Genomic DNA, 70,217 nt, shown 5'->3' on the forward strand with positions numbered 1-70,217 from the left:
GAGTTTGATCCCCAGAACCCACAGGATAGAAGGAGAAAACTGAATCCCATGGTTGACTTCTGACCACCATACATGCACCTTGGCATAACCATGAACACACATATATTAATTAACTAACTAATTAATCAATGTGAAAATATTAATTACTTTTATCTTTTATCCCCAGCCCACCCCTGGTTTGTGTGTGTGTGTGTGTGTGTGTGTGTGTGTGAGAGAGAGAGAGACAGACAGACAGACAGACAGACAGACAGAGACAGAGAACATGTAGATAAGAGGAAACAAACAATGATTACTTCTCAGGAAAAAGTCTGAACTAAGAAGATTAACTTGTCGTAACTACCGTCTAGAACTAGTTTGGCTTATATTGTGTTAATTTTCTAGACATAGTACACGTATGGCTACTGAGGATGCAGAAGCAGGAAGGCTGTTCTAGCTCAGGGACTTGAGCTAGCTTGGACAACATAAAAAGGTCCTATATCTTAAAAATACAGGCAGAAGGCCAGGGACATGCTTAGCAGGCCTGACAACCTGAGTTCAGATCTCTGGAACCCGTGTGAAAAAAGCCAGATACAGTAGTACACGTCTGTAACCCAGCAATCCCATGAAAACAGGGGCTGACTCCTAAGGTGGTTCTCCAGCACACTCCAGCACATTCATACACACACACACACACACACACACACACACACACACACACACACACCAATGAAATTAGTTAGTTAGTTAGTTAGTTAGTTAGTTAGTTAGTTAGTATCTTTAAATATATATAAGGGCTCAGCGGATAAAGGCATTTGTCACGCAGACCTGGTGTCCTAAGTTCAACCCATGGAATCATATAAAGGTGGAAGAAGAGAGGTGATTCCACAAAGTTGTCATCTGTCCTCTATCACACACTGTGGCACAAATGTCCACATACGATTATCATGTACACCCACAATAATGATCATTGTTTGTGGTAAGAATCCTAAGTGGTCTTATAATAAAAACCCGGAGCCAGATATTGGGGTAAATGTTGAAAGATCAGAGGAAACAAGCCACAGCCACTTCTCACCTCGCCAACTCCTCAGCAGAAAAGAGAAGACCCTGTCTCCACGAATCCTCAGACTGAATGCCTCTGAGTCCGCAGCCGAAAGGGCCTAATTCCTGTCTCCTCCAGCCTCGTGTTCCTTTCTTTGCCCAGCCATATCACTTCCTGTCTCAACCTTCCTAGTGCTGGGATTAAAGGTGTGTGATCCCAAATGCTGGGATTGAAGGTGTGTGATCCCAAATGCTGGGATTGAAGGTGTGTGATCCCAAATGCTGGGATTAAAGGTGTGCCACCACTGCCTGGCTGTTTCTCTTTTAAACTGGATTAATCTCGTGTAGCCCAGTGTGGCCTTGAATTCACAGAAATCTCTGCCTCTGCCTCCCCAGTGCTAGGACTAAAGGTGTCTGCCACCACTGCCTGACCTCTGTGGCTAACTCTGTGGCTGTCTCTGTCCTCTGATCTTCAGGCAAGCTTTATTAGAGTACAACAAAATATCACCACAATTATTAGAATAAATTATAATAAAAATACAGGACCAGTGAGGCATCTCTGAGTACAAGTGCTTCCCTTTGAAACACACATTGACGTGGAAGGGAAGATCTGTGAGAAGATCAATCCTCTGATCTTCACTGGGTGCTGGGGTATGTGTGTGTTCACATACACATAACACGCATGTACACACACAGAAATAGCAATTATTTTTTCTAAATACTGTCTTAGTTAGGGTTTCTATTGCTGTGATAAAAACACCATTGACCAAAATCAACTTGGGGAAGAAAGAGTCACCTTACAGTTTATAGTACATCATCCAGGGGGGTCAGGTCAGGAACCTGGAAGCAGGAGCAGATGCAGAGGCCACAGAGGAGTACTGTCACTGATTTGCTCTCCATGACTTGCTCAGCCTGCTTTCTTATACATCCCAGGACTATATACCCGGGTATGGCACCCCCACAATGGGCTGGGCCCTCCCATATCAATCATCAATTAAGATGATGCCCTGCAGATTTGCCTGTATCTGAAGAGAAAATGGAGGAGGGAGGAATGGGCAGATGGAGGAGGTGGGGAGGAGCTGGAGAGAAGGGGGGAGCTTTGGTTAGGATGTAAAAGCAAGAAAATAAATGAAACACACACAGACACATACACAAAACAAAAACCAAAACCTGGGGTTATAGCTCAGTTGATAGCATGCCTGCCTAACATTCTGGAAGCCCTGGGTTCAATCCCTAGCACCAAATAAAGTAGGCATGGTGGTACATGCCTTAAATCCTAGCACTAGGGAGATGGAGGCAGGACATTCTGAAGTTCAAGACTGAATTGATTCATTTAAAAAAAAAAATTCAGCACAGATTAAGTGTAAGGGAAACAGGTTTTTTTTGGTTTGGGTTTTTATTTTGGTTTTTTGGAAACAGGATTTTACTCTGAAGTCCAGGCTGGCCTAGAATTCACTATGTAGCCTAGATGTGCCTTAGACTTATGGCAATCCTCCTGCCTCAGCCTTCTAAATGCCAGGAGTACAGCTATGAGTCACCATGCCCAGCAAGTTAAACATTTATACGACTATGTTTTCAAAAGATGTTGCTGTCTAACTTGGAAGCAGACAGCTAAACAGAAATCGAGTAAGAACTATGTTTTGGATATGAAGAGGAGAAAAGAGGGATTAAGGAATGGAGTGAGAGAGTAACAGCTGGAGATGCTGAGGAAACACTAGGCTAACACGAATTCTGAGCATTCTGAGCGAGAGATCTTGCCAATAACAACAGTAATAATAGCTAACAGTTACATGTGCTTACTATATGCCGGGGTTCCTGGATGTTCCTGTCTGTTACACATTTCACAACACAGTACTGTGAGACACATACTGACTTTTTCCACCTTATAAAGAAACAGAATTATGAAGAGGCTAAACCATTTGCCCAACATCTGACAACTACTTATTGAGCCAGGTCTTCCTTTTAAAATACATTTTTAGATTTACTTATTTTATGAGTGATTGCCTGCGTGCACATTACAACCATCCATAATGAGATCTGGTGCTGTCTTCTGGCCTGCAAGCATGCATGAAGGCACAACACTGTATACATAATAAATAAATAAATCTAAAAAAAAAAAAAAGCAGTGGTTCTCAACCTCTGGATCCAGACCCCTCTGGGGTTTAAATTTAAAAAAAGAAAAAAGAAAGAAAGTGTTGGATCTCCTGAAACTGGAGTTATGATGGGTGTGAGTCACCATGCAGGTGCTGAGAATTGAACCTGGGTCTTCTGTAGAGCAAAAAGAACTCTTAACCTCTGAGCCATATCTCTACACACACACACACACACACACACACACACACACACACACACACACACACACCAGTCTTCCAGTCTTCTTCTCCTTCTTCTTCTTTCTTCTTTCTTCTTCTTCTTCTTTCTTCTTCTTTTTTTGCTGGAGCTGAGGATCGAACCCAGGGCCTTGTGCTTGCTAGGCAAGTGCTCTACCACTGAGCTAAATCCCCAACCCCTCACCAGTCTTCTGTTGTGTGGTATTTTGGTTGCATTCTGACAATAAAGTTCGTTTTGAATCAGAGAGCAGGGCTAGCCACTAGCTGGCCAAAATTAACCATAAAGGTTTTTGGTAGACTGAGGAAAGGCTTAGAGAGAATCTCGACCCTTAGAGAAGAGGAAGTGGCTGGTGGCTTCTCTGTTTCTCTGATCATTCAGGCTTTTACCCTGATATCAGACTCCTGATTTTTTATTGATAAAGAATAATTGGATAAACACATCCTTATTCATTTTTGATAACTATGCTATACTGTGAAAGGCAATGTGGGGAAGGAAAACCCCTCAAGAGTTAAGGAACTCACTCAAGGGGAGTCAGGCTGTCTGCAGAAAGACAGGCCAGCATGTTTTGCTTATGAACATCCACACTATGCCAAGAGCCGCTTGCTGTTAGTGCTTGAAGATAAGGACCATCAACTAGATGATGAACTTGGATTACAGAATCCAAATGATAAGGACTTCCAGTCCGAGTCCATTTCACAATGGTTCAACATGTTCTCGAACCACCCTGCAGCTAGTCTGAGAGGAAAGATTGGTGGAGATACATTTGGCAAATATCAGAACCTTCACATTGGCTTCCTGACCTGAGAAGTTATAACCTTTTATTGTAGAAAAGGCCACGTGTAAACCTTGATGCTCCATAACCCCACAGAAGCCAAGACAGTAAATTAGAAGCAATGCCACATCTCAGAGGGAACACCATCAAACACCATTTCTATGTATCTCTGTGAAATCTGGACCCTACGGAAACCAGACTCAAGAGGATGATGGTGGACTACCATAAACTTAAGTGAGTTGTAACCATGACTGTAACTGACTGTAACTACCATGCTGGATGGAGATTTTTAACACATCTTCTGCCACTTGAGATGTGGCTACTGATCTGACAGGTGTGTTGTAGCTCTCCAGAGGATCGAACAAAAGCAGTTGACTTTTCTCTAGAAGGAATCTCTCTCTTTCTCTTTCTCTCTCTCTCCTTTGTAGCACGAAACTTAAAAGTTCTTATTAATAAAATCAAACCTGGTGCCAGTTATTGGGGTGAATGCTGGAAGATCAGAGAAGCAGAACAAGCCACAGCCACCTCACCTTGCCAGTTCCTCAGCTGATCCTGTTTCCTCAGACTGGAAGTCTCTGAGTCCTCATCCAGAATGAATCTCAGCTGAACTGCTGCTCAAAAGCCTAAAAGCTTAACCAGCCTCTAGTTCCTGGTCCTCATGCCTTATATACCTTTCTGCCATCACTTCCTGGGATTAAAGGCGCGAGTCACCATGCCTGGCTGTTTCCAATGTGGCTTTGAACTCACAGAGATCCAGGCAGATCTCTGCCTCTGGAATGCTAGGATTAAAGGCATGTGTGCCATCATTTTCTGGCCTCTATATCTAGTGGCTGTTCTGTTCTCTGACCCCAGATAAGTTTATTAGGGTGCACAATATTTTGGGAAACACAATATCACCACACTCCTTCTCCTTCTTTCCTATGGGACCTTTATCATCTTTGGACTCCAGAGAATATCAATGTTTGCCTATTAGAAAGATAGGGAGCTGGCAGTGGTGGCACACACCTTTAATCTCAGGACTCAAGAGACAGAGGCAGGCAAATCTTTGTGAGTTTGAGGCCAGTCTGGTCTACAAAGTGAGTTCCAGGACAGCCAGGGCTACCTGGAGAAATCCAGTCTCACAAATCCTGCCCCTGACAAAAAAGAATGAAAGATAGGGATATGGTAGTGGTCCTGGAACACAGGAAAGAGTACGTTCAAATAATGACTGAGTATTCCAGTGACTGGAGAAAATTTCCACGACCTTCTAGAGGTTTGCCACATGGTAGAAATTTCTAGGACTTGAGTAGTCTAGAACACACCGAATATCCCTCCTAAGGTGAAGGGCATGTTGTGCATTGGCATTGCAGGAGGAACAGTGCTTGGTGGAGTCTCAAGACTGTATAGAATAGATGGACTTGATCCATCTAATGACTTGAAAGGGTGTCAGGCTTGAGACTCAGAGAAAGTTCAGTCTGTACTATGAAGGACACTCAGGCACACACCCCAGAGCTGTGGGACAACAGGATGCTGTACAACATCTCTAGAGAACTATGAAAGGAGAGCAGCAGTCTTTTAATTTTTTTTCAGAGCTGAGGACCAAACCCAGGGCCTTGCACTTGCTAGGCAAGCGCTCTACCACTAAGCTAAATCTCCAACCCCGAGAGCAGCAGTCTTGTAAGTTCTAGAACAAGATCTGGCCTCTGTGCGAGAGACTAACTAACTCAGCAGCTGAAAGTAGATGTTGGAATACCACAGGGTTCTGGTGGAGAGTGATGGCTTGACCACAACCATGTCTGGTAGGCTTTTACCTACCAAAAATATATCCAAGAAGACACCCATGTCCTAAATCTCCTAGTGTCTAGAAGTGTTCCCTTATGTGGCAAAGATATTTTACAGCTGTGATCAAGTAATAGATTTTGTTTGTGCTCCACCCACACCTCTCCAGTGCTGGGATTACAGATGTGCTCCACTACATACTTCCCCAGTGCTGGGATTACAGATGTGCTCCACCACACGCCTCCCCAGTGCTAGACATCAAACCAGTGGCTAAACTGAAGATCTGAAAATGGGAAATTTTTACTGGATTATTCTCATGAGTTTAAATATATCTTGTGTATCATTTTTAAATTTTGCCTTATTATATAGCCCAAATTGAGCACAAAAATCATTTTGTAGCCCAAACTGGCCTCCAATGTGTGATCCTCCCACCTCAACCTCCCGAGTGCTGGGATTACAAGTGTGCACCACCACACCTATCTTATACGTAAGAAAAGATGCAGGAGATTTAACATGTGTAAAAGGGAAGACAAGGTGAGTGTGTTGGTTTAAATGAGCATGTACTCCATAGACTCAGGTGCATGGACATGTAGTCCCCAGTTGGTGGCACTGTTTGGGTGGCTTTAGGAGTTGGGGAAGGAAGTATGTCACTGTGTGCAGGCTTTGCGGTTTCAAAGTCTGCCATTCCCAATGCACTGTTTCTACTTCCAGCTTCCAGGTCCAAAGAACTCTTGGCTTCTGTTCCTGTCACCATGCCTGCCACTTGTTGCCATTATGGACTCTTAAATCCTCTAGAACTGTAATCCCAAATAAATTCTTCCTTCTATAAGTTGCTTTGGTCATACGGTGGAATACGGTGACCTTGAAACAGAGATGGGAGAGATGCAGCCACAAGCCAAGGAGCACTGGCAGCCATCAGGAGCCGGGAAGGGCAGAAACAGATTCTCTTCTACAGGCTTCCAGGGGGAATGTAGCCCTAGTGACACCTCAATTTCAGCCCAATTGTAATGTAATGTAATAATGTTCTGACTCCCAGAACAAGGAGATCATGTTGCAATGTTTCAACCCACCAAAGTTGTAGTAACTTGTTCTAGAAACTGTTAATCAACTATACATGGAGTTAGTACACACCTATACCTACCCATTGTGAGTATTTTATCAGCTCTACCAAGCCATGAAGATGACAACAATCCACTGTATGATGGAAACAGGACATTTGAGACTGAACCTAAACAGGTAAATAAAGCACCAAGATACAAACATTTGACCTAGAAGACTCCCATGTTACCCACTTCTGCTGCATTGAGACCTCTTCCTCCACTCATACCTATGGCCTAGAGGGGGGAGATGGAGACTATCCAATAAAAACTATTAAAGGAGAAACAAGTGCTCACTTTGGCAGCACATATACTAAAAAAAAAAAAAAAAAAAAAAAATGGAGCGATACAGAGAAGATTAGCATGGCCCCTGCGCAAGGATGACATGCAAATTCGTGAAGAGTTCCATATTTAAAAAGGAGCAAAAAAGCTGTCTGCCCAGTGAGATTACTTAGCAGATAAAAATCACTTGTTGCACAAGCCTGATGATAGGAGTTGAATCTAGACAAGTCACAACGTGGAAAGAGAGAACCAAATCCTGAAAGTTGTCCTCTGACCTCCACATGCATGCCATGGAATGACTGTGTGCCTGCACACACGTCAAACATACACACACACCCAAAAAAACTTTTCTTAGAAAGAGGAGAAAACTCAAAACTACTTCACAGATAGGATGCTGCCATTTTAGGTATTCATCAAAAATGGAGGTGCTGGAACTGCCACACAGTAGACTGCTTGCCTACATGCACAATCCCTGGGTTCAGTCTCCAACACTGCATAAAACTGGACTTATGGTGGCACAAGCCTGTAGTCCCTGTGCTTAGAAGATAAAGACAGGAGGGTCAAAAGTTCAAGGTCATTCTCAGTTCTATTGCAAGTTTGAGGTCAGGCTCCGACACATGAAACCCTGTCTCAAAACAAAATAAAACCATCAAAAACTAGACAGCTGCTTCCTGACTCCACACCTTTACAAGGTAACAGGTAAGTGAGATCTCTGCCAAGAGCGCAGCTTCAGTGAGGGCTCTTGGTTATTTCCTCGACAAGGGAAGAAAAGCAGCTCGGAGTTTGCACACAGTCTCCTGAGCAATAGTGAATGCGTGGCAGGCTAGTCAGAGACTGAAAAGAAGAACCAGTGGTGAAGGTCTACAATCCCAGCCACTCAGGTAGCTAAGGCAGGAGAATCACAAGCTTCAGACCTGCCTGAACCATGGAATGTGTCCCAGGCCGACCTGGGAAGTCTAGGGAAACTTGGAACACTCTGGGTACAGCTCAGTGGTAAAACACTTGCCTGGCATCAGTGAGGCCCCAGACTGCAGTACCCAAAAGCAAAAAATAAAAAAAACCCACTAATGTTGGAAGATTGAACCAAAGAGATCAGGACTAGAGTCTCAAATCTGTGTCGGCTGCTACGTGGGTCTTACTTGCCCAGGTGAACACCCACAAGAAAGTACTTGCCGTAGAGGAGACACTCAAGAACCAGAAGATGATTCATCCTGATGGTCAGTCAGCCAGTGTCCTTAGGTCCCCCAGAGTGGACACAATAGACCCAGGAGCTGAGTGACCATGGTTGCCATGTGGGCAGAACAAGATGGGATTCCTCTTACACAAGCTGGCCAGCAGAAAATGCCAGCTCTCGGGGAAATGAGTCACCCCTTTAAGAGCAGGCTGATTACACGAGAGCCCTTCAGTTTGGAGGAAGCCGTGAAATGCTGCTGATTCTGGATATAAGTCATCCTTCCCAGCCCTTGGTTGTTTAATCCATTATGGTGATGCCATGAAATAGGAACTTAAGGAAGAGAGAATGAAACAGGGTCAGCAAACACAGGAGAAGGTAGGTATCATCCGCCAAAGAAGAGATGATTGTGCAAACATGTCAGCAAGGGTACCGAAATTGAGATCCTGGTACCAAAAGAACGTGCAGGAAAGGAATTGAAAGGCAACCTTTGTCACTCAAAGTGCCCTGTCTCTCTCTCTGTGTGTGTGTGTGTGTGTGTGTGTGTGTGTGTGTGTGTGTGTGTGTGTGCCTCACCTAATAGCCCAGGCTGGACTAGAACACTTGGTGATCTCTCTTCTTCCTCCCCAGTACTGGGGAGCTACTACACCACAAATATTTTTTATATAGGCCAGGCTGACTGAATTCTTTCTCAGTCCTCCTGCCTTGGCCTACTCAGTGTTAGGCTCACAGGTGTGGACCATCTTGGCTGGTTCCAGTTCAAATTCTAGTTATTGGCACAGCGGCTTAGTCATAACATGAGCTGGGGATGAGTGAAAGGAGATGAGCTGGGCCTTGCACAACCTTGCCCCTTTGGACTCAAGGGGTACCCTGCATCACTCACTTTTCTTGATGTTACTGTTGTAGGGTATCCACCAGAGAAGACTACTTGGACAAGGCCAATAGAAAGTCTTTACTAGCTGGCTGGCGACTACACTGGAATACCAATGTAGCCTGAGACTTTCTCAGGGTATACTTTTAAGCACAAAAAACATATCCTGGGTTGACCTGGCAAGAACCATTAGCCAGAAGCAGAATTACAGAAGCCAAAAAGCAAGGTACATACATTTAGAGACTTTCCCAGAACTGTGCACTTAGATGAATTAGGACTTTGTTTTCATTTTGGCCAGTGGTGCTGTCTGTGTGCCAAGTTTTATGGCCTGAATGGTACTTCCACCATGGAAGTACCAAGTCAAGTTGTGCTAGAAGTACCAAGTCAAGTTGTGCTGAGGTATGGGGGACTACTAAGATGTGGGGGCTGTTATAGCTGTGACCAAATGCCTGGCAAGGGGCAACCTAAGGAAGGAACAGCTTACTTTGGATCATAGTTTGAGGGCACACAGTCCATCGCAAAAAGGAAGGTATGGCAGCAGGGATTCAAGGTAGCTGGTCAAGTTTCATCCACAGCCAGGAAACAGAAAAAGATAAATACTGATGTTCAGCACACTTTCTCTTTCTAAGTCAGTCTGGACTCAGTGAATGGTGCTGCCTAATTCAGGGTATTTTCCTCCTCAGTTAACCTCTGTGGAAGAACCTTGATAGTTAGGCCGAGAGGTATATCTCCTAGGTAATTCTAAATCCTGCCAAACTGACCGTAACAACTAATCATCACAGACCCTGGTAATGCAGCTATGACTAAAGCCCTGCCCCAAACGCTTCGTGGTGGCCCTGCTTCCTATAGCAAGCCTCAGAGAAGTGGGAACGTCATGCACTGGCAGAACATTTAATAGGTATGCCAAGGACCTGGACTCTGACACACCACAAAATGCACACTCGTACAAGTGAGCATGCATTTGTGCGCACATATAAGATTCAGAAATTCCAGATACATCCGAGTGTGGTTGGCACACCTTTGTAATGCCAGCACTCAGGAAACTAAGGCAGCTTTGGCTACCAGTAAGATCCTCCCTCCAAAACAAACACAAAGACATGAAGGCGTGAAGGAGGAAGTCAGTGAGGGAAAGAATACATCAGTAAACAATAAAGACAGTAAACCTAGTTAAGGAAGTGGGTTTGAATATGCAATAGACTCACACACAAGACATATATTTTCCTACATGAAAACTGTCTTAGTTTGGGGTTACTGTTGCTATGATAAAACATTATCACCAAAACAACTTAGGGAGGAAGCAGTTTATTTGGCTTCCACTTCCACATCATACACAGTCCATCATTGAAGAGAGTCAGGACAGGACCTTAAGCAGAACAGGAACCTGGAGGCAGGAGCTGGTACAGAGGCCATGGAGAGGTGCTGCTTACTGGCTTGCTCTCTGCTTTCTTATAGGATCTCGGACCGCTGGCTCAGGCATGGCCCCACCCACAATGGACCTCCCATGTCAATCACTAATTAAGAAAATGCCCTACAGGTTGGTCTATGACTCTATCTTATGGAGGCATTTTCTTCTTTTTTCTTTTCTTTTTTTTCTTTTTAATTTTTTTAGAGAGAGGGTTTCTTTGTATAGCCTTGGCTGTCCTGGAACTTGCTCTGTAAATCAGGCTGGTCTCGAACTCACAGAGATCTGCCTGTCCCTGCTTCCTGAGTGCTGGGATTAAAGATGTGCCACCACCAGCTATGGAGGCATTTTCTTAAGGTTCCTCCCTCTCTGATGACTGTAGCTGTGTCAAGTTAACATAAAGCTATTTAACACAAGGACTGAACATAGAAAAAGGAGTAAGATGTCCCCCAGTGGTATGGAGCAAACACAGGACCTTCTGTGTGCTAGGCTAGCACTCCACCACTGAGCCACAACACTAGTCCATACTGATGAGATTTAATGTATAAACCAGAGAAGATGAAAAGGAGTAAATTCTCTATCCAGGTTTTAAGGAATTAAAGAAGGGTCAGGAAAATGCAGGTGTTCTTGAATTAAAACCATGAGCTAGGGGGACAGAGAGATGGCTCAGTGGTTAAGAGCACTGGCTGCCCTTCCAGAGGACCCAGGTTGGGTTCCCAGCATGCACATAACAATTTACAATCATCTATAATTCCAGTTCCAGGGGATCCGACACCTTCTTGTAGTCTCTGTGGGCAGTACATACATGTGCTGCACACACATACAGGCAGGCAAAACATCCATACACATAAAATTTTTAAAAAATACATCTTTTTAAAAAACACACGAGTTATCATGCTATGGCAGTAATGCTTTGTAAAGCCAGCACTTGGGAGGCAGAGGCAGGAGGATTGCTGTGACTGTGAGGTTAGCTTGACCTACAAGGTAATTCCAGATGGCAAGTTCCAGGCTAGCAGAGGCTTTATAGTAAGACCCTCCCTTGAAAGAGAAGACAAGAAGGAAGAGGAGGAGGAGGAGGAGGAGGAGGAGGAGGAGGAGGAGGAGGAGGAAGATGGAGTGAGCCATTTTGGTGACTCACATGTCACATGATTGTAATCAAAGTTCAGGAGGCTGAGGGAAGAAGATGGGGAGTTCAAGGCTAACCTAGGTAATATCCCTGTTTCAAAACACAGAAACAAAAAGAACCAGAAACTAGAATCCCAAGTTCGCTCTTCTTTAAAATTATTTCTTAACCAGGCAGGTAGATTGTAGTAGTAAGATACTTAGAGACCAAGCAGACCCCTACAACGAAGCATCAGATTGCTGGTGGGGATTAGAATGAGGTGTGTTTGGTAGAACAACAGGACAGAGGATCACTTGAGCCCAGGAGTCTAAGAGCAACCTGGGCAACACAGAGAGACCCCTCTCAAAAAGAAAATCACTATCCCAGTGAGTGACATATCATTGAACAGATGTGGGTAAACCTGGATACCTGATGTCTTTCTCTAAGTGGATAATATTGAAAAATCATGAATTCAGTTTTGGATATAATAAGTGTGAGGTATGTGGTAAACTAGATAACACCCTCCAAAGATATCCATGTCCTAATCCCCAGAGCCTGGGGTGTCTTTTACTTGGTAAACTAAGGCAGGAGGATTGAAGGTGTATTGGTGACATTATTAAGGCCACTCCACGTAGTTCAAAGGGAGGTTTATTTTGAGGGGTAACTTACAAATGAAGGGATAGGTTGTGGGGTCTGGCAAAGGTATGGCGCAATCCGGCGGTGTTCTCTGGAGAACTCTGCTCGGTCTACCTCCAGCGTCCAGGGTCCCAGAACCAAGAGAGCCCTCTCCTCTCCATCCTGGGTCTTCAGCTTCCTCCTTCTGCTCCGCCTTGTGGGCATGACCATTACCAAAGCCTCAATGGGGGTTGGAACTTCCTGGCCAATGCTGGGATGGCTATCCACTACAAAGTTCAAGGACAGTCTGGGCTCCAGAGTGAGTTCAAGGCTTCTTGGGCTATAACATATTGAGCTCCTGCCTCAAAATAAATAAACAAATATTTAAAATGTATATAAATTCAGGGATGTAGTTCATTAATAGAGTGTTTAACTAGATGTGTGGAGCCCTGAGAATTCAATCTCCAATACCAGGAGAGATGTAAAAGAGAGAAGAAGAGGGAGGGGAGGAAGGGGAGGGGAGAGGAGGGGAGGGGAGAGGGAAGGGGAGAGGAGAGGAGAGGAGAGGAGAGGAGAGGAGAGGGGAGAGGAGAGGAGGGAAGGGCAGGCTGGGAAGGAACCCACCCAAGAGCTGTCAGGTAGACAGTAGGAAATAAGAAACTGGGGTGAGAGAAGAGGGTTGTGTTTGAGGAATAAAATTGAACATCATATACACAGAGGTGGTATATGAAGCTGTGAATGAGGCATAAATTCATATTAATACTTTGTCATGCATCTTTCAGTAAGGCATTTAATTTCTCTGACCCACTAATGGGTGCTTATTCTTTTCTGGCACCATCTTAAGCAACTTGTGCTTGTTCTCTCTCTCTCTCTCTCTCTCTCTCTCTCTCTCTCTCTCTCTCTGTGTGTGTGTGTGTGTGTGTGTGTGTGTGTGTGTGTGTGTGTGTGTAGCCCTGGCTGTCCTGGAACCTGCTCTGTAGGCCAGGCTCTGCCACCACTGCCTGGCTTGTATTCATTCTTTTAATCTTAATAATTTGAGATAAAATACTTTATCCTTATGAAGCAGAAGGAGGAAAAGGGAAGGAAGGAAGGAAGGAAGGGAGGGAGGGAGAGAGGGAGGGAGGGAGGAAGGAAGGAAGGAAATGTGAGAGGGAGAGAGAGAGAGAGAGAGAGAGAGAGAGAGAGAACCAAAGTTTAATGTGACCAAGACCCTGTAGTACAAGAGACTAGAACAATGTCTCTGCATATGCGTCAGCCCTTGTGAGCCTGCAGCACTGGACATCCCACTGAATCGCAATGTCAGTTTTAACAAGCTACCCAGGTTATTTGCAATTAAATGTGAGAAGTAACCAGGCATGGTCATGCATGCCTTTAGCCTTTAGTCCCAGAGGCAGAGGCACAAAGATTACTGTGAGTTCCAGGCCAGCCAGAGCTACATTGTAAATGAACTACCACCACACAAAAATGTGGTAAGTGCTAGACTTTGGCCTCTTCTGCTTGGGGCAGGTGCTGCATGGAGAGCCTAGATCAGCGCTGCTAGAATCAGAATGGTTTTCAGCTCTGTATCTCTGCTCAGACCATTGTGTACCTGGATTTAACTTCCGGTCCCAAAAGGCCTTTGGTGTTCTCACTCTCAAGCACTGACTGCTCTTCCAGAGGTCCTGAGTTCAATTCCCAGGGACCACATGGTGGCTCACAACCATCCATAATGAGATCTGGCGCCCTCTTCTGTATACATAATAAATAAATAAATAAATCTTAAAAATATATATATATATAACTTTCAAGTAATGGATAACGACTGTCTCCACTACTACTTTGAACATCTCTGGGGGTTTCTCACGTAGGTATCCCAAACTAACAAAAAATCAAGACCCAAAGCAGACAGCCAGGCACTATTTGAGTGGAAGCACGTTCTAGCAACAACCAAAATAAATGCATGAGTAAATGTCAGCACAAAGGTGCGCGCAGGCGCAGCTGAGGGCTCCTGCAGAAGACCACTTGCAGACGGGGCGGGAGGTTCAAATGCGGGCGCGCTCTCCAGCGAGCGCCCTGAGCAGTCAGCACATGCGCAGAGCTCGCAGGCGCCGCCTCTACAGGCCTTACCCGCATGCGCAGCGTCCCGGAAGTGACAGGACTGCGGGCATGGCGGCGTCCGCTCCTGCAGCCGGTAGTGGTCACTGGTTTTCGGCTTTGGCTCTCGGAGTGACTCTCCTCAAATGCCTTCTCATCCCCACCTAGTAAGGACCTGCAGAGCCAGGGGCTGGGCGGCAGGGTGGGCGAGACTTGTATGTGTTCTGGGTATGAGGAAGAAAGGCCATGTGTTCTCTCCGCCCTGTAAACCTTTTACCACACGGGTGGGTACTTAACGTGAGAGCTCGAGTCCATGTCTGGCCAGGAGGAGTCCTTACGCTGTCTGATTTCGGGCAGGTCGCTTTCAAGTTTATGAGCTTCAGGGCCCTCACCCTTCAAATGCAAATTAATGACACCACCTGCACCAGTCAGACTCTTGGCCAGGAAGACCTACTGCTGAAAAGACTGGGCGCCGTTCTGAACCCTGAAGGCGGGAGTGGCCAGCAAAGCGTTTCAGGTCCACGTCTTCCGTGGACTGCGGAGCGGCAAACATCAGACTCTTAAAAGATTTGTAAAGGAGACAGCCGACAGCAGGGCTTCTACTCTTCTTGTAGGGGCTGATGTTTGAGTTCATATCCTCAGTATGAAAAAGAGTAGCCAGTGTGAAAAATGGTTCCGGCATAGGAAAGAGCTCAGGATTCTAAGTACAGAAAGTCGTCATTGTAGTTCAGAGCTGATAAGGAAGAAAAGTGGCACGGGATGACATAGGCAGTGGTCAGATCACACAGGGCTGCGGACAACATGTAGATTTGTGTGAGAATGAGTGTATAGTCAAAACTAAAAGGACGGGAACCACCGTTTAGTTGTGTGTGTCCAAACACAGTGCGTCCCAAGTACAGTCATGTGTCTTTTGATGACAATGCTTTTTGTCGCTGATAGACTACATATACAGTGATAGTCCTGTAAGAGTATATGTTCTCCTTAAAAAAAAAAAAAAAAAAAAAAAAAAAAGATTTATTTGTGTGTGTGTGTGTGCGCGCGCGCACATACATGCCACATGTATGTGGGTTCCCTTGGAGGACAGAAGTTGATGGATCTCTTTGAGCTGCAATTATAGGATGTTGCGGGTGCTAGGAACTGAACTTGGGTCCTGTGTAAGAGCAACAAGTCCTCTGAGCTTCTGAGCCATCTCTCCAGTCCCTGAGTTTGTTCTCCAGTAATGTCATAACTGTTTTAGTTCCTGTCCCTGCTCTGTAATGTGTACACAAGGACAGATGGCTAAGGTCGCATCTTTCGGAAAGTGCCCTGACTTTGAGCTGTGTACCGCTGAACTTGCCTGCTTTTCCACGTCACGTTCTTAGCCTTAGTTTTGCTTTTTTTTTTTTCCGCAAGTACTCTTTCAACAGGTTGTCATTACGTTTGTTCTTCATATTCACTAATTAGAAAAATGAACTGTTGATACTGCAGAACTAACTTTCTCTCCCTTTGGTTTAAATTTAATAACACAATTCCAAATATTTATAGCCAGTTGTTCACACATTATCATCAAATGAGGAAGAAATACTTATATAAAAAAAATTTTTTTTTTGAGACAAGGTCTCACACTGTAGCCTAGGCTGGCCTCAAACTGGAGATCATTCTGCCTCAACCACCATGTAGGTGCTGGGTATGGTATACTACCTCTCCAGCTCCCTTACTTTATCCTAAGCCCTGTACTAAATCCAAACACCAAGGAGAAAAAGGTTTTCTGATTGCTCACAATAGAGATGGGGAAACTCACAACATGATTAAAGATTTTGGTTACCAAAGCTAATCTCATCTCCAAATCCGACTAAAATGATGTTGAAATCCAGGAATGGCAGTCCATGTCATAATTCCAGAACTCAGGAGGCTACAGTAGAAGCATCATGAATTGGAGGCCAGCCTGGACTACATAGCAAACTCCTTTCCCCAAAATGATAACATAAATTACAAGTATGGTAAGTGGTGTTTGTTATATGAACGGCATTCCACAGTCTTTGGTAGAATGATAATTCAGTAGGCAGAGGAGCCTTTAAGCTGGGTGCATGTATAATGATTCCAGCACTTGGGATATGAAGGCTGAAAAAAATCAAGAACTCAAGGCCAGGTGAGTAAGGCACTTGCAGACAAGTCTGACAACCTGAGCTGATTCTCAGAAACTACATTGTGAGGGGAGAGAACAAACGAGATCTCTCAAGCTGTCCCCTTGATCTGCGCCCACACACTTGAGCACAAACACACAAACTCATGTGCACACTTGTGCGGCAGCTTGCTCTTCCCCTGTGCACAAAATAAATAAATGTAAAAGATAGAAAAGAGTATAAAGCCAGCCTGGATTGCATGTCCAGACTTTGACTAATGGGTCTGGTGCTAGAGTTGATGCACAAAACTGCTTGATGTTAAATCAGGAGAGTTTCCAAGGCAGGGAATGTAGCCCATGTTAGAGCATGGTCTCAATGAAACAAGAGCTGGATGTGGTGGTTCATATCTATAATCTCAGCACTCTGAAAGCAGAGGCAGGACACTTGATGCAAATTCAAGGCCTGGTTTATGAAGCAAGTTTAAGACCAACCAGGGCTATATAATGACAACCTGTCTGAAAACAGCAACAACAGCAACAACAAAATCCTTGGGCTCATGAGCTGCTTGGTGGGTAAAGGGCCCCCGGTGACAAGTTTAACAATCTAAGTTCTATCCCTGAGACACACGTAGTAGAAGGAGAGAACTACCTGCCTTACATTATCCTCTGACTTCCGCACATATACCTACACAGAAAGTAATATAAATGTAATTTTAAATATCTGAAGCTCTTCCTTTGTAAGTCTGTTTCTGGATTCTGGGTTTTGTTAGAGTCACTTGTGCAGTGGTCTGAGAACCTGTTTTAAGCTTTTGTCAGCCCTTGGATATCTCTGAGACCCCTTCACAAACTGACCTTCTGACTTCTTAATAAGTGAGATGTTTTAGGACTTTGTGCGTGTGTGCATGCCATGTTATTTGATGGGCTATAATGAAATGCAGCTGTTTCAGAATCTCATTCTGTTCCTGTAATTGCCTTGTATAGCCATTCCACGGACTTTGAAGTACACCGAAATTGGCTTGCTATTACTCACAGTTTGCCAATATCTCAGTGGTATTATGAGGTAAGTTTCATTTTCACCTTTTAAGATTATATGTAGACTTGGCAGTGGTGATGCATGCCTTTAATCCCAGCACTCAGGAGGCAGAGGCAGGCAGATGTCTGTGAGTTCAAGGCCAGCATGGTCTACAGAACGAGTTCTAGGGCAGCCAGAGCTACACAGAGAAACCCTGTCTTGAAAAAAAAAACAAACAAACCAACAATCACAAAAAGATTATATGTAAGCCAGCATGGCAGCACATGCCTGTAATCACAGCACTGCAGATGTTGAGGCAAAGAGATCAAGATTCAAGGCCAGCCTGGACTATGTAGCCAGACACTATCTCAAAATGAAATACCACCACCAACAACAACACCAAAAATATACTGTGTAGAACCACCTATTGTTAAAGCAGATTTTCAGGACTGGGAATATCCTGAGCACTTGCCTGTTGTGCATGAAGCCCTGAAGTAGATCTCCAGCACTGTGCAAAGAGAAAGATCTGTTAACTAACAGAAAGTGGGCCACTCTAGACCAGGGAGATGGCCCTGTAGCCAAGTCTGACAACCTGACAACCATGGAAGGGGAGAGCCACTCTGGGTTGGCCTCCACATGCATGATGTGGTATGGACACACATTATTACTTTTTTTTTAAAATAGCTATTCTCACCCTCACATGTGCTCTGTGACATACATACACACATGCATACACACAGTAAAAGAAAAGTTTTAAAGGTTTATTTTTTAACTGTGTGCATATACGTGGAGAGGTGTGTGTGTGTACACATGAGTGCAGCTGCCTGCAGAGGCCTGATGATGTTTTGGATCCTCCCTGGAGCTGGAGTTACAGTTGTGAGCCACCTGATGTGGGTGCTGAGAACTGAGCTTGGGTCCTCTAATAGAGTAGCAAGAGCTCTTGAGAGCTCTCTCTAGCCCCAGTAAAAGGAATGTGTGTGAGTGTTTGCACCGTGTGGATGGCTGGTGCCTGCAGTGGCCAGAGGAGGGCAATGTATCTCCTAGGAGTTACAGAGGGTTGTGAACCGCCATGTGGGTACTGGGAACTGAACCCAGGTCCTTTGCAAGAGTAGTAGCAAGTGTTCTTAACTGCTGAACCTTCTGTTCCACCCCCAAAGAAATTTTTAGTGATATTCTGATTTCAGGAAGATATTTTTCCAGGGCTGAGGAGATGGTTCAGTTGGTAAAGTGCTTATTACGTAATCACAAGGACCTGCGTTTAGGTGGCCTGGGGTATATTGGCATGCGTCCATAATTCCAGTCTGAGGAGGCAGAGGCAGGCAAATCTATAAAGTTCTCTAGCTAGTGAGTCTAGTGTAATCAAACTGGTGAGCCCCAGCTTTAGTGAAGGATCCTGTCTCAAAAACTAAAGCGGAGAGCAGCCAAGGGAGACACATGATGTCAGTGTCTGGCCTCCACATGCAGTGCATACATATGCACACCTGCAAGCACACAACCAAACCAGGATTAAACTATTCTGGATTTTGAGGGTGGTTTTTAAGATTTTTATTTTTAATCATGCATGTCTGTGGGTTTGTGCATGTAAGTAGGTTCCTACAGAGACCAGAAGAAGGCGTCACATCTTCAGAAGCCGAAGTTATGGGCAATTTTGAGCCTCTTGACATAGGTGTTGGGAACTGAACTCAGGCTCTCTAGGGCTGGAGAGATGGCTCAGCTGTTAAAGGCTAGGCTCACAACCCAAAATATAAGAACAATATGCACTCTTAATCACTAAGCCATCTCTCTTTAGCCTCTTCTTGTTTTTTTAAGATGGTTTCATGTAGCCCAGGTTGGCCTTGAATTCATTAGCCCATATATGCAGTACTGGGGATCCCAGTACTTTATGCATGCAGACAAGCACTCTATTAACTGAGCTACATCCTCATCTGGTTTATTTTCCCAAGTCTGTGTAGTCCTTTGTATTTAAAAAGCCTAAAAAAAACAAAAAAACAAAAAAACAAAAAAAAAACAACCAGTTGTCCCAAGGGAGTGAATTTATTTTTACATATAATATTATAAACACTCCATGGAAGTGCTGGGGAGCTTTAACTGATTGAGGTATCATAGTTTGCATGTGTGGATACCAACTAGGAAAAGTACTGTGTAGGCTAGTAGTCTAGAGCTTGGGCTGTGGTTTCAGATTGTCCAGGTTTGACAGGTCTCCTATTTAATGACCATGCTGAGTGATATGCTTCTCCAATTATGACATGATGCTAATTAAGATGAAACAAATAGGAAGCACTTAGTGACATCTGAGTACTCAGAATGCGTTAACTATTAGCTTATGTATGAAAAGGCAGTGCTCTGCTTTGCCTTTCCTCCTTTCTCTCCGACCATTCCTTCTTAGTCTCCTTTGCTGACTTTATTTTTACACCCTTAAGAAGCTGGGTTTTGTTTGTGGTCCTTTCCCTTTAAGTGTCTTGTTCTCTCAAACAAAACAACAACAACAAAATTGTTTTGAATCTTCATATGAATACATCGGGTTTTTTCCGTGTTTGGGAGCCAGGATTTGACCCAGAGTTGAGTCTCATCTCCAGGACTCTTAGTGGAGTGACTGGGAGGAAATACTAGCTAATAGAAGCTATCTAGGTAAAAAGATGGCCCCAGATGGAAACTCTTGGTCTCCAGCGGCCCTCTGTGCCCAGTTTGGGAGCTGCTGCAGAATAGGGATGGTGTACAGAGAGGCTCTGAGTAGTGTGCAGTGAGGACGGCAAAGAAAGTCGGGACACTTGGTTCTGGGAAGATGGCCATCTCTTAGCAGCAGCTCGTTTCTTTGACTGCTTCCTGCTCACCACTTTTTTTTTTTTTTTTTTTTTTTTTTTGTGGAGCTGAGGATCAAACCCCGGGCCTTGCACTTGGTAGGCAAGCACTCTACCAGTGAGCTAAATCCCCAACCCTCACCACTTTCAAAGTGTATAAATGTGTCTGTAAAATAAAGTTGAAAGTCTTTACTCCCAATAAAAGTATAAGCAGCTCTTTTGGGGGAGATTGAGCACTGACATTTTAAATTATGGCTAGAACTTACAGATGGGAATGCAGTCTAAATTAACAGTAGAGTTTTTAGAATTACGTGGACTTTTCTAAACTTTCTTAGTGTCCCTATCCTAGCAAGAAATCATCTCTGAATATGTTCTGTTGAACATGTCAGTGGAAGTTACAAAGCCTCTAACTAACTTGTAGTTCTGTTTTCAGTGAGTTTTCATCTCAGGTCAGTGAGTCATTTTGCTTCCATCCTCCATGAGAGGAACTACATTGTAAGTGTAGAAGTTAGTGATTGGGTTCCTTAAAGACAGAGAGCCTCTGGGTTTACCTGGGACCATCTAAAGATCTGTGTTTTATACCTGCAGGGTGAACAGGTCATGACTTCTCCAGACTAGCAGTTAACTGTCATTCATAAGCAGAGGGCTAGCCTGGGAATGTGGCGGAGTGTGATAATGTTTGCCTAAATCCAGCCCCTAGGACATCAAAAAAGAACTTAAAAATAGAAATGAGCAGAGAACGAGCAAGCATTTTGCCTTGAGGCTTACCTTGGTTTTATTTACCTTTTAATCACAGACCTTGAACCACAGTCCCCATGATGAACCAGTAGTATCCAATGAGCCTGTACTGGACTTGTAGAGAAAAGTTTTCAGTGAAAAGAATAACAAGGAGCTGGAGAATTGGCTCTGGTTGTTCTTACAGAGAAACAGGGTTCAATTCCCAGCTCCTACATGGTGACTTACAACTGTCTGTCACTCCATTCCCAAGGGAACCTGACACCCTCTTCAGACCTGCACGGATACCAGGCACACCCCTGATGCACCTACATTCGTGCAGGAAAAAGTCTCATACACATTTTTTAAATTAAAATTTTTAAAAATCTTTAAGTGCAAGTACAGAGAAGGAAGATTGTGGTTAGTGTCTAGCCCTCAATAAATACATGGCCAAGGAATCTCAGGCCTGAAACTCAGAATTCTCCTGCCTCAGTCTTCTCAATGCTGGGATTATAGGTGTGCATCATGTTCGTCATCATCTAATTCTCCTTACATACAAATAGCTCTGAATAGTTAGGGCATTTTAAGTGCAACTTTATTTTATTATGCTTTTTTAAAGACCAGAGAGTGAACAATTTTAAGTATTTAACCTTGTTTAGTTACTTAGGGTATCTTTTAATTTTGATTTTTTTTTTTAAATCACAGGCAACTTCAGAGTGGACCTTGGATTACCCACCTTTTTTCGCATGGTTTGAGTATGCCCTGTCCCATGTTGCCAAGTACTTTGATCAAGAGATGCTTACTATCCATAACCTGAACTACTGCAGCTCAAGAACATTGCTTTTCCAGAGGTTTTCTGTCATCGTGACAGATGCACTCTTTGTGTATGCTGTTCACGAGTAAGTGGCAAGTGTCGGGCTGTGTGGACTTGGTTTGTGTGGAAGGTATTGAGAAATTATAGTATTCCTGCTGATTTACAGGAAACACAACCCTATCCATAGAATAGCAAGTCCTGAAACAGCAAAAACCCGGGTTGAGTTTTAAATGCCTGGGAGTAATTGCAGGGAGCAGACTTGAAGTTTTGTGAAGGAATGGGGATTGTTAGGGTTTGGGGTAATGGTATGAGAAGGTGCTGTGAGTGTTGTTGAAAGAACTAATCCAAATAGAATTCCAGAGCCAATTCTCTCACAATAATAACTCCACGTGCCTTCCTTTCCTTGGCCACTTGCAGAGGCTTTTGTGACTTGCCCTGTTTTGTGGGACACACCCCCACACGTAGTACATACACATTATGTACACATATCACTGCTTCACCAGTCTTAGGTAGTGTCACTCAGTAAACTCAGAGCATCTTACGGTTGGCTAGAGAGATGGCTCAGTGGTTTAGAGCATTTGCTGTTCTTGCAGAAGACACAGGTTTGGTTCTCATGGCAGCTCACAATTGTCTATAACTTAAGATCCAAGGGACCCAATGCCCTCTTCTGACCTGCAGGAATCAAGCATGCACATTCTACACAGACATACAAACAAGCAAAGTACCTTGTGAGAAGGGCTGGCGTGGTAGTGTACATTTGTGATCCCATCACTGAGATGGTGGATACAAGTAGATCCTTGGCACTTGTGACCAGCCTACTTAGCAAGTTCCAAGCCAGGGAGAGACTGGTTCTAGGGACTGAACTCGGGTCCTCAAGCTTGCACATCAGGTACTTTACTGACAAGCCATCTCCCCAGCCACTTCCATAAAAGTTTGTTGGCATCGTCTGGGTAGTGAGGGACTACAGCTTTGCGGTTCTATTTATTTTTGAGATAGGATCTCCCAGGGTAGCCCAAGATTGGTCTAAATGTTTACTCTGTGTGACTATATATATATATGAGTCATGCATGCACATTTGGGGTTGAACCCAGCCAGAGTCTTGCTCTTATTCTTAGCATGTGGCATTTACCATTCTGCTCCTGAGTTACACCTTGCATTTTTCACTGTTTTCCTTCCTTCCTTCCTTCCTTCCTTCTTTCTTTCTATCCCTCCGCCCAGACAAGGTCTTGATGTTGCTCAGGTTGGCCTGAAACTTGCCGTGTTGTTGATAATGTCTTTGAACTTCTAATCCTTCTACCTCTACTCATCAGAGCTGGAATACAGGCATGCACTACTGTGCTTAGTTGGTGTAGGGCCCCGTGTGCTAGACCAGCACTGTACCAACAAAACTACACATGTGGCCCACACTTTTCACTTTTAAGATCTGAACTAATGTGTGCACTCTTGCTTTTAAAATCCTTACTTTGAGGGCTTGGATTGCTATTTGTTGGCTTTAGTTTTGTTAAATGAACTCTTGTATTTGACCAGCATACCCCAGGAAAAGATGTGGATCCCTGAGGTCAACCATGGATAACATGGACAGTTGTCAGAAATGGCTGAGAGTAGAGGTACTGTGATGTTGTAATGAAGCTTCAAGTTACTTCTGTTTCTTCCTGGTGTGTCCATGTAGGTGCTGTAAATGCATTGATGGGAAAAAAACAAGCAAAGAGCTTACAGAGAAGCCGAAGTTTGTTCTGTCCGTGCTACTGTTGTGGAACTTTGGACTGTTGATTGTCGACCGTATCCTTGGTGTACTATATGGAGTAACTAATAGGTTATTGTTTGTGTAGTGATGATTATTAAATGTGAACTGCTTTTGAATCGGGGCTTGGTTTGGACAACTTAATTCCCCAAACTGTGCTCTCTCCAAGTTTACTGGATTCTAGTTATTAGAATACTTTGTGCCTGAGTAGTTAATTTTGAGAACCAATTAAACTATTACTTTTAATTTACTCATTAAGAAAGCATCCACGAATTCTGTACTCATTCATAGCACAGTTGATTCTGAATCTAGCATCCTCATCTTCCTTGACATCCGTCCAGATATTCATTTCCAGTACAATGGCTTTCTGTCTGGATTAATGCTGCTCTCCATTGCACGGTTATTTCAGGTAAACACAGAAGAACCTAATCAGATTTCCCTTTTAGTTTTTACCTTATAAAGATAACATTGTAGTAGATGATAGATTTTATTTGATATACTGTTCAGAATTTCACCATATAGATACTTTTATTAGTATTTCCACAAAGTCTACCTGCTCTTAGGATGATAATTTTCTTTATTTTACAGATGGGAAAATTATATCCTAAAAACTCATTACCGTCTGACAGGTGTGGGTTAGCTCTGTGTTTGGCTGGACTGTTTCTGTCTGGTGGAATCTCCAGCAGAATTTGCTGTGTAAATGACTGGTGTTTTTCCATGAGCAGCTTGTAGGTTAGTTAGAATGGTGTGATGGAAATGTGGAATTCGCAATCAAGTGACCGATGTTTCTGTCTAGTGCTAATAAAGTATATGGCTCAGAGTGGGCTTGCCATCGCCATATTTCATTCTTCTCCAATTTCTGTGAGGAAGGTAGAATTCAGACTTCTTTTGTGAGAATTGGCTTGGGCTTGTCTGAAGTTTTGGTATCTTAACCAGGATACCTTTATTTCCGGGGATGAAGTACCATATTTATTCCCCTTAGCCTGGTGTGGGTGGTAGTGTGCCCTATAGTCTAAGCTGCTTAGAAGGCTGAGGTAGGTGGATCCTTTGGACCTTGGAATTGAGGGCCAGTCTGGGCGGTGACATAGCGACCCCACACTGGAGATGGAACTCAAGGTCTCACACACATTGGCAAGTGTTCTAACCACTGGAGTTTTTCCTTCTTGTTGGTATTGTGTTTGTTTGCTTGAAATAGGGTAAGGATGTAGCTCAGTAGTAGAATACTTGCCTAGGATACACTAGGCCCTGTATTCAATCTCCAGCACAACCCATACACACAAAACAGTTGTTTTTCTCACAACATTATAGATTATATTCATCATCCTCTCATCCTAGCTCTTCTTTGGCCAGGTTAACTATGTTGTCTCTAGCTTCTTAGAATATAATTTGTGGTTACTGATGACATACCCCTTATCTTTTTTGTTTATTTGTTTGTTTTGAGACAGGGTTTCCTCTATAACTGCAATGGCTGTCCTGGAACTCACTCTGTAGACCAGGCTGGCCTTGAACTCAATGAGATCCACCTGTCTCTGCCTCTCAAGTGCTGGGATTAAAGGCGTGCACCACCATTGCCCTGTATGACATACCTTAGCATCAGGCTTGATGCTTACTATGTATCTGATGAAGTAATGATTTTTTTATTATTTTGTCTGCATGTGTATTGTTCTGCCTATGTGAGTTTATGTGCACCAGGTACCCACAGATGTCAGAGCGCATCGTATCACTAGCACTAGAGTTACAAGCAGTGGTAAGCTATCGTGTCGGTGCTGAGAACAGAAGCCTGGTCCTCTCCAAGAACAGGAAATACTCTTAGCTGCTGATTCATCTCTCCAGCTCCTGCTTTGAATTTTTTAAATGTTGTTGTGGAAAATTTAAATCTCTCAGAAAAAGAGAAAACAGTGTAGCATTACATACACAGGATTCTTTTTACATAGAATGATTTGGACAGAACCCTGTCTGTTGTTGGTGTGGTACCCAGCCTTTTCACTTAATGGATACTGAAAGGACTAGCCCTGTCAGGAAGTGGAAACCCTGCCCGTGTTGTGTTCATAGTTTGGTTTCGTCCCTTACTCATCAATCCAGCATCAGTGGAATCACTTGGTCTCCAGCCCTGCACTTCGGCTCATACGAGCAGAGCAGCCGTTCCCACTGAATCTCTCCCGCCACTGGACTGCATTCCTTACAGAAGTTCCCTGTGGCGGTGAGGTGGGTCCCAGGTGCCACATCTCATTGTATTTTACTGTATATCCATTAAGAAATAGTTCCTGGCTGGGTGTGGTGGCGCACGCCTTTAATCTCTGCAGGAGGCAGAGATAGGCAGATCTCTGAGTTTAAGGCCAGCCTGGTCTACAGAGTGAGTTCCATGACAGACAGAGAAACCCTGTCTGGGGGGGTGGGGGGGAAGGAAATAGTTATTGGGCTGGAGAGATGATTCAGCAGTTAAGAGCACTGGCTGCCCTCCAGAGGACCTGTCTTCAATTCCCAGCACCACATGGCAATTCACAACCATCTGTAATTCCAGTACCAGGGGATCCAGTGCCCTCCTCTGGCTTCTGCAGGCACCACACACATGTGCACAGACATGCAAGTAAAACACTAATAACGGAAAAATGCTTTACATTGTAATAGCTATTATTTAGCCGGGTGTGGTAGGACATAACATGGGGTCTAGTACTTAGAAGGCCCTGTGGCAGGAGGATTGTTTGACCTCAAGAGTTTGAGACCAACCTGAACAACAAAGCAAGACTCCCAATTTTGGGTTTGTTTGTTTTTTTCTCTTTTTTTTAAGATTCCTACTTAAAAATAGGTGGGCTTTGTCTTGTTTATCTTTTAGCTGCACAGAAAAGTTACAGGAATAGTTTTAAGTCCTTAAATACCCCCACTTACTCATTTCCCCCAGTGCTACCTTCTTAAACAACCGTTCTCAGAGGCTAAGAAAGCAGCGTTGGCTTGTTTGATTTTTCAGCCACTGTTCTATTAATGTTTCCTTCTGTCCTAGGATCCACTGCAGGATACTACATACTGCATTCCATCCACCTGGAATTTGAAATGACACATTCCCCTTTCTGTCTCCTAGAAAAGGCACATGGAAGGGGCGTTTCTCTTTGCCGTTCTCCTGCATTTCAAGCACATCTACCTCTATGTCGCACCAGCCTATGGTATCTATCTACTGCGGTCTTACTGTTTCACTGCAAGCAAGCCAGGCAAGTCTCAGCGGGGTAGCAGACGCCTTCTTTTCTTCCTTGCAGCATACACTGTTATGGAGCACTACAGGTGTCTCCTGGGGCCTGACCTGTAAACCCTGCACTAGCCACAAAGAGAAGAGTGTGTACCCAGGCATGATGGCACACACCTAATCCCAGTACTAGGGAGGCTGAAGTGGGAGGACATTTGGGCTGTGTGTTGAATCCCCACGTATTGTTAAGGGTACTTCTTTGCGCTCCTGGTAATACGGCTTTCCTCTTCCGTAGACGGCACTGTCCGATGGGACAGCTTCAGCTTTGTCCGTGTTATTTCCCTGGGACTGATTGTTTTCCTAGTTTCTGCTCTTTCGTTGGGCCCTTTCATAGCCTTGGTAAGACATTTTATTTTATTTCTGATTTTTGCTTTTTAAAAAGTAATGTAAGTCATGGCATTGTTGTTTAGAAAGAACAGTAGAGAAGGGAGTATGTGAAGCCATGGTAAAAGCTCCTTCCTTACTTTCCTACCAAAGGTGAGATAGGTGTTCTTCGCACATTTCTGTGCGTGTTCAAGGAGCATAAAGCTGTGGTTACACTGGAGAATCAACTCTCATTGTGGACTCTCCTTAAATGCACCTACTTATTAACATTGCTAGCCTCCCAGATCAGTCCTTTGGCAGTCCTTTGTACACAGTAAATGCTGTAAAGTGCCTGGGACAGATGTCCAAATATTTTTTCTCTCTTGCTCCACACCCCAAAATCAGTTTTTGTTTGTTTGTTTTTGTTTTTGTTTTTGTTTTGTTTTTTCGAGATAGGGTTTCTCTGTGTAGAGTTGTGCCTTTTCCTGGATCTCGCTCTGTAGACTAGTCTGGCCTCGAACTCATAAAGATCCGCCTGCCTTTGCCTCCCGAGTGCTGGGATTAAAGGTGTGCGTCACCACTGCCCAGCTAAAATCAGTTTTTTTTTTACTTCCTGTTAAGATGGAGGAACACCACATCTAATATGGTCTCCCTACTCCCCAACACTTTAGCAGGCTTAGGTGGTCCACATCCTGTGCTCTCCCTGCACCTTGTAAATTTTGTTGTACTTCCTCGTAGACTGGAATGGGTATTCTTCACTGATTTCTATGTGTCTTCTCACTGGCTGGTTGAAAAGGTTAGGCAAAGAGAGGTCTGTAACTTGATTGGGATCGTCCACTTGTAGAGACAAAGACTGGAGCCCAGACTGCTGACCTTTCTGTGTACCTGCCACAGGCAGGTTTCCCGTTCTGTTTCAGAATTTGGAAAAAGTTGATGACTGTTTAATTGGTTTCATTTCTCCTTTTCTACAGAACCAGCTGCCACAAGTCTTTTCCCGACTCTTTCCTTTCAAGAGGGGCCTTTGCCATGCCTACTGGGCTCCAAACTTCTGGGCTTTGTACAATGCTTTGGACAAAGTACTGTCTGTCATTGGTATGATACCCAGCTTTTTCACTTAGACTGTGTATTTTGAAAAGCTGTTGTCCGTTTAGCTTAGTGTACAGTACAAGGCCTAATTACCCTGCCTGAGTCAGGAAACTGCTGTACCTTACCTTGGGGATAGAAAGAACTCATAGTCACTTCTGTGTCTTAGGGACATAGTATGGTAGTGAAGGTAAGCGTGTAAACAGCACTCGAGAACCTGAAGCAGCTTTGCTTCTTGATTGAGGAGTCCTCTTTGCTTGACTGAGTTAGTTTGGGAGAAGGGTGAGTCATGCAAAGGGAGTTGTCTGAGCAGAGGTATGCTGAGGACTCAACGCCTGCTCTGTTGTGACTAAGCCACATTCGGGCACAGGAGCCTGGAGAGGTAGAAGGTGACAGACACTGAAGGCTGCTGTATGCAGGAATGTGAACTTAATACCACAGGAAGTGAAAGTCTCTGAGTTTGGTGTGACAAGGTCTGTGTTTTAAATAGCTTGTGTCGTTTCAGCGGTGAAGATTGCTGCTCAAAGGCTGCCTGCCCACAAGGTTCCTGTAAGCTGCACAAATAGCTTGTTCCAATTTTAGTCTATAGCTATAGATTATCTTCTGAAACCAGAGACAGCACAGCGCAGACTTAAACCATGAAATCCAGCTGTAAACAGCTGTAGGATTAGTAGCCTTTTAAACTATTACTCAAGGAGTTGACTGCTCATGAGCTAGGGAACCCTGCTCATGAAAGTAAAATGTCTGCTTCCTCTAGGTTTGGAATTGAAGCTTCTTGATGCCGACCAGATCCCCAGGGCCTCAATGACAAGTGGGTTGGTTCAGCAGTTCCAGCACACAGTCCTTCCCTCAGTTTCCCCGTTGGCAACCCTCATCTGCACACTGATAGCCATACTGGTAAGAACTTGGCACGTGGTACCCACTTGTGGATTCTTCTCTTCCTGTCACAGTGCGGACTGAATTTGGCTTTGAAGCTTTTCCAACTGCAGGATAAATTCCATGGCTGAATTCCTGCAGACTGGAGTATTGCCTAGCAATTCTCAGGAACTTTGAACATAGGGAGGGAAGATCACCAGAAAAGCCTCTGTCAGAGTCTTGCCAGTGGCTGTCTGTTTAAGCCATCTGTCCATCCTGGCAGGAGGAAAAGGAAAGCCCAAGTGGAAGGCATGGAGCGTGCTGTGGAGAAAGAGGAAATCTCTGTGGCAGAACATCCAGGCTCTATTTTGTTTTTCTCATCCTTGCCTAAGTGATCAAATGTGTCTGGAAAGCAGGATACTTTGTGTTGATGGTGGTAATGAATTGAGAGGAACAGCGGCTCTCACACATCATTCGAGAGTCTGCTGTGAAGCCAGGCATGGTGGCACAAGGCTCTGATCCCAGCTCTGGGGAGGTGGAGGCAGGAAGATTGCTCCTTGGGGACCAATCTGGCTACAGAGCAAGACTTTGTCTAACAAAAAAAGCAGCAGCAGTGGCAGCTGGTGTGGGTCAGCTGTTGTGAGAGCACCCACTCACACCCGCCAGTGCTTGGTGACCAGCTTTGGGTAGTTTGGGTAGGATAATTACACATGAGCTTTAAGTTTGGTTTCTAGATGATCAGAATCTCCTGGCAAGACACCTGACCCCACTTAATTGTGTGGCAGTACTAGTATGCAGGTTTCGAAGCTCTATTGATCTCCTTATTCAAAGATTTTAGCTGATGTTTAAAAAATTCTAGCACCTCAGCCTTGGGGCTAGGGCAGTGGTTCAGTGAGTGAGAACATGATGTGCAAACATGAGGTCCTCAGATCCTCAGCCCCTGTGATAAAAACTGCCAGGCAGGTTGGGGACTTAGCTCAGTGGTAAGCGCTAAGGCCCTGGGTTCAATCCTCAACTCGGGGGGGAGGGAGGGGGGAGAGGAAGAAAAAACTGCCAGGCATGGCTGTACACATATATGCATGTGTTTAACCCAAGAGTGTGGAGAACAGAGACAAGAACATGGCTGGCATTTGCTGATAGCCAGCGTAGCTCTAGGTTCATGAGAGACTCTTTGTCAAAGGAATAACACAGTGATAGAATGCAGGGTACCCAACATCCTCCTCTGACTGCCCTGTGTGCATATGCCCGTACCCCACAAAAGTGTACACACACATGTAATGCTAGAAAGAGAAAGAAATAAGTAAAATAAACAAAAAAAAACATAAAACCTCAGCTTTGTAAGCTGTGTATATAGAGGGCAATGACTTTATTATTGTAAATTTCACTGCAGCTCACAAAACTGGTAAAATCTAATGCACTAGCCCCAAAATATCTATGAATTTTTGTAGTTTGACCTAGTATGTTCAATGACTATTACCTAATTGTACAGATAGTAAGTTGTTAAATTTTACATCCCAGAACTTGTCATTTATTAATTTGGATACGGTTCATTTTGATGAAGTAAATACAGACTCCGATGGTCTTGTATTTTCTTTTGTAAAGCTAGCTTTGGGGGACTGCACAGATGCTGGGTTATGCTGGTGAAGTGGAGAAGCCCCCAGTCCTGCTGTATCAGACGTGACACAGACTGTTCACCTGTGCCTTGCTTCTGCCAAGCTGACTTTAAATGACACTGAAGCTCTGTCTCTGCCTGTTGTTTCTAGCCCTCTATTTTCTGTCTTTGGTTTAAACCCCAAGGGCCCAGAGGCTTTGTCCGATGCCTGGTTCTTTGTGCCTTGAGTTCCTTCATGTTTGGGTGGCATGTCCATGAAAAAGCCATACTCCTTGCGATTCTCCCAATGAGGTAAGCAGATAGCTCAGCAAGTCGGCATGTTTCACGGACAGTGTCTTACTTTGTGCTCTTCTGGTCCTGTCCAGTGGGGTGGGGTAGGGAAGGGCAAAGGAATGAGGATGATGGGTTGATTGGCTTGGGTCTGCAGACTGTGAGGGGTCTGAGATGTGCAAAATCCATACATTGTCCCTATATAGTTGGTGATTAAATACCATAATAGGTCTGGGTATTGGATGGGAGTGTGGCTTGGGAAAGGCTGGCACCCTTGGCATCATTAGATCAGTAAAAATAAAGCCCTGGGGTTCCCTGTTCCGTGTTGTTAGTCAAGTAAGGACCGAGCATTACAAAATGCCTCCACGTGTGTCCGCTTTAGACTCTGCAGAGTTTGATTGTTTCTTTCTTATTGGCTTGAATGCTTTATTTTGAACTGCTCAGCAACCTTTGGGGTAATTAGAGTGAATTAATGTAATCCATCTTAGAATCTGCAGAAACCAGGGATCTGAGAGCTTATGACTTACCCAAGTTACATAGCTAAGCCTATTTTGGTGGCATGTGCCTGTGTCCCCCATTACTGAGGAGGCTGAGCTGAGACAAGAGGATCATGAGTTCAAGGCCATTCTGGGCTGTCTACCAAGATGCTATCTTTTTTTTTTTTAAAGATAGATTTATTATAGTGTTCTGTCTGCACATATCCCTGCAGGCCAGAAGAGGGCGCCAGATCTCATTACAGATGGTTGTGAGCCACCATGTGGTTGCTGGGAATTGAACTCAGGACCTTTGGAAGAACAAGCAATGCTCTTAACCTCTGAGCCATCTCTCCAGCCCCTAGCCAAAATGCTGTCTTAAAAACTAAGTCACAAAGCTGGCAAGACACAGTCGGGACTTCAGCCTGACGCATGCTGCTGAGTTCTGTGATCCTCTCACTTGTCTCTCTTGTTTTAGTGTTTGTTTTTGGGTGTTTGTTGTTGTTGTTTGAAACAGGGTTTCTCTGTGTGGCCTTGGCTGTCCTGGAACTCACTCTGTAGACTGGCCTCAAACTCAGAAATTCCCTTGCCTCTGTCTTCCGAGTGCTGGGATTAAAGGTGTGTGCCATGCTCAGTGCTTTTTGTAAAAGTACTGTAAATGGAACAGTGTCCACTTGACACCTCACTAAAATCCAGTACATAGATAAGAATGGAAGCTGCCTCTTTCTATTTTTGAGAGTTTTCTCAAATTAAGAGAAATCATTTAAACTATGATCAGTGTCATATCTTTGGAACCATAGACCTTCCAGTATAGCAGACTCTGGTCTGAACTCACACTGCAGGTCCAGGGATTATCTAAAAGATTACTGTAGGTTTGGTAATGCAATTCTTGAGTACAGTTTCCCTGTCTCTCCCCTAAGCAGCTCCCAATCCTACATTCACTTCTTTGAGGAAGGCAACTCAACAAAGCAAGCTCTCTTCTCTTCTCTTCTCTTCTCTTCTCTTCTCTTCTCTTCTCTTCTCTTCTCTTCTCTTCCCTTCCCTTCCCTTCCCTTCCCTTCCCTTCCCTTCCCTTCCCTCCCCTCCCCTCCCCTCCCCTCCCCTCCCTTCCCTTCCATTCCCTTCCCTTCTCTCCTCCCCTGCCCTCCCCTCCCCTCCCCTCCCCTTCTCTCTCTCTCTCTCTCTGTCTCTCTCTCTGTCTCTCTCTCTCTCTCTCTCTCTCTCTCTCTCTCTCTCAGTATGTGGGTGTGGGTGAGTATGGGTGCCTTACTCCCCTATTCTCTTTGGAACATTTTGCAAGCAATATTGATTGCTTTAAAAACAACACCCAGGGGCTGGAGAGATGGCTCCGCCTTCCAGAGGACCCAGCTCAGTTCCCAGAACCCACTTGACAGTTATAACTCTGCTTCCAGGGGATCTGTGCCCTCTGACTTTCATGGCACCAGGCAAGCATTCACACAGTGTGTGTGTGTGTGTGTGTGTGTGTGTGTGTGTGCGCGCGCGTGTGCGTGCGAGCGTGCGTAGAGACATACTGTGGGTATGCACAGAGCATACACGTAAACAAAGCTTTAGAAAAACTTTTTAACACAAACACAGCTGGTTCTCATTTGAGTTGGACTTGTAACCGAATGAGTGTTTATTTCATGGGGGATTGTCAGTGTTCACTTTATGAAGGTATTATCAGTGTTTATTGTAGCCAGTCCTAAAAATAATAATAGACATTTTATTTAAACTGTGCAATCACATTTCAGTTGTGTTAAGGAATTATTGTAAGACTTTTTACTTTTAGCCTTTTGTCTGTGGAAAAAGCAGGAGATGCAACAATTTTTCTGATTCTGGCCACAACAGGACATTACTCCCTCTTCCCTCTGCTCTTCACTGCCCCAGGTAAGCAGCTTCCTGTTTGGAAGATGTGTTAGTCACCAGGCCCTTTCCATCCAGGTCTGAAAGCCAGTGTGCTCTAACTTAAATATCCAGGAAGTCTTCTAGAAGAAGAGACTTTTGTTCTTTCTCTTAAATAAAACTTGTAGTTTGCCCCTAGTTTTGAGTATATTTAGTTGTCTCAGAAATGGTTAGCTAGGTGTGATGGCACTCAGGAGTTAGAGGGAAGTGGATCTCTGGGAGTTCAAAGCCAGCCTGGTCTACATAGAGAGTTCTGGGCCAGCTGGGTTATGTAGAGAGACCCTGTCTAAAGAAAAAAGAAAGAAAAGAATATTAGCAGTGTCCATGTGCTATTTTGTCATCTGTATTTTTTGTCTTTTAACAGAACTTCCCATTAAAATCTTACTCATGTTACTATTCACCATTTATAGTATCTCATCTCTGAAGACACTATTCAGGTAATGTTAAAAGTACATTTAAGGTTCTGTTCCCTTTTGTGAGATATTTACTCTTAAATGGTCAAAGAGGATTTCAAATATATTTTCAAGTTGGGACTGGGGTGATGGTTCGTATGGTAAAGCTTTCTGTGTAAGCAGAAGGGCTGGAGTTCAGATCCCCAGCACCCACGGAAAACAGGCACCGTGTGCACCTATCATCATTCCCAGCACTGGGTAGGCAGAGACGGCATTTCAAGCTTCTGGTCAGCCAGTGTAGCCAATCCAAGATGCCTAGGTTCAGCAAAAGACTGATATGTGCTCTCTCGCACGCTGTGTGTGTGTTTGTGTGTTCCAGTCTCAAGAGCACTGGCTGCTCTTGTAAAGAACCCATGTTTGGGGCTAGAGAGATGGCTCAGCAGTTAAGAGCACTGGCTGTTCTTCCAGAGGTCCTGAGTTCAATTCCCAGCAACCACATGGTGGCTCACAACCATCTGTAATGAGATCTGGCGCCCTCTTCTGGCATGCACGCAGAGCACTGTATATATAATAAATAAGTAAATCTTAAAGAAAGAAAGAGAGAGAGAGAGAGAGAGAGAGAGAGAGAGAGAGAGAGAAAGAAAGAAAGAGAGAAAGAAAGAAAGAAAGAAAAACCCATGTTTGATTCCCAATTCTCTGTAACTCCATCCCAGAGATCTATCACCTTTTTTCTGGCCTCCACGGCACCAGGCACACACATAGTGCACAGACATACGTGAAGGCAAAACAGTCATACACATAAAATGAATAATTTTAAAAATAAGATAGAGAAGCAATTATGAAGACACCTCACTTCAACCTGTAGCCTCCACACATGTACATTCAGCATGTGCACAGATGTGCAAACATACAATTATTACTAATTTATTTCTGCATGCCAGAAGAGGGCACCACATCTCATTATATATGGTTCAATGCTGGGAATTGAACTCAGGACCTCTGGAAGAATAGCCAGTGCTCTTAACTGCTGAGCCATCTCTCCAGCCCCACTAATTTATAACAATAATGTAACTGTTACAAATACTTGATAAGTAGAGGGAGAAATTCCCCTAACCCTTTCCTTTCTGACATGACAGCATAAGTTGTATCCTTAGTTTAGGAGGTTATGTGGAGAGGACTACCTAGCTTACAACCTTATTTGAAAACCAAAGACTAGAATATGAGATATTTGTTATGGAGAAGGTTACATAGCTACAGATATAAATGAAAAAACTAAAATATACTTACACTGTGTAAAAAGTTATTAGGAAATTGGGGTCAGAATTTTCTTTACTTTCTAAACTGTGTACTGTGATTCCTATAACTTTTTGGGCTGGAGAGATGGCTCAGCAGTTAAAAGCTAGGCTCACAACCAAAACTCTAAGTTACTTATGTTGACCAGATTGAAGCATGTTGTTAGAATCCCTGTTTCCGTGTCTGTTTTTACCCTACTCTCACAATGCCCGGACCCTATCTGCCCTCTAAATACAGACCTAATTTTGTCTGAGCAGCATGGGTAAATGTAGCGATTAAACTGTTGAGGTCATGGACTGCCGTGGCATACATCATGTGTTTTCTACATTTGAAACGTCAGTGCAGCCTTTGACTTCAGGCTGGCTGTCATTCACCCGAGGAGTGCGGGTGGGAGGCATTAGCTGGGAGTGTTTGCTAACTAGATTGACGCATCTAAAATCAGACTTCTCTCCTTCAGAAAAGAAAAACCTCTTTTTAATTGGATGGAGACTGTCTACCTCCTCGGCCTGGGGCCTCTGGAAGTCTGCTGTGAATTCATATTCCCTCGTACCTCTTGGGAGCTGAAGTACCCATTCATTCCGTTGCTGCTGACCTCAGTGTATTGTGCAGTGGGCATCACGTACGCCTGGATCAGGCTCTATGTTTCAGTGTTGACTGGCTGTCTTGTTGGCAAGACAAAGAAGCAGTGACCACAGAAGTGTGGATGGAAGCCAACAATTACGTCATGGGATAGTAATCAGAACTTGAAGGAAGTTGCCAGAAGCAGGATCTATTTATTTAGTAGATCTGTTTAAGGACCATTTTGCCACACTTGGCCTTGCCCTGCCTAGCAACCCGATTGTTTCCATGGTGAGAAGCCACTTGCCCTTTCTAAGCAGCAAAACACATTTGAGAAAGCTCTCGCTTTCCTTTGTTAAAATAGTCTACTGTGCCCACTGAAGGTGAACCAGGAGGTGATGAATGGCATAATTTTCTGTAGCTGGTACTGACCTGTGTTAGGAAATAATGCATAATTAGATTCTATACCTAAGGAAATATAAATAAATAAAGTGCCATTTTATATTTATGCATAAAACACCAAGATGTTTTGGGTCATTACCAAGTCTTACATTTCTTTTCCTGTTGTCATGCACACGGGCAGGTGGTGTATTGTCTCTGTTCTGTACACCTTGTTCCAGGAGCGTTGTTCTCATTGAAAGGATACAGCGATGACACTCAACAAGCCGGGAGATACAGCTTTGGAAAAGCCACAGAGACGCCAGCCCACAGTAAGAACCTGTCATCCTTTCTCTCACGCCCTGCAGTTCAGATAAGGATGCCTCGTAACCCTTCCTCTTGTAAACACACTGCATTGGCTTCAGCTCCTCTCCATTTAATTAGTGGTTTTTAAGATTTCTTTATTTTCATTTTATGTGTGCATATACATGTGTGTATATATGTGTAACACATGTGTGTTTGGTGCCTAAACACCAGAAGAGGATATTGAATCCCCTGGAACTTGAGTTACAGGTGGTGTAAACTACATGGTCTGGAAGCTGAGAACCAAACTCAGGTCCTCTGCAAGAGCAGCCATTGTTCCCAACCAGTGAGCCGTCTCTCCAGCTCCCTTTTCTCCCTTTTCTTGAGGCTACTACATATATACATGTCATCTAGGTCCTTAGTTTTCCTACGGTGTGCTACACATTCAAATTCAGCCAACACTAGCTGACACAGGAACTTTTATGCATTGTATTTATCCATTACCTACTGCAGAACCAAGAAAGTCCAAAGTCAGGGTCGTCTTGGTGTGCTGATCCAGTTGTCCTGTCTATTGACTGTTATTGTAACAGTAAAGATGGGGATTGTGCCAAAGGGAAAGGAAGGCATGCCTCTAGCTTCCCCATCCCTTTCGCACCCTGTGCATAGTCCCAGCATCACACACAAAAAGAATAACCTGTTTTGTTTGCATATATTTTTATATATGTGTGTGTAAATAGTAAACCTAGTACAGCAAGTGATTTTATAAAGAGTAGGGGCCAGAGAGTCATATAGCCTGCTTGGAAACCAAGCTTTCATTTTTGTGTGTGTTTACGTGTAGGTATGTGCATATCATGGCACCCACCTATGTAAGTCTGGGATAATACACGGGAATCAGTTCTTTCCCTTCACCGTGTGGGTACTGTGGTTGAACTCTGATTACTTAGTAACAAGCACCTTAACTCCCTGAGCCATCTCAAAAATTACTTAACCATTCTTTACCATGGTGTCTTTATCTCTAAAATGATTATATAAAAGAAGACTTGAAACTTTGGGGGGGCAGGGTTAAGACAGTCTCATTGTGTAGCCCTGGTTGGCCTGGAACTTAATATGTAGACCAGGCTAGCCTTGAATTCACAGAGATCTGCCTGCCTCAGCTTCCTGAGCCAATGGTATTATAGCCATTTGACACTATGCCTGGCCCAGCCTGAAATGTTTTTTAAATGTTGTGTTTATCTGAGTCCTCTGTTCTCTTCCTTTCCGTCCTCCACATATGCTCCCGCTGTCTCGGGTCTGCTACCATGAATAGCTGTAATACCTGAGTGTGTTTACTTGTTTTCCTCAGATCACACAGGAGAGTCTAGATTTTTGGCACAGGTCCCAACATTCAGGTAGAGAGGCCAGAGGATCAGAAGTTAAAGGGCATCCATGGCTACACAGTGAGGTTGAGGCCAGCCTGGGCTGCATGAAAACCCTGATTCAAGTAAAACAGGGCTGTCAAGATGATGGTAAAGGTGTCTGCCACAAACCCGCCACCTAAGTTCTGTCGATCCCCAGAACTCATGGAGGGCAAGAGTGACTCCTGAAAGTCTTCCCCTGACCTCTGCATGTGCCATGTGAAACACACACACAAACAAATATAATTTAAAAACAAAACAGTCAGGCATGGTGGTGCATGCCTTTAATCCCAACCCTGGGAGGCAGAAGCAGAAGGATCTCTGAATTCAAGGCCAGCCTGGTTGGTCTACGTAGTTCAAGGCCAGCCAAGGCTACATAGGAAGCCCTGTTTGTCTCAACAACAAAACAACAACAAAAAACCACTACTATAAGCTAACACAAGAAACCTAGTGTACCACCACCATTTAAGAAAACCTAAAACTGAAAGTTTTATTTATTTGTTTGTTTTTGAGGCAAGGTCTGTCCCTATGTAGACCAGGCTGTCTTTAAACTCACAAAGCTCCTCTTGCCTCTGCCTCCCAATCTGGGATTAAAGGCGTGTGCCACCATGCCTGACTTGTGGTGTGTGTGTGTGTGTGTGTGTGTGTGTGTGTGATGAGTTGATTTAGATGCCAGTGCAAGTTCAATTACGGTGTGTAGACCTCCTCTGAAGGTGACAGGCTGGCAGAGGGAGAGTGCCCACCTGCTGTGGAGTTTTATTAGATAGAGATTTAGTTAAAGCTACCTTTAGAGGCAGCAACAAGAGCACAGGGGTTGGGGGACTTCCCCCCAGGCTATGGCCCTAGTAGCAAGGCTGCTAGTGGTTTAAAGCACACCCACCATGAGGAAGGTAAAACAACAGTTTCGGTTTTTTTCTGAGACACGGTCTCATTGTATAGCCCTGGCTGTCCTGGGATTCTCTGTGTAACCAAGCTGGCCTCGAACTCACAGATCCACCTGCTTCTGCCTCCCAAGTGCTGGGATTAAAGGTGTGCGCCACCATTCTCTGCCCATGAAGGTGTTTTTATGATAACAAGGCCCCTAATTTTAAAAGTTATAGGAGACCTAGAGTTTAGTGGCCGTATGTTAGCTACTGTAGCATGAGCAATACCTTGGATTTAATCCCCAACACCAGAAGGGACACAAAAAAGTTACTAAATTAGAGCTGGGCGGCGGTGGCGGTGCACGCCTTTAATCCCATCACTCAGGAGGCAGAGGCAGGCAGATCTCTGTGAGTTTGAGGCCAGCCTGGGCTACAGAGTGAGATCCAGGACAGGCACCAAAACTACATAGAGAAACCCTGTCTTGAAAAAAAACAACAAAAAAACAACAAAAAAGTTACTAAGTAAGTAGGAGTATTACTTTAAAATGTTTTGAAATACAGAGCTAAGAAGCATAGTCAAGAACAAGAAAGGGGCTAGCAAGGTAGCTCAGTGGGTAAAAGTGCTGGCCACCAAGCCTACAGATCTGAGTTCAATCCCTGGGACCCCATGGTAGAAAGAGAGAAACTCACAAATGGTCTTCTGCCATCCACCCCCACACATACACAAAAATAAAATGTAACTAAAACAAAAAAAATTAAAGCTGGGCATGGTGGCAGAGACAAGTGGGTCTCTGTGAGTTCAGGACCTCAGAAAAAAATGTTAGGAGTGTGGGAGGGGGGGTCAGTAAAATGATGGCTTAGCAGTTAAGAGTGTATACTGCTCTTCCAGAGGACCTGAGTTCAGTTCCCAGCACCCACATGGGGTGGCTCACAACCGCCTCTAATCCCAGCTCCAGAGAGTCTGATGCTCTCTTCTGGCCTCAGTATATGCACTCCCATGCACATACTTTCCCCACTACCTACACACACACACAATTCCAAAATAAAATAGTTTATACTTGGGCATTGTGGCACATGACTGTAATCTCAACACTTGAGAGCTAGAGTCAGGAAGATCCAGAATTCAAAGTCAGCCTCAACTACATAGCAAGTTTGAAGCCATCTTGGGAAACACGAGAGCCTGTCTTAAAACACAACAATAAAAATGACACACAGAAAAGGCAGCCTGAGTTTGTACAGGTTTCACACCCAGTTTATATGGTGCTTAGGGTTGAACCCAGGGCCTTATGCTCCATCTCCAGCATCACTGGTATATTTACTTACCTAAAGAACTCTGTTGTAGCAAGTCTTTCTCTGTACTGCCAGCTCCCAAGTAACAACATGGAGACTTATTAATTATGAAAGCTTGGCCTTAGCTTGTCCCACTACCTCTTATAACTTAATTCACCCATTTATTTTAATCTACGATTTGTCACGTGGCTTGTTACCTCATTTCTCTACTGCTCATGCCGCTTTCTCCGAGAGGAATATTCTGCAACATTCTATCCCTGAACAGATTTACCAGGTACATTGTGTAGCTCACAGATGGAAAAGGGGGTGCTGGGAGATGTACTGATACAGGACCTTTATTTGTACATGCAAGGAGTTTGGACTTCAGGCATGGTTTATTAAGCATTTTAACAGTATTGTTTGTGAGCCTGGAGAGATGACTTGGTGATTGAGAGTCCATATTATTTTTGCAGAAGATCCTAGTTCAGTTCCCCAGCTCATAAACTGCTTGTGAGTATTCCAGTTCCAGGAATCCAGTGCCCTCTTGTGGCCTCCATGGGCTGGCTGGCTCTCTCTCTCTCTCTCTCTCTCTCTCTCTCTCTCTCTCTCTCTCTCTCTCTCACACACACACACACACACACACACACACACACACACACACAATTAAAAATAAAATCCAGCTTCCTGAGAGTGCACAGTAGGGTTGGTCGATGGGTCGGCCAGCTGTGAACCGTCAAACTAGGCCCGAGACTGGAAGTGACATGGAGGTGGGGGCGGAGGCTGTCCACGCCGACTGCACTCTGTTTGTGGACAACCTGGAGACCAGGGTGACGGAGCAGCTCCTCTTGGAGCTGGTCCACCAGGCTGGGCCAGTAATCAAGGTGAAAATCCCCAAGGATAAGGACGGCAAACTGAAACAGTTCGCATTTGTGAATTTCAAACACCAAGTGTCTGTTCCTTATGCCATGAATCTTCTCAGTGGAATCAAAGTTTTCGGGAGGCCTGTCAAAATTCAGTTTAGATCAAGAAGTAGTCACTCCTCAGGATGCCACTGTGTCATATCCCCAGCATCATGTTGGAAATTTAAGCTCTACCTCCACATCTCCTAACAGCTATGAAAGGATGGCGGTGGGTAATGTAACTCTGTCAGCACAGATGATCCAGGGGTCCTTCTCCAGAAGATTATCAGCGGCAAGCAGTGGTGAACAATGTTTTCAGACAGATGTCACAGGTTGGAAAATTTGGTTCTCCACATGCAGAGCAGTTCGCTATTTTCGCCATCAGGTCAATCACGCTCATAACTTTAACCAGTCTTGCAGCTCCCGGTGGTGCTAAGATGCACTGTCATTACAGCGTATAAGACAGAACTCTCACCCCTACCCAGGAGATTGACACTATAGCCGTGTGCAGCTCTGATCACGGGTCTGACTATCAGTACAGGAATCATGGCTGGAGCCATGGCTGTGATAACAGAGGGACAGTAGTAGAGGTGGGGAATGGCCTCTTCTCTAAGAAGCATTCCAAGGACATTGTTTACAGGGCCATTGTAGCCCCTTCTAATTAAGTCGCTCTGGAAGTACGCCTCACAATTTCCTGCCTGTCTTTGGGGGAAGAAGTTGTTTTAAACCAGCAGCAGTGTCATTGAGAACGGCAGCGCCACATTGTTACTTTAATTACCTTCCCTCAGCCTATAATCCCAGCACTCGGGAGGCAGGGCCAGGCGGATCTCAGTGAGTTGGAGGCCAGCCTGGTCTACAAATGGAGATCCAGGAAAGGCACTAAAACTACACAGAGAAACCCTGTCTCGAAAAAAAAAAAATTTTACCTTCCCTCGGGGTTTCAGAAGAAGAAGGATTTTATACAAGAGAACGGGCCACCATTCCAGTCATTTCAGCCAGGAAAGATGAGTTGTATAAATTGATTTATTATAAAGCAAATATTTTAATTATCTAACCCTTTTGTGCTGCAGGAAATTTCTTGGTAATGAAATTGTTTTGGTGTATATAATTGCAAACATCCAAGTTGGTAGTCTGAAATGCTCTCTGCATTTTATTAATAAATGAGAAAATAGGACTTCTCAGTATTCCATTTTATTAACAGTTCATTTAAGACAGTTTATTGGTTTTGCTTGGGGATAAATCATATTTTCTAACTCAGAATTTAAGTACAAATTCTGTGGTATGCTCTTGAATTTTACCACAATTGAACATACATTATAAATCTATACTAGTTCATTCTAAGAACTTTAAAATTCTTTCATTAAATTGTATTTGATGTATGACTAGTCACTCAGGAAGTTAAATATCAACATGTATATTTTTACATGAAAAGACAGTGTTGATGAAAATTCTTTTTAGAGGAACAATGATGTTAATACACAGATAAAATGGCAAAATGTTTCCTGGCAAGGATTATAATTTTGAAATTTTGTTTAACAAAACTTCCATGTTTCAAGATCCTGTTGCTCATTCACTGCAAATTAAGAATTTATTCTGTGAAAAATCTTTATACCACAGCATTTATACTATGTTCTTTTTTTTTGGTTTTTTTTTTTTTTTTTTGTTTTTCGAGACAGGATTTCTCTGTAGCTTTGGAGGCTGACCTCGCTTTGGAGGCTGGCCTCAAACTCACAGAGATCTGCCTGCCTCTGCCTCCCGAGTGCTGAGATCTTTTTAAATATATTAAATACATAAAAATAAAAAACAAAAATTAAAAAATCCTTTTTAAGATCTTATTTATAAAAATGATGTATGTATTTTTTTTCTTCAGGTAGACTGGTCAGTTATGTTGAATTCCTTGGTGTGAGCCAAGAGACAGGAGAGGAAGGCCCTTTCCTTCCTCCCTTTCCTCGTCTTCTAACTAGCTTTCCTTGCTAGGATGAGGCCTCCATCCTCAGCCCTCAGTTGTTTATGTGCTGACACAGGATCTCCCTGTGTTTGTCAGGCTGGCCCGTTTTTGTTACTGTTTCTAAGGAAAGATCTAGTGTTGCCTAGGCTGACCATGAACGTACTATGTAGCTGAGAATACTCTTGAACTCTGAATCAACCTGTTTCCACTTCTTAGGTGCTGAGACTATAAATATGTATCACTATGTAAATTTCTTCTCAGTTTTTTACTTTAGAAAAATCAGAGCTGGACAGTTGTCTTTGTTTGGGTTTTTATTGATGTGAAAAGACACCATGACCATGGCAACTCTTTTTTTTTTTTTTTTAAAGATTTATTTATTTATTTATTATGTATACAGTGTTCTGCCTGCATGTATGTCTGCAGACCTGAAGAGGGCACCAGATCTCATTGCAGATGGTTGTGAGCCACCATGTGGTTGCTGGGAACTGAACTCAGGACCTCTGGAAGAACAGTGCTCTTAACCTCTGAGTCATCTCTCCAGCCCAGACCATGGCAACTCTTATAAAGGAAACATTTAGTTGTGGTGGCTGGCTTACAGTTCAGAGGTTCAGTCCATCATTATGGGGAACATGGGCAGCATGCAGGCAGACATGGTGCTGGAGCTGAGAGTCCTACATCTTCATAGGCAGTCAACTGTCACACTGAGTGAAATTTGAGAAAAGAGACCTCAGAGCCCACCTTTACACTTCCTCCAACAAGACCACTCCTCCTAATAGTGCCACCCCTTTTGGGGGCCATTTTCTTTCAAACCACCACAAGAGTGGTGATAAGGTTAGTCCCAGCACTCAGGAGGCAGAGGCAGGTGGATCTCTGAGTTCAAGTCCAGTCTGGTCTACATAGTGAGTTTCAGGACAGCCAGGATTACACAGAGAAACCATGTCTTGGAAAAATAAATCAGGCAGGTGAGATGGTCCAGTGTGTAAAGGCACACGTCACCAAGCTTGACAACCTCCATTTGGTCCCCACATGAAGGGTCAAAGTAGAGAACAAACTCCCAAAAGTCATCATGTCCACTCCAGGAGCGCCCTGGCACATGTGCATATGCACATACATCTACTAGATAAACGTCAAAAAAAATTAAGTCTGAGATTGAGGCCCAGAGGATTGTGGGAGTGGTGTGAGGGTAGGGGAGGTGAGCCGTCCTCCCAGAGCCCCTTACACCCAAGTGTGTGTTCAGGAATATGTGTAATAGGGTACGTGTGTGTGTGTGTGTGTGTGTGTGTGTGTGTGTGTGTGTGTGTTTAGTAGTTTATTCAGAATTCTTTCTGGAGAATTTTTTGGTGGCTTTCATTCTTTTGGTGTATTTTAAAAATGAACACTGTGGTAAAAAGCAAAGCAAAACAACAATAAGAAGTCACTCTGCAAGCCGGGGGTGCTGATACACACCTCTGATCCCAGGCAGAGCAAATATATAGAAGGAGAAATCTGAGAAAAAAGGAGCCAGAGAAGGAGGAAGACTCCAGGAGCCAGCCACCCAGCTACGCAGCAAGCCACAAAGTAAGAGAGAAAGGTATACAAAAAATAGAGAAAGGTAAAAAAGCCCAGAGGCAAAAGACAGACTGGTTAATTTAAAGTTAAGAAAAGCTGGCAAGAAACAAGCCAAGCTAAGGCCAAGCATTCATAATTAAGAATAAGCCTCCGTGTTGATTTATTTGGGAGCTGGGTGGCAGGCCCATCAAAAAAGCAAAAACAACAATATTCTAATACATGTTTTCTCAAATAATTTTTACTTGAAAAAATTTATTTAAAATTCAGTTTGGGTTTTTTGTTGTTGTTGTCAGGAACAATTCTCTTGGTGGGGTAAAAGTGAGCAGAGCTGTAGAGGGCTCTAATCCCAGCACTCAGCGGGGAGAGGCAGGAGGCTTACCACTAGTTTGATGCTCACATGGTCTAAACAGCAAATTCCAGGCCAGTTAAGTGCTACAGAGAGACATGGAAAGACCCCATCTCAAAAACAAAACCAAGTGTGTCTGCCTGCCCCAGTGACCGTGCCACCAGGCCTCACTGACAGTCCCAGTCTTTTGTTAGGTAGAAGTTAGCGGTGGGTGCTGGAGCCATGGAAAGGGCCGCCTTCCTCCTTTCCTTACGACAGGATAATTAGCTAGCAGGCTCTGTGGGGACAAATAAAAGAACATGAGCAAATCTCAAGAAGGAATAAGTAACTTCCAGTTCAAACCAGTGCTGAGCAAAGATACAGGGGAAAGAAAACCATTTAAACTTCTCATTATAGGACTGATACAACGGTTAGGTAGACTCCCAGACCCTCCATATAGCCTCCTTTTCCCTCCCCCACCCAAGGTCTGCACACGCTGATGCAACTGTATTGCTTTTGTCTATTATTTGTTTATATATTTATTTTAAAAGATTTTTTTAGACGGGGGCTCATGTACCCGAAGATGGCCATCCTGCTTGCCGTTGCTAGGGTTACGAGTCACATACGACTATGCTTTCAATGGGGCTTCACTCACACACACTGATGCTTTTCTCTGTGGTCTCCCTGATTTTTCTCAAAGTGAGCACAAAAATGGGGGAACATTCCCACAATTTACTCTGAGCTGGTATTTAGCACTCAGGTCTTTTTCTTTGTTTTTTGGGTTTTTTGTTTTGGGTGGTGTGTGTGTGTGTGTGTGTGTGTGTGTGTGTGTGTGTGTGTGTGTCTTGAGACAAAGTTTCTCTATAACTGCTCTGGCTGTCCTGGAACTTGCTTTGTAAACCAGGCTGGCCTAGAACTCCCACAGATCCGCCTACTGGGATCAAAGGTGTACACCACTACCCCTGGCTAGCACTCAAGTCTTCAATGCATATATATCAGTATTGACCTATGGTTTAGTGAACATTCTTCTGGATAAAATGCTAAATGCCACCAATAAATTGACAGAACATGAAGACATTTTAGTTCAGTATCAGGAAGGGCTTTTGAAAGGAGCTGCTCAAATGTGGAAATGTCCCTTATTCTAGGAAGGTGAGCAGAGACTAGGCAATTGCTTGACAGAACGTTATAGATACCTTCTTTCTTTCACTCCTTAATCCTTTAGGGAACACTCCCCTCAACCATGTACATAAATCTGAAGGCCCTAAGGGAATCATTTTAGCAGACTATCACCAGAACTGAACCTCAAGGATAGGTTAAATGATCCACTCCAGGCCTTCTCTGAATACTTTGTTGCTGACCGTACCTTAATTTTAGGCTTTCGAGAGCGTAGAAAAACTATAAATGAACGGTTGGAACCCAGAAAGCTAGCTTTTATGGAATTCAATAAACTATCCGTCACTACCACTTGTGGGTGTTCGTTGAATGCAATCTTTCTGAAGAGCCATGGAGCGGGCAGATGAGGGAGAACTGGGCAAAAATAAATATCAATGTCTCCTAGTCTTTGCCCACGTTGGGTCATTTACTGTATCCCTGGACTGGATTGGCATCTGGCCTCCAAACCCCCTCAGCCTTAGCGGCAGCCTTCACGGATTATGGGCCACTTAGTTACCCGGAACCTCGTGTGCAGGTGTCCCTAGGGCTGCACGCGCGGGGAAGCTTTTGGGCGCTGCACCGCCGTACGCTATGCCCTTCAGCCCGGAGCTCGGAGGAGAACGCTATCGGTGGCGGCGGTCGCCGTCGTGGTTGTTCTTATAGTTGGAGTCTTGAGGTCAGACCTCACGTAGAACCGGCATCAATATGATGACCGGACGGCCGGGCCACGAGCCCTTCACGTTTCTGCCGGATCAGGCCCGGAGCCTGCCCCCGCCCAAGCTGAACGACCCGCGGCTTGTCTACATGGGCTTCCTGGGCTACTGCACCGGCCTGCTGGATAACGCGTTGTCGAGGAGGCCTGTGTTGCAAGCAGGTGAGGGCTGAGTGGACGGGAGCCCCGGGGGAGGGGCTGGGGGCTGCCCGCCATGGTCCACCCCCGGATCCGTGCTTTGCCGGCCCTTCCTGCCTAGCTGGAGCTCCTCAGAACCGAACCAAACCAGATTAAAGGAACCCAAGAGCGGCACGGCAGGGAATTCTAGACCCCACAGTTAGTTCGCGCTGTACTTCGTGCTTAAACTGTTGCACATTCCATGCTGTCACACTTAGGAGCGTGATGGCTGTAGGTCTAAAAAAAAAAAAAAAAGGACATGGGAAAGACATGGTTAAAACAGCTTGCCACGGTCACATGACTAAGGAGTTAGGGAGCAGAGCTTGCATCAGTGTGTGTTCAGCAGAACCAGCGCTTCACAGACTTGAAGCATGCAAGAATAGGGATCCTGTTAAAATACTAGTGTGATTCATAAGTCTGGGGAAGGGGCTAATGTGTGCAAACTCCCAGACTCTGCAGAGTGTCAATAAACTAGCAAGCCTTATATTCTAGTGTGTCACTGGCTTTCAGGTCAAGATTGATTATGGCTGACACAATGCTAAGAACTGTAGAATCCCGAAGACAGAGAAAGAAAGAAACCAACACACTAACTTTGGGTGTCTTTGAACTTTGTTATATTTATTATTTGTGTGTGGGTATGTGAAGGACAGATGACAGCGTGAGATGGACAGAATCTTTTTTTGTTTGAGGCCAGCCTGGTCTACAGAGTGAGACTCTTTCTCCAAAACGAAAAAGAACATATGCTTTGCGGTGTGACACTATCTCTACCCTACTAGTGATTTAATTCCAAGGAAATTTTCTATCTCTGTAAGAAACAAAATGGTTTGTACACAGCACTTAGGACTGGAAGTCTGACCTTCTGAATTCCTTGAACATCCTGTATTGCTTTTGGAGATGGTGGTGTTGAAGACTGTGTGCATTACTGAACACAAACTTTGTTGGTCTAGCTCAGTATTCTTAAACCTTTCCCACTCATAGCATGCTTTGCCCAAGAAATTTTTAAGTAACCCCCAATGTATAGGGGGGTTTTGGTTTTGGTTTTGGTTTTGTCTTTTGATTTGTTTTTTTTTTTTTTTTTTTGAGACAAAAATCTCAGTATGAGACTAGGCTGGACTGGAACTCAGAGAAATTGACCTGCCTCTGCCTCCCAAGTGCTGGGATTAAAGTGCTCACCACAACAGCCAGGTGATTTTTTTTAACTAGGTGTGTGATGTAGTGGCTGGGCACTACAATAACCAGTGCAGAGTGAGGGTAAAAGGTGACCAGGTGAAAGCTAGCAGGTGGCTCTGGACTGAAAGGGATAAACTCCCTGAAGGGGAGAATTACTTACCTAGAAGCATTGATGGACTCAGGGTCTGGATGTGGGAAAGAGGCTATAAAATGGAAGAGTACTCAACTGTGGTGAAGAGTCCTGCCGTTCTCTGTGAGGGAGAAAGGTAGAAAGAGGAAAGAATGGAAGTACCAGTTCCAACCTGGGCTGGGGGAGACCCTGGTTGTGGGGCGGGCAATGTTCTCTGAGATGTAACATAAAAATGAAATTCTTTATGCACTTTGACTGATTTTTACTTTGGGGATTTGTCAATTACAGGTCTGCATCGCCAGCTTCTATTAGTTACTTCCTTTTACTTTGTTGGATATTATTTTTTAAAACGTCAAAACTATTTGTATGCTGTGAAGGACCATGACATGTTTGGGTATATGAAATTACATCCAGAAGATTTTCCTGAAAAAGGTATTTCATGTTCATTGAAAAATGAAAAACCTCTTTGTTTACTGTGTCTCATTTTTCCTGGTTACTGTTGTCTACGGCTTCGGGTACTGTCTGGTTGTATGGACTCCATCCCGTATCTTCTTTGTAGACCAGAAGAGTCCATATAAAATGTCTTTTCTAAGAACTGTCCATTCTGAATGGCCCCTTCTCACCACCTAGTCACATTCCAAGGCCCCACAACTTCTTTTGGGGGGGATTGTTTTTTTGAGACAGGGTTTCTCTGTGTAACAGCTCTGGCTGTCCTTGAACTCGCTCTGTTGACCAGTCTGGACTCGAACTCACAGAGGTCCACTTGCCTCTGCTTCCCAAGTGGTGGGATTAAAGGTATATGCTACCACTGCTCAGCAGGACCCTATCCCTTAATACCATAGCTTTGACAACTGAGCTTCAACATGAATTATGGGAGACCCAACATCAGCAGGGTTTCCATCAATAAGGTGAATTGTTTTTATCTTTTTTTAATTTACTTATATCATCATCATTATCGTTTATATGTATGTATGTATGTATGTATGTATGTATTATATATATATATGGATGTTTTGCCCGTGTGTGTGTCTGTGCACACACAGAAGAGGATGTTGGATCCTCTGGAACTGGAGTCACAGACAGTCATGAGCAGCCTGTGCTCCTGACTGCTGAGCCTAACTCTCCACCCTAACCTTTATCTGTTTATTTTTGAATGCTGAGGAATAAGCCTGGGACCTCATACACACTCAGCAAATGTTCCACTCCTGAGCCACATCCCTAGCTCAAGAAATAGAAGTTTTAAAGTATAACTTAAAAATGAATCTTCCATGATTCTTCCACAGAGAAGAAGACTTACGGTGAAATTCTTGAGACATTCCATCCAGTGCGTTGAATTCTTCAAAGGCTCCTGTCTGTACCCCACAGCCTGAGTACTTTCTGGGTTTATGGAGTATCTCTCTGTGACAGCTGAAGTTTAGGTTAATCAGTGTAATTAAAGTTATTAGAAGTACTCTGCTTTTTTCCTGTTTCTGTTTATTTTAGTGTGTGTGTGCTTGTGCAAGTGCGTGCGTGTGTGTGTGTGTGTGTGTGTGTGTGTGTGTGTGCGCGCGCGCGCGCGCGCAGGTTTGTACACTGGAGTATCCAAGGCAGCCAGAAGAGGTGTCAAATGCCCTGGAACTGGAGTTTATATGGGTGCTTGTGAGCTGCCCAGTATATGTGCTTGGAACCGAATTCCCGTCCTTGCAAGAGCAGTAAACACTCTTAACTGCTGGGCCATCTCTCCAGCAAGGCTCTTTTAAAAAAATTTTTTTATGTATTTAGCTGGGTGTTGTACATACCTTTAATCCTAGCACTGGGGAAGTAGAAGCAGGTAGAACCCTATGAGTTTTTGGCCAGCCTGGTCTACATAGCAAGTTCCAGGTCAGCCAAGATTACATTGTGAGGCCCTGTTCCAAAAAACAACCAAAAATAAATAAATGAATATTTGTTTATTTGTTTGTATATTTGTTTTGGAGCTGCGTCTGCTATAACCCAGCTGGCCTGAAATGGCCTTGAACCCCTGGTCCTCCCACCTTTCCCCCCTAAGTTTGAAGGTTTCAGGTGTATGCTGCCATACTCATCCTGAGACAGAATTTTGCTGTGTAGTATAGGCTGACCTAAAACAGCAATCCTACTTCAGCCTCCCAAGTGCTAGAATTATAGGTGTATACCAGCACTCAGCCTGACTTCTGAGTCTTCGTTTTAATTTTTATTTATTCTTTTCTCATGCAATACATCCCGACTGCAGCTTCCCCTCCCTCCACTCCTCCCAGCCCTCACACCTACCCTCTTCCCCTAGATCCATTCCTCCACTGCTACACCCCCATATCCTCCTCAAAAAAGAACAAGCTTCCTAGGGACATCAATTGAACATGGCACAACAAGACCAGGCACAAACACTCACATCAAGGTTGCGTGAGGCAACCCAGTAGAAGGAAAGGGGCCCCCAAGAGCATGTGAAAGAGTCAGAGATACCCCCCAACTCCTACTGCCAGGAGTCACCAAAAACACCAAGCCAAAAGCCATAGCATATGCAGAGGACCTAGAAGACCCATGCAAGCTGTGATTGCACTATAGTCTCTGTGAGCCCCTATGAGCCCTGCTTAGTTGATTCTATGGGCTGCGTTCTGGTGTCCTCCATCTCTCTGGCTCCTCCAATTCCTCCTTCCCTTCTTTGAATCCTTGTTGTTGGTTTTTTCAAGACAAGGTTTCTCTGTGTAACAGCTGAGGCTGTCCTGGAACTCACTTTGTAGACCAGGCTGGTCCCAAACTTGCCTGCCTCGGCCTCCCGAGTGCTGGGATTAAAGGTGTGCTTTACCACCAACCCACTGAACCTTTGTTATTTTTTGTTTGTTTTTTTAAGAAAACTGGTTCATTATTTAAAAAAATCATTTTGGCTAGGCATGGTAGTGTACACTTTTAATTACAGTGTGTGTGTGTGTGTGTGTGTGTGTGTGTGTGTGTGTGTGCGCGCGCGCGGAGGGGGTAGGGGAGAGAGAGAGAGAGAGAGAGAGAGAGAGAGAGAGAGAGAGAGAGACTTGTATTTACCATGACATGTGTGACTCTCAGGGCCTCTTTCCAGGAGTCAGATTTCTTCCACCAGCTGAGACCCAGGGATTGAACTCAGGTCATCAGGCTTATTGTCAAGTGCCTTTACCCATAGATCTACCCACTTCCTTGGCCCCTAATTCTCCCATTTTTAAGACATCAGAAAGACTTAAACGTATTTTGCATTTATTTATCAGAGAAGAATTTGCAGGAATCCTTTCTTCTATTATATGGGTCCTTGGGATAAAACTCAGGTTTCTAGGCTTGGCAGCAAGTACCTTTAACCCCTAAGCCATCTTGCCAGCCCATTTGAAAGATTTTTTTTAAAGACTCATTTTTATTTTATGTATTTTGTTGTTTTGGTTTCATGTGTGTCTGTGCACAGAGCGAGCACCCTCAGAGCGAGCACCCTCAGAAGCAGGAAAGGCTGTCGGATCCCTTCAACAGGGATTACAGGTTGGGTTTTTTTTGTGTTTTTGTTTTGTTTTGTTTTGTTTTTAGCTGAGGAAGGGATTACAGTTTTGAGCTGCATTGTAGGTGCTAGGGATCCGATTGGTTCCTCAGGAAGAGCAGCCTGTGCTCAGGGCTCTTAAAAACTGAGTCACCTCTCTAGCCCCCTCCCTCCAGTTAAAATATTTTTTTAAATTATGTATTTTTATTTTATGTACATTGGTGTTTTGCCTGCATGTATGTCTGTGTGGGGGTGTCAGATCTTGGAGGTATAGACAATTGTGAGCTGCCATGTGGGTGCTGGGGATTGAACTCCAATCCTCTGGAAGAGTAGCCAGGGTTCTTAACATCTGAGCCATCTCTCCAGCCCCCTGAAATATTTTTTGAACAATTTATTAGTGAATGTCAGTACAGACCTTTCTTTTTCATATTAATTAATTTGCTTCTTTTATCTGTGGGTGTTTTGCCTGCATGTATGTATGCAGTGTGTGCACAGGCCAGAAGAGGGCCCTGGGTCCCCTTAGAACTGGAGTTACGGTTAGTGGTTAGCTGTGGTGATATATTGTGTACCCTCATAAGCTTGCCTGAGGATCAGAGGACAGAGCCAGCCACTAGATTAGACATAGAGGTCAGGCAGTGGTGGCACACACCTTTAATCCTATCACTTAGAAGGCAGAGATCCATGTGGATCTCTGTAAGTTCAAGGCCACAGTGGGCTACATGAAATTGATCCAGTATAGGAGAGAAATAGAGCCAGGCAGTGGTGGCACACACCTTTAATCCCAGCACTTGAGATCTCATGCCTTTTCTTGGGAAGCACACACCCCTTTAATCCCAGGAAGTAATATGGCAGGGCAGAGAAAGGTATATAAAGCATGAGGAAACACTCACTCTCTTTAGGCTGAGGATTTTGTAGAGGTAAGAACTAGTGGCCGGCTGCTCTGCTTCTCTGCTCTCCAGGCAGGTTTATTAGGGTACACAATATATCATCACAGCCACTGTGTGGGTGGTGGGAATTGAACGCTGGTCCTCTGGAAGAGCAGCCGGCCAGTGTTCCTAGCTGCTATTCTATCTCTTCAGCCCCTAGTTGAAATATTTTTAAGTTTAGAGGCTGTGGATATATCTCAGTAGAGTATATACACAGTAGAACATTTTCTAGCAGCTGTGAGGCCCTGATTTCATTCCTAGAAATACAAAAAATAAAATAGGAGAACTAGTATGTGGATCAGATTTGGCTTACTGCTGATAAAGTTATGAGGAGGGTTATGTGTGTGTGGGTGGGGGGCAAGGTCTCTAGTCCAAGATGGCTTTGAACTCACAACGTAGTCGAAGATGACCCTAAACTTCTGTTCCTCTGCCTCGACCTCCCCAGTGCTGTAGTTATGGGTGTGCCATACATACAGCACCCAATTTATACAGTGTTGGGGACTGAAGCCAGAACTTCAAGCATGCTGGGCAAGAACTCTACCAACTGAGCTTTATCTGAAGCCCCAGTGCTGATAAAGTTTTATTAGAAAGCTGTATGTGGCTGCTTTACTGCTGTAACCACAGACTTGAATAGTTGTGACAATTTTGCTTTGTAAAGCCTGCTATGGTATCGGACCCTTCACCAGCATTCCCCTGCTCCTCCCTCTGGTGCAAGGAAGGTACAAAACAAGTGAGATTATGAAGGGTTTGGGTCACACAAAGAGATTTCAACCTGATCCTAATAAGTTCTGGGGTAAATAAAACCAAGGTGTTTTCTTTGGTTTGGGTTTGGGATTTTATGAGACTTCATTCCTATGTAGCCCAGCTGACGTTGTACTTTTGATCTCCAGCCTCAGTTTGTCCAAGCGCTGTGGTTAAGGTGTCATCATTCTTGGCTCACCAAAGGGTTTTTATTTACATTTTATGTTTAGGGTGTGTGCACATGCCATGTCGAGTGTGTGGGAGCCGGTTCTCTCCTTAGGTGAGTTCGAGGGATCAAACTCCAGGTCTTCAGGCTCAGTGGCAAGCATCCTTACCCACTGCTCCATCTTGCCAGGCCCCCTCAAACATTTTTAATGAGAACAACGTGTTTGTATTTCTGAGCTCTCTCTGTAACAATACAGAGTGGGGTTTGGGCAGATTCAACAGGATGGATAGTTTGACAAAGCTTTGCGCCTGGATGGATCATGCTGGAAAAGACAGCTCAGTAGCTACCATAGTCTGTTGAAACATGGCCAGGAGAAGACCACACCTAGCAGGCAGAAGGTGTTTGTTGATCCAGGGTCTTATGTAGCTTGGGCTCTCCTGGAACTCACAGAGATCCACCTGCCTCTGCCTCCAGAGAGACAATTCTTTACGGTTCATCAAATCCAAACGCTGCTCAGACCCTTTTTGCGTTATAGACCTATATATAATCAGATTAGATTTTAGAGGTGAATAAAATCGGTAGGTACTTGATTTCAAATTAGCTAACAGTATGGATAGAACAAATTGTTTCTGGGCCGATGAATTTGGTGCCTGCGAGTGTACTTGTGGAAATTATATTAGAGAAAGTGCTTTTAAAAAAGTATCTCCGGGCGGTGGTGGTGCACACCTTTAATCCCAGCACTCAGGAGGCAGAGCCAGGTGGATCTCTGTGAGTTCGAGGCCAGCCTGGGCTACAGAGCGAATTGCAGGAAAGGCAAAAGCTACACAGAGAAATTCTGTCTCGACAAACAAAACAAAGAGGGTTGGGGATTTAGCTCAGCGGTAGAGTGTTTGCCTACCAAGCGCAAGGCCCTGGGTTCGGTCCTCAGCTCTGGAAAAAGAAGAAAAAAGTACCAACACGCCATGTTTTTTTCTTTTTAATTGTTACTGCAATAAATAGGTTTATAGTTCACCTGTGCTCAGCCTCATCAATGGTCATCAGATCCAACAGGGTGAGTAGCTCATCCCACGCACTCAACTACCTCAGCCCCCTTCGGGAAGTGAAAAGCAAGAGCTACGTGCTACGTGCGGCATGTCCTCCAAGGAAGCGAGGGGAACCGCCAACTGTTGGAATGTCAGCACAAGCCACGTGAGGTAGATACAGCACCCTGTTTTATGCGTGAGGGGATTTGGGCTCCAGGGGATGAAGAACTTGAGACGCGGGGCACCAAATGACATCCAGGAGGTGGGGTGTGAACTTTGGCCATTGTAATACCGTCGCTTTCTACTGATCTTCGCCTCCTGAACCTCAATCACCACCTCAAACGGCTAAGGATGAGAAGTTGAAGCAAGCTGAAAGAAGAGAATGTCTTAAGGGTGGGCTTGCAACCGGGTCCACAAATGCCATCAGCGGGGGGTGGAGAAGCATGCCAGAGACACACGTCCTCTTCACTTCCGGCTGGGTCCAGGCCTTCCTTTCTGATCTCAAGGCTGAAGCACCGCTGAGCCCTCATTGGAGTCTTCCCTCTCTCGGGTAAAGCGATCTGCAGAATGTGGAAATGTTTACAAAGCCAGATGTCAAAAGAAACAAAGAATGTAATCAAGCCGGGCAGTGGCGGCGCACACCTTTAGTCCCAGCACTTGGGAGGCAGAGGCAGCCTACCGAGTGAGTTCTAGGACAGCCAGAGCAGTTACGCAGAGAAACGCTGATTATTGTCAGTTACATGATTCCATATGGTCATGAGTCAGAGTTTAGAAGCTCGTGGGTCTCGAGGGGCCAAGGCTCCTTCCGAGATCCCAGAACAAGGTAGTGTCAAAGCTTGGACTTGCAGCGCTCGTGGGAGTGGGGTACAGATGGAGGGTTCGCTCCTTTAGGCCAGTGGAAGGACTCTGGCCTCTGAGTGCCCCCTCTTCTGCAAAGATGTGGGTTTGAGAGGGCGACAGTAAAGCTGGTGAGAGCCTGTGGACGTTGTCTATAATTTCAAACAACTACTGTCCATGCTGGTGAAATAGAGGAAGACGGAAGTTCTAGTGTCACTGCGGGAAACTGCCAGCACGTCAAGCCTGAGGCGCCGAGGGCTATGGGAGCTGGGCTACTCCGGTCTTTCCTCTCCATCCCATTAAGCGAAGCTGAGAAGCGCAAGGCTCCAGAGAGGCCTAGGGTGCATAGTGGGCAATAGTGGAGCGAAGAGAGGAGCCTGGGTCTTTGAATTTGTGTCTCCATACTGCCTCCACGGATGAAAACCAGGTCAGAGGTGTTGGGCTGTTATGGTATACAAGTGCTGCTCTGGCCTCTAAAGCTGTTTGGTTAGTTGGAGAATATGGTTTCAACCACCTCTCCTGTCCCCAACTCCCATTTTCACCACAGGCTGCAGGCTGTATTGCTCTAGAGAGCACAAAACCGAGTCAAGCTGGGGTCCGCAGTTTGGGAGCTTATCTTACTTCTCAGTCTTCCAGCGTTTTCCATTTGTTTGATTGGTTGGATTGGTTTGGTTTGGGTTTTGAGACAGGGACCTGTGTAGCACTGGCTGATCTCAAGCGTGCCTTGTAGCCTAAGGTGGCCTTGAACTTCTGATCATCCTGCCTCTACCTCTCAAATGCTGGAATTACAGGCAAGCACCACCATGCCTAACAGGTCTCCAATGGCTTTCTATAAAAGGTAATTTAAAATATGTGGACTGGCAAGATGTCTCAGCTGCTAAGAACACTGGCAGCAAAATCCTGGGTGGCCTGACCTTGATCTCTGGAACCCTTGGTGGAAGGAGAGGCCTACTTCCAAAAGTTATCCTTCGGCACAGGAGCCTGCCTGTGCTTGCACACACATCATACACACACATCATACACACACAACAATAATAACTTCTCCCCACCCACCATGAGGGGTGCTGACGATCAAACCCAGGGTCTTTGGCTTGCTAGGCAAAGTGTTCAATGACTGAACTAAATCTCCAACCATTCGATAATAACAAAATTTTAACGTACTGGTAATTCATTAAATAATTAACATTAAAGTGATTTAAACACTGTTCAATTGCCAGTCATTACTTTACTACTATCCACGTGCAGTGAAGAAACAAGTGAGGAATCACAGTCGTTCCTCCTCAGCTCCCAACCCTTTGCTGCTCCGATGAGCCTCTCCTGAGGCTCCTGGCTGTCACCCAGCCTGGCTGTATTCAAGGAGCTCCTTGAAGGCAGCCTCAGGGGGAAAGGGAAGGAGGGCGGAGGCTGACAGGTGAGGTTTGAGGTGGAGAAAGGAAAACGGCTTGGAAAGTACCTGGAGCAGAGTTTCTGTTGGGTCCCTGAGGGAAGGGAGGCACGTTGATCCCCTGTCTTTCCAAAGGGACAGAATGAGTGTGATGGAAAGGCTCCTGAGCTCAAAGTCAGGCTGGTCCTGCTTTTTGTTTGTGTGTTTGTTTGTCTGCTTGGTTAGGTTTAGGAGTTTTGTTTGTTTGGGGTTTTTTGGGTTGGTTTGTTTTTGTTTTTGTTTTTGTTTTTTTGTTTTTTGTTTTTTTGGTTTTTTTTTTTTTGAGACAGAGTTTATCTGTGTAGCCCTGGCTGTCCTGGAATTTGCTCTATAGACCAGGGTGGCCTCAAACTCATAGAGATCTACCTGCCCTTGCCTTTGCCTCCTATGTACCAGCTCCTTATAATCATATTTTTAAAGAAGTTGACTTTGAAGTTGAGCATAATGGTTGAGCATGCCTTTAATCCTGGTACTTGGAGGCTGAGGCAGGAGAGACTCTGAGTTGTGAGACCAGCCTGATCTATATAGCAAGTTCTAGGACAGCTAGAGCTTTATAGAGAGACCCTGTCTTAAGAAGAAGAAGAAGAAGAAGAAGAAGAAGAAGAAGAAGAAGAAGAAGAAGAAGAAGAAGAAGAAGAAGGAAAGGAGGAGGAGGAGGAGGAGGAGGAGGAGGAGGAGGAGGAGGAAGGAGTTGTGGCATTGGGGTGGAGAGATGGCTCAGCAGGTAAAGGTCACTTTCTGAGCCTAGAGACCCGAGTTTGATCTCTGGAACCCAAGTTAAAGGTGAAAGGAGAGGACTTACTCCACAGAATTGTCCTGAGTTCCACACACATACAGAGCATTCTCTCTCATAGCACACATCACGTACACACACAGTATAATAGTAACTTTATAAAAAGACCAGGCAGATGAAGGTGCCTGCCACCAAGTCTGAGGATGAGAGTTCGATCCCTCAGACGCAAATGGTAGAAGGAATGGACCCCACAAGTTGTCCTCTGACCTTCCCATGTGTGCCGTGGCACACCCCCCACTTACATACACTAAAAAATAATAAATAGTTTAAAAGCTTTTAAAAAGTTGACCTTGAAAGCTGGACATGGTGGCACACATGTCCTTCAATCCCAGTACTCCGGAGGCAGAGGCAGGCAGATCTCTGTGAGGACAGCCTGGACTGTAGAGTGAGTTCCAGGACAGCCAGGAGAAACCCTGTCTGAGGGTGGGGGGGACGTTGACCTTGAGAACACACTCATTCCAGTCATAATCTACAAACATTCATATATTTACTAACAAATGCACAGCGCGTGCACACACACACGCACACACGCACGCGCGCACACACACACGCACACACGCACACTTGAGCGCCCACGTACTCAGGAGGGAAGTATTCATAAGCTACATTTCCATTCTCCGTAGGAGTTCACAGTCATTGCTTATCAATACTGGGTGAGAATGCTAGGGAGGCCAGTTCTGGGCCTTCCCACTTGACAGTCCCAATACCCTTGCCGTGAGAGTTCCCTGGCCTCCTCCTGCTGAAGTATAGCAGCATTCCTCTCCTCCCTCGGTCCCTTCCAGGATTATCACCCGCTAGCATGGCTGCATACCTTCCTCAGAGCTGGAGGCCTACGGGACCTGTCCCGTCATCTCCTGGTACTTCCGTGTCACCTCCTGGGCTTTCCGGGTAAGGTGGGTAAGGATGTGATGGAGGCTGGAGAAGTGCCGGTGAAACTGAGCTTCTAGGTCCAGCTCCCCCGAGATCCTGTCCTCTTCCGCCTCCTCTGCCTCGGCAGCGGCAGCTTCGTTCTCAGGGTCTCCGGCTTCGCTGCCCGCCGCCTTGGCCCGCCACTCCTCCCTCGGCAGCAGCCCGTGCTCCACTTCCACACAGATGGTCTTGAGCATGGTGAAGTAGGTATAGAGATCGGGGGCTCCCTCCTGGACTGAACCCCCGTGCCCACTCAGCTGCACGTCCCTCAGGAGGCTGGGGATCATCACCACCTGCTCCATGTTCCGCACCACAGCCGAGTACCGATCCATGACCATCAGCAGGCAGTTCTTGGGGTAGCGTTTAGTTAGCACTTGCATGGTTGCTTCCTCTCGCACAGAGTCCGGCAGACTGCCCTGGCACTATTTCTAGGCTTTTGAGCAGACAGCAGATTGATAGAATGCCAAGAGCCAGCCACTGGACCAACACAGCCCTGTTTTAAGCCAATCCCAGGGTTTGGTCCCCAGTGTCTGTATCAGGTGATCCATCTACCCAGAGACAAACCTGCCAGCCTTTCTGCTTGTCACTTCAGGTCTGCATGACTGCCTCAGTGAGAGGCCAGCTCTTCCTTCAGCAGCTTGCCCAGCCAGTTAAAGGGAAGCTTTGTCCCCTTGGCAGCCGGTACACTTGACTGCCGGCAATCAATAGTTCCTTGAGGTTACCTGAAGTCAAGTTGCCTCTTTGCTCCTTGCTTCCCTCCTAACGCCCACAGCTCACTTCTTCAATCTAGGAAACTAACTGGCTTGGAAAGGAACACAGGAACAGTACCCTGAAAAGGAACGGCTTGTTGCAAGGCAAAGCCCTGAAACCAGGGCCGGCAGTCCAGTCATAGTGGGTGTTGTCATGCTTAAGTCCTAACTGTCCTCTTTACAGGAGTACTTTTCCACCAAGCACCCGCCTTCAACAGAGCTGTTGGCAAGGACACATTAGCCCAGTACAGCCCATATCAGTCAGGAGTTAAAGACTCGTCATAGAACTGTTTCCTAAATTGAATTGGGAAAGAGCAGTTTTTCAAAATTAATGTGTTAAGTGAAAGAATTTGCCAGCTGTGATGACCGGAACCAATCATGCCAACTCTCGGGAAGCTGAGGCAGTGGGATCACCACCAGTTTGAGGCCAGCCTGGGCTAAATAATGAGTTCCAGGCCAGCATAGGCTACGAAGTAAAATCTGGCCTCAGAGAAAACCAAAACTAAAACCAAAAACAATTTCGGGTTTGGAGATGTAGCTCAGGAGTAGAATTCATAAACGTGCAGGGACTCTGCATGTGATCACATCACCACAAAAGATAATAAGTAAATAAACACACAGAGCTAAGTACATGAGGGTTTGATTGGTCGGTGTTTAAACATTTTATTTTATACATATGAGTGTTTTGCCTGTTTGTATGTCTGTGCACCACACAGTGCCCGGTGCCTGCAGAGGTCAGAAGAGGGCATCGGATCTCTGGAACTGGAGCTACAGAGGGTTGTGAGCCACTGTGTGGGTGCTGGGAATCAAACCCAGATCTTCTGAAAGAGCAGCCAATTCTTAACCGATGAGCTATCACCACAGCCCCTTTTAGAGGGTTTGGGGGGGGGAGGGAGGGAGGGAGAGAGAGAGAGAGAGAGAGAGAGAGAGAGAGAGAATGAGAATGTGATGTTCATGCTTGATGCCTACGGAAGCCAAAAGTAGTCTTGGATCCTCTGGAACTGGATTTACAGATGTTGTAAGATATCATGTAAGTGCTGAGAACTGAACCCGGGTCCTCTGTGAGAGATAAAAGTGCTCTTTTAAGTAAATGTTTTATTGATTAACTTCTAGCCCTATAGTCATGTGTTTTACACTTTCTGGAGAGAATTTCTTCCGATGCTCATGCTGAACATGGGTCCAACCTCAGGCCATGACGTAGGAGAGTGTCATCAGGACAGCTGCCCTGCAGCAAGACCCCCAGGCTCGAGCATGCTCCTATAAACCGAGAGGTTTGGAAATCTCCAGAGGAAGGAGGCCTTTGCAGCTTGGTTGTGTAACTCTTCTTGACCACATCCAGGTCCCTAAGGGCATTACCCTCTGCCCAGTGTCCAAGCCCAGGGCGCAAGGGAGAACTGGTAAACAAAGTGTTCTGTTGTGGTCAGGCCTGGGAGAGCTGCCTCCAGCGTGGTGTGGAGGACAGCCAGAAGGGCCCCTGCAACAGCTGCCTCCTGCCTCTTTCCCCAGTGACCAGGTCAGCCCTGGGTCTCTTCTGCAGCAGTTAAAAAACTCGAGGGTTAGTCTTTGCCATGACCTCCGCACCTTAGATTCAAGGGCGGAGGCTCCTCCAGGGTACCTGGCCCTCATGCCTCACGGTTTTGTTGTTTTGGTTTGTTTTTGGGGGGTGGGAGGGTTTGAGACAGGGTTTCTCTGTGTAGTCCTGGCTGTCCTGGAACTCACTCTGTAGACTAGGCCAAGTGCTGGAATTACAGGTGTGGCCTTCCTTGCCCAGTGTGCCTCACGGTTTATTCTGCCTCTGTGTGGATCTTTAAATCCCACCTGAAGCCAGCCTATTCCCAGACACATTTCTGGGTGTGAAGCAGAGGAACAGAGTAAGCAGGTGTGCTAGCAGGAAAGGGAAACAAGGTTAGCAATCAGGTGAGTAAATGAACTGAGTGCATGAACAGGCACAGAACACATGGGAACCACAGGAAGGAGTGAGAGGTGTCTGTCTGCATGACCAGAAATACCCAGACAGCAAACTACTGACCTAGACAGCCTTCAGGTCTCCACGACAGCCAGAAAGCCCTGGATAAAATGTGACCAGCCTGTGTTCACATCAGAAGACAGACTGAGCTGGGGCATAGCTCAGCTGGTAAAAGTCTTGCTGCATAGACATGAGGACCTGAGTTTGCTCGCCAGCACCTACATAAAAAGCCGGGTGTGGTGGGGTGCGCTTAGGATCCCGGCACTGAGAAGATGAAGACAAGAGACTCCTCGGGCTGGCAAGCCTAGCTGAATTGGTGATCCCCAGGTTACAGAGAGTCTCAGTCTCAAAGTGTGTGTGTGTGTGGGGGGGGCGTTCCTGAAGAATGGCACCCAAGGTTGAACTTTGACCTTTACATGCATGCATACATACATACACCCATACACATGCCCATGCATGCGTGTGTAAAGACAGACAGTAGTCTGAAGGCTGGATTCAGGCATTATAGCTCTAGAGAAAGAAAGGAGGCAGGAAGGGGGAACAGGGTCTTTTCAGGGGTACAGTGTTGCTACTTTAATAGATACCATATCTGATTCAGCTGGGCCAAGGCAGGCAAGAAGCCCTCTGAAAGGAAAGAAGTGTAGAAGCTGGCTTAGTCGTCTAGCTTCAGTTAATTTCCCCCGCCTTGGGCTGAAGAGATGCCTCTGTAGACAGAGCCCTTGCCTAACAACAGTGAGACCCTGGGTTCCGAGATTTCACACACACACACACACACACACACACACACACACACACACACACACACGTCTTCCTTTCCAAGACTACAACCACATGGAGAAACTGAGGCAGGCTGACATGACTCCTGGAGTAACCCCACCCTGAGTACTCCAAGCTGGACCAGCTGAATTGGCCCCAGAGGGACTGCGGTCAAGGGCCTGGCCAGGAACACCATGTGGATGTGGTGCAAGGGTAAGCTGAGCAAGTGGTACCCAGGCTGCCAGGCCCCAAGTAACCTCAGCTGGCCCTGAGCCCAGGTGGCTGCAGACCAAAGTAGGGACAGCCTTTCCAGTTTAAAAATGCTATGTATACGCACATGTCACCTAATTAATGTCTGTGGGCCCCCAGCTGCTCTGCTAGGCTGCTAGAAATCTCTCTCTCCCTCTCCCTTTCCTCCTCCCCTCCCCTCCCCTCCCCTCCCCTCCCCTCTCCTCCCCTCCCCTCTCCTCCCCTCCTCTCCTCTCCTCTTCTCTCCTCTCCTCTCCTTTCTTCCCCCTTCTCCCTTCTGGGCTAAGCTCAAAGTTAGGCCTTTTCAGGCATACATCCTACTACTGACCCATCCACCCCCACCTGCCAGGCTGTTTCCTTGACAGTTTTACTTCAGCCATGATGGGTGAGGTCCAGAGTCAGAAGCATTACAGATCCGAGGGTGTAGCTAGCACAGTATAAGGCCAGGGAGGGGGCAAGGGGGGGTCTGACCTCCATTTACATGTATACACACACCCCAGAGTCAGAGGCCTCTGTCCGTGATCTGCTCTGTTCCTGCCTTCAGTGGCTTAGCCCACACAGTGTGCTCTAAGCCCTAGAGAAGCCCAGGCACCAGAGCCTCCTGTGTGTCAGCACTGAGTCCTCCTAGCTGGCTGGGCAGTTGAGATCTGGGGGAGAGCCATGGTGAACATATGAAACCCGGCTGCATCGCCACATGCTGTGTCCATGGTGTGCTGTACATCAAGGAGATAGAAGGTAACACACCAGAGTCATTCGTGAGACCTCCAAAGCAGCAAACCATCCATGCAGCTTTTCAGGCCCTGCCCAGCCTGGGGAAAAGACAGTAGAGCCAGCTTCTGTGGTATATCCTCCAACACCAAGGAACAAATGCTATCTGCCACCCACAAACTTCCTGAAAGGGACAGCTGGCTCCATACACAACAAGACTCTGCAGACCTCAGTCTCCCACCTAGAAACTGGAGGAACTGGGCTAAATGAGGCGATTTTTCCAGCTGAAAGAACTTCTTCTGGATATGGAGACATCAAGAGTCTAAGGACTAAGCTGGGCGGTGGTGGCGCATGCCTTTAATCCCAGCACTCGGGAGGCAGAGGCAGGCGGATCTCTGCAAGTTCGAGGCCAGCCTGGGCTACAGAGTGAGTTCCAGGAAAGGCACAAAGCTACACAGAGAAAGCCTGTCTTGAAAAACAAAACAAAACAAAAACGTCTAAGGACTGTTTATTGAAGAGGGGACAGGGACCCTTCCCTGGACCTCAGTCATACCAAGAGGTCCAGGTTCTCTCTACCTACCCTGGCTGTAATATGAGTCTGCTCTTCAGAGAACCTGCTGCAAGCAGCGCTGTTACAGGCTCTGTATGAACTCCTGACCAGAGTGGACCCCGGAAGCTGGCAGGTCTTGCTATCCAGCCCCACTCCCTACTTCCGCCATCCAGCCCACCCCACCCCACCCCACTCAGTTCTGGGAAAAACCAGTCCTTCCTGCGTCTGATGCAATGGCTCATGGGCCAGTGTCCCAGGCCACGCTGGTCTTCTGAGACTGTCGAGTAGAGATGCTCCTTCTCAAGGTGCTCCCTCATCATCCAGTCCGTCACAAACATCAAACGGTCATGGCTGCAAGACAGCCCCTAGAGTTTATTGATGAGGAAACAGACCCCAGTTTCTATTTCCAACCACATTTTGCTTTCCTCTGCTGGGAGAGCCTCACCTGGCACATTTATCACTTACCCTAAGGCTCTGCCAATATTAAAACCCTGTCACCAGACAATACTTGTCACTGTTTTGTGCTTATCTGGGAACCCTTGGAAGGCAATCCAGTGTTGGGAGCTGTGTGGCCTAGTTTTGGACCAGTATGTGAGTGCTTGTCCAATGGGACTCCAGATGTCCACGGGGACAGTCTCACTCGGCAAGAACCAGTGGACTTTGAGACAACGCAGCATACAGCTGGGACCATGCGTCCTGCATCCTCTCTTCTCTCTGGGAATAGTGATGATTCTCTTGGCAGTTTTAGTGTCGTTTTGTCAATCATGCATTGGACAGATGTGATCATTCCTAGAAACCCCAGTTTTTCTCAAATGTATTTCCCTAAAATTCTTTGGGAGCTGATGCATCTCAGGTTTCTTGCCAGGGGATACCAGCGGTCACTTCAGACCCCAGGAGCTGTTCTGATTCAGTGCTGACGGGATCTGAGGCAGATCTCCCCCATTTCTGTAAATATGTTTTGAACAATATTGTTGTTGTTGTTCTTAAATGTGTACCTATATTTATCACCTTTAGTTTTGTAAAGACAAGATGTACCTGGCTTGATATTTGGCCAAGCTAGTAAAATGATAAGTGTTGTTTTGGCTTAAAGAGGCTTTGATGTAAAAGGTAGGAGAAAACATATTTGACATATTTGGTTTTGCCAGAGGTTAACGTTGGAGGATGGGAAAAACTTGTTTTTAGTATGGAAAAACAAGCTTGTTTTTGATGTATAAGGCAGCTGGAGCTATTTGGGGCTGGCAACTTGTGTGAAACTCAGCTGGTGGTCAGACAATTCATTTCTTCCATCTAATGCCCCTTCTCTGCCTCAAGACCTGAACCCAGGCTGCAGCGACCTCGGCAGTCCAGATCTTCCCTCTTCCTCTGCCCTGCAATTCAGGAGCCTGGTTCCTTCCTTGCTTACCAAAAAGGTGAATGATATTTACTTATTTATTTGTGTGTTTGTTTGTTTATATTTATTTATTTTCAAGACAAGGTCTTCTCTGTGTAACAACTCTGGCTGTCTTGGAACTTGCTCTGTAGACCAGGCTGGCCTTGAACTCACAGAGATCCACCTGCCTCTGCCTCCTGAGTGCCAGGATTAAAGACGTGTACCACCACTGCCCAGCTCTTATTTATTTACTTAAACTGGTTCCGTGTAGCTCAGGCTTGCTTGGAGCTTCCTCTGTGCTAAGGCTGGCCCTGAACTACTTAGTCTCCTGACTCCATCTCAAGTGCTCCGAAGGGTAAATGGTGAGGGAAAAGCCTGGGGATCCGGGCTTCCCTCCCTGTATCCCAGGTGCATTTTTTACTACCTCTATTGTTTTGGCTCCACCAGACTCCCCTGAGTCAAGAACTGGCCAGGGAGAGCTCATCTGAGAAGCCCAGGACCCAAAGAGCTTGCTTGCATCCTCGGCCGTGGTCAATCCCTTTCTCAGTGAGTTGCACGTATTTAGAACTGTTGGCCTTACCCTCCAGGGCCAGTCCCCAAGCTAGGACCTAGCCACTATCCGGGAAGTGACTGGGGACCTCTTGCCCACTCTGGGTAAGTGCTGGCAGAAGTCGTTGCTGGAGATGGAAGAGACCATGATCAAGATCCATAAACTTGCTGGGGGTGGCGGCACACACCTCCCAGCACTTGAGAGTTAGAGGCAGAAGGATCTGGAGTTCAATGCCAGCCTGGGCTACACAAACTATTCTGTCTCAAAATACAAAGCAAAGGATCCAGAAGCTCGGCCAATAGACGCCATTCTTCCGAATCTTCTCAAACTTCTGGCTCTTGAGCATCCTACCTATCCTTAAAGGGCCTTCTTCCCTTCGGGCCAGAGCTTCACAGGGCCAGACTCCTGTTCTGGCTTCTGCGTGATTCTGTCCCTCACAGTCAGTCTTGCAGTGTGAGAACCCCATTCCTCCCCTCTGAACATATTTCCCATGGCTTCTTCGGTTGGTATCTCTGCTGTCACAAATCACCATAAATCTAGTGTCTCTGAGGGACACAGATCTGTTTATTATATTACAGTTTTGGAGGTCTAAGTTCAAGAATGGATCTCACGGGCCTAAAATCAAGACGTCAGCAGGGTGCAGACCTTTCTGCGGGAGGGAATTCACTTTGTGGTCCTTTCCAGCTTCGAGAACCTGTTGTGTTCCTTCGTCAGGCATGCCTTCCTCTTCCTCTCTCAGCTCTGTTGCCTCCTTTCCCTCCCCCCCCCTTCTGCCCTTCTTTTCTACTTACGCTAAGTACATGGATAGTCCCAGATGATCCCCCAGTCTCAGTGTTTGCAATTAGTGATCTTAATTCTTCTGCAGCCATATTCCCTTTTGGCATGTAAGCCATCATAGCCACAGGTCCCAGGGGATAAGGAAGGGATATGTTTAGGGTCATTATTATGCCTGCCATACTTCTCTCTTTGATTTCACAACCGGTGATACTTATTTAAGTGAACTTTTGCATTGAAGCCCAGCAAATAAGAGAGAGAGAAGAAGCTGGCGGGGCTGCACTAGGTGAGGAAGGCTGTGGCTGCAGTTCTCTTACGTTAGCTCTCTGGTCACCTGAGAGAATGCGCCGCCGCCACAAAGTCCATCTAGAGACCCACCTGCCGATTAGAGTTCAAAGCCTAATCCTGGTCTCACTGGCCTTCCTGGCCTTATTCCCTGCCAGCAGCGAACTGACCTGACCTCACCTCCATGCCAGATTCCAGTCTGAGCACACACACACACACACCACACACACACACACACACACACACACACACACACACACACACACACCATGGGTTTCCAGACTCAGAAGCATCTGCTTGTTCACCGGTGACAGATGGCAGGAGAAAAATCCTTCCATCTTCCCAAGACACTCCCAGTCCGGACCCCAGGAAGCTCAGAGTCTGAGGCCGTCAGGGAAGGACAGACAAGCAACAAATGAGCTGGATCAGCAGAAACGGAGGAACACGAAAGCACAGGCAGATGGAGATAAGAAGTGTTTGGCTTAGCCTGGGAGTTTGGAGAAGTTTCCAGAAGAATTAATCACTTTGTGGATTTAGCAATGAAGAAAAAGTTGGGGATGATCTCAAATGCAGAATGTTAAGGGAGAAACAGTCTCTCCCTCCTTCCTTTGTGTTCTCCCTCTTCCTTCCCTCCATAGAATCCACATACCCACATGCACATGCAGATACATACTGCCGTACTACATGTACATATATTGCATGCCATGAGCTATATATGTGGCATAGTATATAAAGGATGTATCATACTTTTTCTGATTTCATGCATCTTTACATTATCTATGAGTGTATAAATATGCAGTAAATGGAAACTTACATAGAGCTAATCCTGGTGTCACAAAACTAACCTCAGCACTTGAGAGTCTGAGGCAGGAGGACAGCCTATTGGAGGTCAGGTTAGGAGTATTTTTTTTTTTTTGAGCTGAGGATCGAACCCAGGGCCTTGCGCTTGCTAGGCAAGCACTCTACCACTGAGCTAAATCCCCAACCTGGTTAGGAGTATTGACTAGTCTTGCAGAGGACCTAGGTTCAGTTCCCAGCCTTCACAGTCATCTGTAACTCCAGTTCCAGGGGATCTGATGTCATCCTCTGGACTCCATGCCTGCAAGCACATGGCACACCTACACATACACAGGCAAAACACTCAGACACATAAGCAAAAATAAACTATTTTAATAAAGGGGACAGGGTATATATAATTCAGGGATTTAGCTCTTGCTTAGTATTAGCATAGGGTTGTGATTCTGTGTCTAGCATTTCAAATGAGAAAAACTTACCACATGATGAAAACCACAAATTTAACAGCCATCACTTGGCGGTTTGCTGAGTCTTGTGTATCAAGCTAAGAAATGAGCATGTCGATATTTATAATTAGCTGATATTTTTAACACTACTTAGAGAAAAGCCAGACATGGTGGTGCACATTGCTTTCCCAGCACTCCAGCACTCTGAAGACTGAGGGTCGAAAGTGGTGAGTTCAAGGACAGCCTGGGGTACTAATGAGACCCTGAAGCAGAGTTAGGGAGGGAGCTATATACAGGCTGGAGCCCTCTCCCAAACTCCAAGGTAGCTCTCCTAATCTTTCTTCTTATCTTAACTCCTCAAGTCCAGCCTCACTCCCAACAGCTGGGTTTCTGGCAAGATCTCCCCTCTCCCATTGTGGAACTCGCTCTCATGCCGTTTTTGGTTTTTTTTTTTTTGGGGGGGGGGGACGAACCCAGGGCCTTGCACTTGCTAGGCAAGTGCTCTACCACTGAGCTAAATCCCCAACGTTTTAAGTAAGAGTCCATCCAGGCTGTCTCTTGTCTAATCACCCGGACTGGTCCGAACCCAGGCACAAGGGCCAGAGCCTGCCGCTCTGGTTCCGGCCAACAGAGGGCGCTGCCGGGCAGTTCCGTGGGCTTCTGCAGAGACCATGCCTCCAGGACACTCGACTCATAAAACAGGAGGGAAAACAGCTAAAATCCACCACCACCACCGCCCCCGACCTCAGAGAGAAAATGGAACTCCCTCAGGAACTTGGAGGGGATATTTCTTTGGAGAACCGTCAAAGCTCTCCTGGCTTGCCCCCACAACCTCTATCCAACCAGGGAGTAAAGGAGCTGTCTGTCTGTCCCCTTCACCTAACACCAGAAGACAGGCTAGGGAAACCGCCTTCCCATATTCCATGGGGTCTGGAATCCGGCTGGCAGCTGAAAAGGCTGGTCTCATTCTGGAGCTCTGCCTTTCCCGTTGGTGACCACCTTTTGGCATTTGAAGTCAAAATGTCACCTCTTACAGGGAGCCCCTCCCCTGACATCTAGCTGGTCCAAGTTATCTTACCCCACTGGCTTCTTCACTAAGTATTTTGATATGCTGTCCCAATATAACTTCTCACTTGATTCTGAGATCTTTAAAGACAAGGATGGTGGTTTTGTTTAATCTTTTTCAAAGGAAAACACACACACACTACCAAATGAATAATTTTTTTTAAAAAATCGGAATCAGCAGGGCATCGGTGGTGTACGCCTTTAATCCCAGCACTCGGGAGGCAGAAGCAGGCAGATCCCTGTGAGTTTGAGGCCAGCCTGGTCTACAGAGCGAGATCCAGGACAGGCTCCAAAACTAGAGAAACTCTGTTTTGAAACAAAACAAAACAAAACAACAACAAAATCTGACAGTGTGTAGTGTGTGTGTGTGTGTGTGTGTGTGTGTGTGTTGGCTACATCAAAATATCAATCGATGATCCTCAAACAGAAACTGCACCCCAAGCTGGGCCTGGGGATACATGTGATCACATCAGGCAGGACCAGAACTTTCAGGCCAATTGGGCTCCATGAAGAACTCCGATCTCAACAAAACACCCTTCTGGATGGATTAAGCAATAATCTCCCATTCTTCTCTCTCACAAGTCTTGGTTATCAATAATCTATGCTTCTATGGATACCTCATTCATAATATTTATTCAAAATTTGTTTAGCCGTTTTCTGATAACAGATATTCTATTGAGGTGTGTGCATGCATGCAAACACACTCACATGAACACACACACTCACATGAGCACACACACTCACATGAGCACACACACTCACACATGCACACACGTGCACCTTTGGGTGAACAAACGGTGCTGTATCACTATCTGCCCACACAGGACTCCTGGAGATGGTTTGAAAGGACATCTTGGAAATGGGCAGCAGAGACAGAAAAGTGAGCATTTAAAATGGAGCAGCATACCTAGCCCTAACACGAAGGCGACTGACCCCATCTCAGGTCCTCTGGTTTTCCAGGGATGTCTGGGAGGGAAGGAGTTTGGTTCCTAAAACACCCTCATTTTGGCATTGGCATGTGAGGCCACACAGTGGGAAGCATGGTTACGGTGATCTGCTGTGCTGCAGGGCTCCCTGCTTGGAATCTTAAACCTGCACGTCTGGAGAAAATCAATGTCTGCTCCTCACTGCCACTGCGCCTGCCTTGGGTGAATCATCAGCACAGTGTGATGAAGCCTGGGGCAGCAAAGCCTTGGAGGCAAGCTCCATGGAATGTATGACATCCAATCCTGGAAGCTCAGACTGCCGACATCACACTGGGTTATCTCCCAGTTCTGTGATCGGTTAGCACTGCCTTGGGAGAGGCAAGCTCACCTTTGTTCACATCCAGTCCCAGGGCGGAAAAGCCAGGGAGGCTGGTCTCTCTGGGAAATAGTGACTCACGCAGAAGTGGTGGGTGGAGGACAGAGAACCACTGGAAAGGGAAAAAAGAAGGGTGGATTCAGGGAGAAAACCCTGAAATGAGAAGGAAACAGAGAAGAAAGAAGGAAAAGGCAGAAACACAGAGAAAAGAGCTGGATAAAAAGCAGAAGCCAGTCCTGGTGACATACGTTTTTAATGCCACATTTGAGAGGCAGAGGCAGGTGGATCTCAGTGAATTCCAGGCCAGCCAGCTACACAGTGAGACCCTGTCTCTCTGTCTCTGTCACACACACACACACACACACACACACACACACACACACACACCACTCACAAAAACAAAACCACTAAAACAAAAAATTAGAGGGAGAAAGCAGAAAGAG

At 45.4% G+C, this 70,217-nt stretch overlaps 3 protein-coding genes, 1 non-coding gene and 2 pseudogenes across 5 annotated transcripts; 4 read left to right on the top strand and 2 right to left on the bottom strand.

The window, feature by feature from the left end:
• Positions 1-3,449: 3,449 nt before the first annotated feature.
• Trnaa-agc lies at positions 3,450-3,524 on the bottom strand. Its single transcript has one exon. It is a non-coding gene; the product is annotated as a tRNA-Ala (tRNA).
• A 3,778-nt stretch (positions 3,525-7,302) lies between these two features.
• On the top strand, positions 7,303-7,390 carry LOC118576826 (annotated as a pseudogene).
• A 7,158-nt stretch (positions 7,391-14,548) lies between these two features.
• On the top strand, positions 14,549-36,166 carry Alg8 (ALG8 alpha-1,3-glucosyltransferase). Of its 2 annotated transcripts, XM_036176981.1 has the most exons (13): positions 14,549-14,658; positions 17,574-17,652; positions 21,822-22,015; positions 23,600-23,709; positions 24,013-24,080; positions 26,748-26,874; positions 27,142-27,245; positions 28,181-28,301; positions 29,050-29,189; positions 30,911-31,050; positions 33,292-33,389; positions 33,769-33,841; positions 35,547-36,166. In XM_036176981.1, exons 1-13 carry the CDS (start codon positions 14,564-14,566, stop codon positions 35,776-35,778), a joined length of 1,581 nt encoding a protein of 526 aa, XP_036032874.1. In that variant the 5' UTR covers positions 14,549-14,563; the 3' UTR covers positions 35,779-36,166. The 2 variants fall into 2 exon arrangements, with proteins under 2 accessions (XP_036032874.1, XP_036032875.1); XM_036176982.1 differs by lacking the exon at positions 35,547-36,166 and having other exon boundaries at positions 14,555-14,658; positions 33,315-33,389; positions 33,769-33,835.
• A 4,361-nt stretch (positions 36,167-40,527) lies between these two features.
• On the top strand, positions 40,528-41,580 carry LOC118575810 (annotated as a pseudogene).
• A 4,705-nt stretch (positions 41,581-46,285) lies between these two features.
• On the top strand, positions 46,286-49,368 carry Ndufc2 (NADH:ubiquinone oxidoreductase subunit C2). Its single transcript, XM_036179885.1, has 3 exons — positions 46,286-46,600; positions 48,204-48,347; positions 49,199-49,368. The coding sequence occupies exons 1-3, from the start codon at positions 46,432-46,434 to the stop codon at positions 49,246-49,248; spliced, it is 363 nt and encodes a 120-aa protein (XP_036035778.1). The 5' UTR covers positions 46,286-46,431; the 3' UTR covers positions 49,249-49,368.
• A 4,818-nt stretch (positions 49,369-54,186) lies between these two features.
• Positions 54,187-58,796, bottom strand: LOC118587192 (thyroid hormone responsive). Its single transcript, XM_036192951.1, has 2 exons — positions 58,113-58,796; positions 54,187-54,808 (listed from the first exon to the last, which is right to left on the bottom strand). Exon 1 carries the CDS (start codon positions 58,588-58,590, stop codon positions 58,132-58,134), a length of 459 nt encoding a protein of 152 aa, XP_036048844.1. The 5' UTR covers positions 58,591-58,796; the 3' UTR covers positions 54,187-54,808; positions 58,113-58,131.
• Between the last annotated feature and the right edge of the window lie 11,421 nt (positions 58,797-70,217).

This window comes from Onychomys torridus, chromosome 1 (assembly GCF_903995425.1).
Source record: "Onychomys torridus chromosome 1, mOncTor1.1, whole genome shotgun sequence".
Taxonomy (NCBI): Eukaryota; Metazoa; Chordata; class Mammalia; order Rodentia; family Cricetidae; genus Onychomys; species Onychomys torridus.

What these genes read in the sequence shown, in the direction of transcription:
- Alg8 (XM_036176981.1), top strand. Translation starts at nt 14,564, where the DNA reads ATGGCGGCGTCCGCTCCTGCAGCCGGTAGTGGTCACTGGTTTTCGGCT. An exon ending in TATCTCAGTGGTATTATGAG is followed by an intron (nt 17,653 to 21,821) that starts GTAAGTTTCATT and finishes TTTAAATCACAG; the next exon opens with GCAACTTCAGAGTGGACCTT. An exon ending in CCATTGCACGGTTATTTCAG is followed by an intron (nt 24,081 to 26,747) that starts GTAAACACAGAA and finishes TCTGTCTCCTAG; the next exon opens with AAAAGGCACATGGAAGGGGC.
- Ndufc2 (XM_036179885.1), top strand. Translation starts at nt 46,432, where the DNA reads ATGATGACCGGACGGCCGGGCCACGAGCCCTTCACGTTTCTGCCGGAT. An exon ending in GAGGCCTGTGTTGCAAGCAG is followed by an intron (nt 46,601 to 48,203) that starts GTGAGGGCTGAG and finishes TGTCAATTACAG; the next exon opens with GTCTGCATCGCCAGCTTCTA. An exon ending in AGAAGATTTTCCTGAAAAAG is followed by an intron (nt 48,348 to 49,198) that starts GTATTTCATGTT and finishes ATTCTTCCACAG; the next exon opens with AGAAGAAGACTTACGGTGAA.
- LOC118587192 (XM_036192951.1), bottom strand. Translation starts at nt 58,590, where the DNA reads ATGCAAGTGCTAACTAAACGCTACCCCAAGAACTGCCTGCTGATGGTC.